The sequence below is a fragment of the Mustela erminea genome, chromosome 16 (genome assembly GCF_009829155.1).
Source record: "Mustela erminea isolate mMusErm1 chromosome 16, mMusErm1.Pri, whole genome shotgun sequence".
Taxonomy (NCBI): domain Eukaryota; kingdom Metazoa; phylum Chordata; class Mammalia; order Carnivora; family Mustelidae; genus Mustela; species Mustela erminea.
The window spans coordinates 72719755-72791843 of NC_045629.1; the positions used below are offsets into that span (position 1 = coordinate 72719755).

The 72089-nt window shown below is 40.5% G+C and overlaps 1 long non-coding RNA gene across 1 annotated transcript; it reads left to right on the top strand.

Annotated features, from left to right (window-relative positions):
* Positions 1–19722: 19722 nt before the first annotated feature.
* On the top strand, positions 19723–33442 carry LOC116575333. Its single transcript, XR_004279717.1, has 3 exons — positions 19723–20126; positions 20708–20798; positions 32391–33442. It is a non-coding gene; the product is annotated as an uncharacterized LOC116575333 (long non-coding RNA).
* Positions 33443–72089: the final 38647 nt, after the last annotated feature.

Consider the following 72089-nt stretch of genomic DNA (forward strand, 5'->3'; position numbering starts at 1 on the left):
TAACAGTTTCATATAGAACTTCCAGGGCACCTGGGTGGCTCAATGGGTTAAATCCTCTGGCTTTGGCTCAGGTCATTGTCCCAGGGTCCTGGGATCGAGCCCCGCATTGGGCTCTCTGCTCAGTGGGGAGCCTGCTTCCTCCACTCTCTCTGCCTACTTGTGATCTCTCTCTGTCAAATAAATAAATAAAATATTTAAAAAAAAAGAACTTCCAAGAAAATTGTAATGTATATATGTGTATAAATTTAGGTATAATATTATTTTTAGACAAATATAATCGTTTACTTTAGTTGTTCTCCAATTTTTTCACTCAATTCATTTACCTTAGTTATTTCCCGCATTTGTACAAATTTACTTCATTCTTTTTAACAGACTCATGATATATCATCACATAATCGTGTCTTTACTGAATAACATATATATTTTTTTTAAGATGTTATTTATTCGAGAGAGAGAGAGAACGGAAGCAGGGGTGGGGACAGAAGGAGAGGGAGAAGCAGGCTCCCCACGGAGCAGGGAACCCGATGTGGCACCTGATCCCAGGACCTCAAGATCATCACCTGAGCTGGAGACAGATGCTTAACCAACTAAGCCACCTATACAACCCCATGTATATTTTATTTTTTACATGAATTAATAATAATTTTTAATATTTATTTTTGAAGTCAGTGTGCTTTTTTTTTTTTTTTTTTGACAGACAGAGATCTCAAGTGGTCAAAGAGGCAGGCAGAGAAAGAGGAAGGAAAGTAAGCTCCCTGCTGATCAGAAAGCTGATGTGGGGTTTGATCCCAGGACTCTGGGATCATGACCTGAGCTGAAGGCAGAGGCTTTAACCCACTGAGCCACCCAGGTGCCCCAAGTGTGCTGGTTTGGAAACAAGTTTAGAAACAAAATCTGGATCTGCTTCCAGGATAGTGAATTTAGACTTTCTGAGCCTTGATTTTCTGATCTATAATCAGGACAAGTCCAGCTACCTCAAGGAATAGTAAGGATTACTATTCATAGTAATGATAATACCATTGCTCTCATTTAAGGGCAGGCCTTCTGCATTGATGACTTTGAGAAAGTATGGGTAGCAATGACTTCTGCAGGTTGTTGTGGTTGTCACTGTTGCTCTTTCTGGTGGCCAGCAAGAGAAGGCTATGTAAGTAAACCTGTAAGTAAACCATGGGTCTTCAAAGGCCTCTCTAAGGAATTACGGACAGGAATACTTTGAAACCACATACCACACTGGATTTCTCATTGTGTGCAATTATTTTACTCCCCTGCTTGCCTGTGAGCTACCAAGGGTTAAATGATACACATCCCTGGCCCCCAACATGAAGTGAGATACTTAGTAGAGCTGTGGTCTTGGTGTTGATGCTTGAAGAAGAAGAAATCTTTGTAGGAAGAGAGAATATGTGCTGAAAACTTACTCTGTGTGTGTAGGACTTTACCTTAATTATCTGAGTTTTAGCACATTACCTAACTTTTGGAGGTCTCTGTTACTGCACGCATACAATAGGGACAATAATAGAACTATCTCAGAGTTTGGTTAAGGATTTTTTTTTTTTAAGATTTTACTTATTTATTTGACAGAGAGAGAGAGATCATAAGTAGGCAGATAGGCAGGCAGAGAGAGGGGGAAGCAGGTTCCCTGCTGAGCAGAGAGCCCGATGTGGGGCTGGATCCCAGGACCCTGAGACCATGATCTGAGTTGAAGGCAGCGGCTTAACACACTGAGCCACCCAGGTGCCCCTTGGTTAAGGTTTTAGTGAAATAATTCATGCTAAGAGTTTAGAATGGGGCTGAGCACACGGCGAGCACCCAAAAGGCACGCTGAAGCTCAGCAAGGTTTAGAGCTTCCCGTGATGTGGACATGACAGTCTGAACTCAGAGTCATTTTCTTCATTACTGAGGTGGATTCCTTCCCTTGCATATAATGAATGTGAGTCAAATGAATCACTGACAAGCCCTGCCTTTGTAAATAAAAGAAATAAGATTTAGGAGAGACAAATTACCCAACTGTATCTGATATTGGAAATTTTCAGTATCCTCCCACGTTCAAGGTGTTGGGGTGCTCTCCACTACTATAAACAGTGCAGTCCTTGAGTTCTGACTTAGGATATTGTAGGCTGGAGAGCATAGGAATCAGGTGTGCAAGTTTCTGGGCTCCATCTGTGTTACTGTGGATCAGTTAATTCCCCTCCCTGGGCCTCACCTTCTTCATCCATATGATCAGGAGCTCACTTTATAATCTCTAAACTCCTTAACCAGTTTTACTGTGCTTTGTTTCCTGAGTCACATGTATGTGACCTCCTATCCAGTGAGACCTGTACATTCACCAGTCCTACCATCTCTCCTGCTCATTTGCCAGTTTTTTCCCATAGCCAGTGAGATAATTTTTGTGTTCAGGTTAACCTGAAAAAGATATTGGTTATATGCAATTCCTTCTCCCCATGGGCCTGGGTTTGGAAAAGTGCCTTTCAACTGTTTCCTGAGTCCTGATCCCTTGACTCTGGACCTGAAGAAGGGGCCAAGCCCTCCTGCAATGAATAGTCTCTCCAAGCAGCCTGTCCCAGTGACATCAACCCCAGTTTTTTGGGACGATGATGCAGCCATCTTTAAATGGTTTACACCTGTTGTTACTATATGCATGGCTAAGGCTTGGATGCTTTGACATCAAAACAAGAATGGTTGCTGGGAGACAGAACAAAGTGGTAGCATTCATGGACACTTGTGTCAGTATTGCAGAATGCTCAGCAACATGTCAGTCAGACAGCCTAGAGACACATGAAGGAGACAACTAAATGAAACATGAAATCAAAATTCATGTAAAAGAAAGTCTCAAACTCCTACTCTCAAAGGGGACTGAAATAATGATCAGCCACTTCAACTACTATTGGCAATGCTCGAATCCCCTTTAGCATATTCTAGTCAAGGATGTCAGCTCCTGTTGAGATATTCTCTGGGGTGGGAACCTCACTTCCTCATGAGAGTCTTGTAAAGCCTGGACAATTCTATTAGCTAGAACGTGTGTTCCTATAATGACCTGATGTCCTTTGACATCCGTACAATTCCAGATACATCCCCTTTGACACAGAGCTGAATTCCACCCATTTTTTTTTTTTTTTTGCACACGGTGGCTCTCAATTCTTCCCTACTGCCTTCTTCACCCTGAGACATTTCCCCCAATTAAAACATGTCCTTCCATCATTTCTCAGGGGACACGATTTCAAATCCTGCCCCAGTTAGGACAGAGACCATAGCCAATTAGAAAAACAAAATCCTATATACTTGTTCATTAATTCAGCCAGTCATCAAACATAAACATCTTACATGTGTGTGATAAGAAAGGCATTCTGCAGAATATAGATATGAATCATATTTCATCCCTTTCTTCAAGTTGTCTCAATGTTGTCAACTTTTACTCACTGTGTGACTTTGCGTGACTTATTTAACCTTTCTTAATCTCAGTTTTCTCATCTCTAAAATGCGGATCAGTTGAGCGACCTGTGAGGGTGGTTGTCAGGATCAAATACAATATTCTATGGGACACTCTCAGGAAACTGTGAGGTGCCGTAAAAACAGTGAGCATCCTGATTAGAGGTGAGAAGAAGATCACAAACTAACTGTCCTGTTAGATGGAAAAAGACCAATATCATGAGAGAGTTGTCAACAATGTGGTGAGATTGGTGTACTGAATGGTAACTGCATATTGAAGTCCAAGGAAGGGAGACCCTACAAAGTCAAGTCCAAATTAGGAATCTCTTATATCCACTTCCAATTCGACAAAATTAACCCAGAACAGGAGCAGTAATGATGACTACAGGGGAAAAAGGAGGAACATTTTTGGTACCAGAATCCAAGTACAGGAATGACTGTACTCAAAACACGTTCCATGAGGCAAATGGAAGCAAAATACTTTGGAAGGTGGCTTAAAAATAAATGCCTGTGTGTCTGCCTATCTCTGTGTACATGCACCTGTGCACATGCCTTTTCAGTGGCATTCAGACTACATGAATCCCCCTGCCCCACTGTAATATGTATAATATAACAGTCAGTGGCCTGGCAAGAACTCCACAGACTAGTTTGGAAAGCAATCAGTGGCCTCCTGTTTGGAATGCCCCTGGTTCTAGGGTAAAATCATAGCCATGGCCTCTGACTGATTTGTATCCATGGCAAGAGCCAGAGCTATCTCTAGGGAGTCAGAAGGTTATAGGCAGATGATTAGATAATGTCTTTTTAAAATGAGACACCTTCCGAGTACAAGGGATGATCTTAATAATTGTGCCAGGACAACGGATGTATACTGGGTCTGTCCCAGGCAAACAGGATGTGTGTTTTAGGGAATGAGCTTTAGGGTTAGTCTAGACCAGGTTTATCCTTCATCTCTGTCCTTAATTAACTGTGTCGCCATCAACAAGTCACAGAAACTTTCTAAGACTCTTTCCTTATTTGTAAAATGGAGTAGTAATACCCATTTTAATTAACTAATTTTCTAAAAAGATTTTATTTCTTTATTTTATTTATTTGTGAGAGAGAATGCCTGAGTCAGGGGAGGGCATGCAGGCAGACTCCCCGCTGAGCAAGGATCCCGACCTGGGGCTCAATCCCAAGACCATGAGATCATGACCCGAGCCGGAATAAGATGCTTAACAGACTGAGCCACCCAGGTGTCCCCATAATATCCATTTTAAAATTGTGTTCTAAGTAGTAAAGAGCATACCATGCAGAGCAGTATCTGGCTCTTTCATGATGACTTGCAAGCTTTCAAAACCTATTGCTCTTTCTTTCTCATCTCTCTCTCTTCTCTTCTCTTCTTCCTGCCAGCCTGTCCTCCTCAGTCTTCATGTGAGGAAGCTGAGGCCAAGGGCAAGCAACCCCATGCTGAATCCATCCATGGTAGTGATTCTGACTTGCAGGCTTCAGAGGTAGGCTGATAGCAGGAAAGAAGGGAGATGCCATGGAAAGGAGGTCAGCTTCAGGTCAGGACACTTCATGTATTGGAATGTGAACACTTGGGTAGGTAAGAACATTAATCATGAAAAAGAAGAAAGATAGTATCAATATGAAAGGCTGGGATTATTTCAGCCATCTACCCATCATTCAAAAATGTTGAGTACCTATTGGGTCTCTGACCCTATGCTAGACATGAGAAGCATGGTGATGGGTTAAGATGGGAGATGTGGATTCTTCCCGCATGAAATTAATAATCTAGAGTTTCAAGAAACCTAAGTGACCCTAAAGTGTTCCATGAATCTAAACAAAGAGGAAAAACGATGATACTTACTCTGGCATGATTAACGCATTTTTCTTCTTGCTGACATCTTTGCATTTATTGATAAAATCACAGATATCTATAAGGCAGCATTTCATTCTGTTTTGGGTGAGAGGGATTCTATGACTAAAGTTGTTATTGTTAAATACTATCAGCTAATGCCACATCCTCTAATCCGGGGGGTGACAAAATAGATTGTTTTTACAAATAAAGTTTCATTGAAACTCAGTTACACCAATTCACATATTTCCCCTCCCTTATAACAATTTTATGTATTTACTGCTAGATATTTATACTTACATTTTTAAAAGTGTTAATTTCCTTGTACATGTATGAAAAATTTTGATTACACATTCATCTTCAACCACTCCTTTAATTTATCTGTTTATATCTACTCACACACACATATATACACATATACGTAGAAGATATAGATGTATTCCTGACAACATTGTTTATGGCAACAATAACCAATTTGTGTATTTATGGCTGCTTCTACTCACACACACATATATACACATATACGTAGAAGATATAGATGTATTCCTGACAACATTGTTTATGGCAACAATAACCAATTTGTGTATTTATGGCTGCTTTCATACAAAAGAACTGAGTAATTGGGACAGAGACCCTCTGACCCACACATCTAAAATATTCACTATTAGACATTCCAAAGGAGAGTTTCCTGACCCCTGCTCAAATAACCTTTGGGAGAGGTCCCAAAACACATTTGTATAGTAAAATGCTTTGTGAAGTTTTATACTTAAGAAATCTTTTAATGTTGTTTAACTCAGCATTTCTGGGCTACACAGTTCCTGATATGGTCCTTACTGATTCCCACCTCCTGGCGTTTACAACCTTGTACAATCCTTTGCGTTGCATATAACCTGGACTTAGATCTGCTTTTAACAAATAAAATATGGCAAGAGTATGAGATGTGGCTTTTGAGATTGGGTTATAAAAAGACCTTTTGTTGTTGTTGTTGTTGTTGTTCTTTTGTTTGTTTGTTTGTTTGTCTGAAGCACTCTCTGATTTTCTTTCCGGCTCCAGGACAACTGGCTACCACATCATTGAGGAAGCTTCTGGTGAAACTACAAGGTAATCTACAAACAACACATGTGTACCCTTGGAGGTAGACTTTTTAGGGTTGCCAGCAGTCAGGTATGAGGTGGGAAATGGATTCTTCAGCTCTTATGGAGCCCTGAGGGGATTACAGCCATCACGGACAACCTCACTAGCACCTCACGTGAGACCTTGAGCCAGATGTGTCTTGCTAACCAGAGACTGGACTCCTGAGCCCCAAAACCTGTGAAGTAATGAGTGTGTAGTCTTAAGTTGTCAATCATCAGAGTCATTTGTTGTATAATAACAGATAATTGTACAACTTCCTGAAATGTTTGGTCATTGAAAACATCCTATACTTTTCCAATTCCTCCCCATGGGCTTCTCTCAGGATGCCAACTGTCTGAAGAATATAGTTCAGGAAATAATAGTGTAGAATAATAAATAGTTGACTCTTCCAATTATTCTAAACTAAATAGGAATGAAGGTAAATTTTGCATCCATCCTGGATTTGGATTAAAATTTGGTTTACTGTCTTTTATTTGATATTGTATGAATAGATAATCTTTAGACAAAAGATTTATTTAGATCAAGGTTCCCACACCACTATAAAAAAGAAATAAAATTATGGAAATCATCAGAAATAACAACTGCTTCAGAAAAAGTCGACCACATTGAGATATCACCTTACACCAGTTAGAATGGCCAAAATTAACAAAACAGGAAACAACATGTGTTGGAGAGGATGTGGAGAAAGGGGAACCCTCTTACCCTGTTGGTGGGAATGCAAGTTGGTGCAGCCCCTTTGGAGAACAGTGTGGAGATTCCTCAAGAAATTAAAAATAGAACTTCCCTATGACCCTGCAATTGCACTCCTGGGTATTTACCCCAAAGATACAGATTTAGTGAAAAGAAGGGCCATCTGTACCCCAATGTTTATAGCAGCAATGGCCATGGTCGCCAAACTATGGAAAGAACCAAGATGCCCTTCAACGGACGAATGGATAAGGAAGATGTGGTCCGTATACACTATGGAGTATTATGCCTCCATCAGAAAGGATGAATACCCAACTTTTGTAGCAACATGGATGGGACTGGAAGAGATTATGCTGAGTGAAATAAGTCAAGCAGAGAGAGTCAATTATCATATGGTTTCACTTATTTGTGGAGCATAACAAATATCATGGAGGACAAGAGGTGTTAGAGAGGAGAAGGGAGTTGGTGTAAATTGGAAGGGGAGGTGAATCATGAGAGACTATGGACTCTGAAAAACAATCTGAGGGGGTTGAAGTGGCGGGGGGGTGGGAGGTTGGGGTACCAGGTGGTGGGTATTATAGAGGGCACGGATTGCATGGAGCACTAGGTGTGGTGAAAAAATAATGAATACTGTTTTTCTGAAAATAAATTAATTAATAAAAAAAAAAAGAAAAGAAAAAGTCTACCATCTCCTGGTCTCTGAACTCTGTGCTTTCCAGGCTACAGGAAAAAATAGAAATGCTATATGATAGAGACATATGTTATTAAGTACTAGCATCTTCCCTGCACCTTTACCCAGACATCAAACCATGCATCATTATTGTTTATTAGCTCTGGGAAATATCTCTGTTGTCCTGGAACCTGCTTTGGCTTCTGATTTAGCCCACAGCTGACTCGGTTTCATGACGTTGGTTTTGCTGACTCATTAATCACATGGGATAGTGATCTAATTTTCCCTCCTATACGACCATAAAGCCTTTTTAATTGAGCTGGTCAACAACAGAAGAGACAAGCGCTCAGAATAAATTATTCTGGTGAGTTTAAATATTCAGCTCTACCTTTCATTGCCAGTAAAGTCAAAGACAATGACCATCTATTCAATGATATCTTTATAATAAATTTGTCTGTAGTATTCTGTGTATCCTGAATATTCTGTGCTTAGAGTTGGGGATGCAGAAGAGCCTGAATTCCTGGTAATGAGGGAGGTTAGTTCATTCCTAAGTGGGTCCCACATCAACTCAAAAGAATGTGTAGTTTGGAATTAGACAAGAGTGGGTTTGCATTCCAGTTTCACCACTTGCTAATTGTCTGGACTTGGACAAGAGGCTCAGTAGCCCAGAGCTCTGTTTCTATAGCTATAAAGGGTATAAAATAATGGTCTTGAGAATTATGAAATATATAAAATGTCTTGTGCAGTGGCTGGCTTATAATAAACACTTAAAAATGAACATTCCTGGGGCACCTGGGTGGCTCAGTGGGTTAAAGCCCCTGCCTTCAGCTCAGGTCATGATCTCAGGGTCCTGGGATCGAACCCCACATCGGGCTCTCGCTCAGTGGGGAGCCTGCTTCCTCCTCTCTGCCTGCCTTTCTGCCTGCTTGTGATCTCTGTCTGTCAAATAAATAAATAAAATCTTAAAAAAAAAAAGATCATTCCTTTTCTTGATTATTCCCCTGCATTCTAGATTTACCCATCACAAAAAAGCAGTTATGAGGCCCTTTTTCTACTACCATGCCCAGGATGAACTGACCTACTACTCTGCTTGTATGCTAGTACACACTTATCTTTTCATCCTTTGGGCCCTTATTGTGTAGTGTTTCCCCCCTCTAATTGACATATGCTTTCTTGGACACAAAGGGTAGAAAACTGCAGCATTTTCCATAAATGACTAAATGTTGGACAGTTAATAAAAATCTTAATTTGGAGAATTGTTACTAGTTAAGAGGTTACCAGAAAGCACTATAGGTCTGCAGCAAAAGGGAGAGCAAAGTATGGTCTTTACACCAAATCTGATGCATTGTCATTTTTTGTAAGTGAAGTTTTATTGGATCCCAGCCATACTTTTGTTTATGGATTGTCCAGAGCTGCTTGCCCAATACAATGGCAGCATTGAGTACTTATGACAGACATCGTATGGGCCACAAAGATTAACCTATTTACTATCTGGACTCTTACAGGAAATATTTGATGACCCCTGATTTCAAGAGTTGATTCTGGAGGCAAGTTTAGGCACTAGACTCTTGAAGGTCTGAACTAAGAAATACTTCTGTGGAAATAGATTCAGAAAATAATAAACATCAGAATGTGAAGAACAGAGGCTCTAGAACTAAGATACAGAATACCAGTGACTATAGCTAAGGCAGGGGAGAGTGGGTACACATTAATTTGGGGATTTGGAGTCAAAAGACTTAAATTCCTTTCACAGTTTCATCACTGTTTAGTGATGCGTCCCTTTGACCATGTGACCTTGAGCAAATGATCTTATTCTTGAAGAACTAGTTTCTTTGTCTGTAAAATAAGGAATGCAGTAATTCCTCCTTCAGAGAATTTTTTAAGAGTTGATGAGATGAAATACTCTAGAAACTTTAAAGTTTTATAAAATGTTAATTTATATAATTATGACTAATAATAAGCACTTAAAATATATTTGCTGAATGTGTTGAATTAATAAAGAATTAGATCTTTAAGCTTGTTGGCAAATTTCTAAGATTGTACATCACATATGTTGTTTTAACATGAACTATGAGTTCAATTTATCCTTGCTTAAAGTTTAATTATATATGTTTTTTAACTCAAATTGTATTTTTGGATTTTAAATTTCAGACAATATAGACACTCTCTAATTCCTGTAGATGATGTTCTGTCTATGAAATGTTGAGTGTCATGAAGTACATTCATGCTCACTCCATACCAATCAATGGCAGTGGGATTAAACCTCTTACTCTCTTGCAGAAGGTATTCCATCACTGGGCCTGGAAAAACCAGTATGTCTTAGAACCATTAGGGACATGTCAACTTAAAAACAGTTTCACTCTACCTTAGGCCTTAGGGCCCTGATGACATCCTGGAAGCTCAGATGAAGCTCTCCATGTTCCTATCCCCATGACTCTTTGGGCCTTGAAGTAGGCACACAATGCTCACCACATTGATTTGCAGGTGTCCACCTATAGCATCTTAGGAAAGGTCCGGAAAGAATCCAGTTGCTTCTACCACGAGGATGGGAGGAGAGAAACAATTCAGTAGTTCAGATGATGATAGAGAAGGAGCTCTGCCTTGAGGGGGGAAGTGGGGGTGAATTTAAATGAAAAATTATCATTCTGGAAAGATGCTGGCTGGATTCCCAGATTTCTCTTTGTGTGAATGGCATTCGGTTCAATTAGGTTTCCAGCCTGTGATGTGCTCCAGCTGTGATTTGTGCTTGCCATGTCAGTGATTTACCCTCTGCTACTTCTAATCCACACATTTTTAAGGCTGGTGACAACACATACGGGCACCTAATTTGCAGTTATTGGCGTCATTCTGACATCAAAATGTCATAAAGTAGAAAGTGCTCATGGGGACAACTCCTTGTGAGTGGGGTATGGAAGAGAAAGGATGCCCAGGGAAAGGTGTCTTAGGAAGACCTCTGCTCAGGTTCCAAGGCAGGTATAATCTCTCCTCTTTGCCTCACGTACATGTATTTCAAATACTCTGTATCTGGAAATATTCTAACCATTTTATAGATGAGGAAACCGAGTCTCAGATAAATGACCCATATACAGTCACTCAGGTGATAAGTATTCAAACCAAGTGGAGAATCAAGGTTTGTTCATATTATTTTCACTTTACAGGGTTGTTCTGATGAGCCCTGGATTGATCTTTTTTGTGCCAGAAGTGTTTACTGATGCGTTCTCTTCCCATTTCCTCCCTCCCTTCCTTCCTTTCTTCCTTTATAGATTGTTCGGGTTCCACCAGACAATTGGCCCATGCCAACAAAGTTTTTCTCTCTTGGTAGTGTTGGAGTTTGGAGCTGTTATGAAAATAAGCATGGTTAACTACTCACCACTAAATCCAGAACCAAATCTATCAGAGCATTATTCAACTAACGTATACATCTGGGTTAGTTTATAAGGAAGAGAGTTTGGTTGACTTTTTCTGTAAAGGGCTAGATGGTAATGGGCTTTATGTATTTGTGTATTTGTTCTCTGTCACAACTACTCAACTCTGCAACAAGATTGCAAAACAGCTGTGGATGGTCTGTAAACAAATGAGTAGGGCTATATTCCAATAAAATCTTATTTGCAAATACATATGGCAGGCCAGATTTAGCCTATGGGCCACAATTTGCTGACCTGGGTAGCAGAATGACTTCAGCTCTTAGTAGCTGAGCTGGGGTTTCTCTGTAGTCTAGGGCAGATAGGCAGGACAAAGCTGGGAGAATGTTTGAAGGTACATCTGATTGACATTGGTACCTCCAAAGAGTACCAGTTTCCCTGGTCTTTGTGTTATGAGGTGGAAGGGACGCTCATGGGAGACCACAACAGCCAAAGCCCAGAGCAACTGCCTTCATGAGGCTCAATATACAGAGGTCGACAGATGGGCCTCAGGGATCAGAGCCAGACTTGGAATTGAACCTGAGGATTTGAAGAAACATTGAAGATAATATAAAATAAACAAGAGGCTGTCCATGGTGGAGGTGACAGAGGAGTTCAGGGATCAGTGTAGATATAGAAGTCAAGCCACTTGAAGCATCTTCTCTGACACCAAAGTCAAACTTCCTTTGAAAGACAGCATATACTTCTTTGCCCTGTGTTCTAGGTGGCCAGGACATATTTGTCTATCTATCCAATCACCCACCCACTCACTGATTCATTGATATATAGATTCAGACTGGTCTTATTAATTACTTACCATGTGTCCAAGACTTCCATTACAGGTCTCTTCCCTTGAGACGCTTAGCGTCTAATGGCATGGGTCGGACAGATAGCTAGCAATGAAGTCATACCGTGTGGTTGTCATGATAGAACTTTATATAAGATGCATAAAAGAGGCTCAGAGACATCATCGGGTGTCTGCCTAAGGTCCAAATACAGGGATGATCCACATTCAATAAACAGGGAGGAGGAGAATGACCCTGACTCAGTTTATGTTGCTTTCTGTTGGAGTTTACCCTTGAACCAGTAAATAGGCTAAGGGAATGCTGCTTTGGTTTCCACAGGGGTGTGGAGAATTCAATGATTCATATCTTCTGTAAAGAGTAGGTGTGCCACCTGGTTGGAAAAACAAAGAAATGGAGGGCTTTTTTGCCTTTTTACCATCAAACTATAGGATGTGGCCATGTCATTGAGACCTCCCTGAGTTCCATTTCTGTGGCACCACAGGGCCATCATCAAACATGGTCACACTCTCCCACACGACATGAGTCCCATTCATGAACTCAAAAAAAAAACGGAGTTTGTTATGACAAATAATTAAAGCACATTCATTTTGGTGCTTTTGCAAGACACAGCTCAGTCATTATCAATGTTGACACCTCCCAGCTAAGGTTTGTACAGGGCTTTAGCATTTTCAAAATATTTTTATGTATATCATCTCTTTTTTCTGACCTTCACAGTAATGTTGTGAAACTGGATGGAGAAATTGAGGTTCAGGGTTCTTAAATGGCTTAGCCAAGTTCACACAGCTTACTCATGGCCGGAGCTGCGTCTTGTGCCTTGTTCTGCAATTCCAGCTTCTGTGAACCCAGTGTACCAATTTCAGCTCTTTTTTCTTCCTCTCTTCCAGTGATTCAGTGAGCATAAGGAAGTCTTATTTTTCTGAGATAACACACAAGGGTGGGGAAGATAGAGCACTGTGAACTTAAAGTTGGAGGGAAATCAATTGCTAGGGATTTGCTCTATCAGCCTCAGCCCTCCAAGTGGGCAGGGTGCATTAGTGGTCATAAATGTGAGCTAATCCTCTCTCAGACCCTGGGAGGCTATAAAAAGATGGCCTGAAGTGGTGGGGAGATTTTGAAACCTCTAAGGGGAGAGAATGGATCCGGTGATTTCACTATTTCGGGCTGGTGATGGCATTAAAATTATGAAGAAAGAATGTCAACTAGGAGTTTCTTAAGCAAACTCAATTAGTATGGTGCTCTGTCCTAGGGATCAGGAAAAGAAGGGAGTAAGCAAAAAAACAGAAGATTTTCAGACTTCCTTACAGTCTAACACTATTTTCCCACAGTTATCTCATTGAGCCCTCCCAAACACTTTTAGAAGTATTATTACTACTAAGTAGTGTTATCACCACACTTGTAGAGTAGGTAGAGCACCAGGCTTAGTAACGAGCAAAATGTGTTCACATTCACTCATAAATAATTGTGTAGAGATTTGCCTCATTCTTGGTTCTATGCAAGGCCCATTCTCTTATTTCTTTATCCACTAAAAAACTTTTGTAGGGGGTGCCTGGGTGGCTCAGTCAGTTAAGTTTCTGCCCTCAGCTCAGGTCATGATCCGGGGCTCAGCAGGGAGCTTGTTTCTCCTTCTCCCTCTGCCCTTTCCCCCTGCCTGTGCACACTCTCTCTGTGTCTTTCTCTCTCAAATAAATAAAGTCTTAGAAAACAAACAAACAAACAAACAAAAAAACAAAAATTTTTCTATCCTTTCTGGGTCCCAGTCATTCTCATTGTTATAGGACAGGAAACCACACGAGACTGCCAGTGCCTGCACACAGTTTGTCTCACTGAGTGGCCTGGGCCTATCTCTGACGAGATATGAGGAGATGCTCAGTACATGTTGTCACGGGAGTGTAAGTGAGAAGCTGATCCATGAATTAATGGATGGAAGCCATGGGCATGTCATTGTCCTAGACCACACTTATCTAGTGGGAGATGGGCATAGCTTTTGTTCTCCCCCAGGAACCATTTTTTAAATCTTTAATTGTCAGAGTTGGAAGAGGTCTGAGGCCACCTAGTTGTAATACTGCAGACAAGAAAAATGAAGTGATATCGGGGAGCCATCTTTACCTAGGGTCACCCAAGTTTGTTCAGCTTGGTTAGCCTCTGGTCATCACTTTATAAATATGTTTAAAACTGTAAATGGCCATGAGGTTGACTTGTTCAGAGGGATATAATATACGTGGTGCCTGAAACTTGCATTAGAGCTAATAATGCATGGAATGATGGAATGATGGAATGAATGAGTGAATTCATTCCTATTCCAGCAAAGATTCTAAGCCCTTGCCTTCCTGAGAGAGTCATTGTATCATAGTTACCAAGAAAAGCAAGATGTGTCTGGGTGTCCATCTAGAAAGGAACAGCCGTAGAGCCTAGCCTGCTCATTTCTAACATTTAAGGATTCACTAATTTCTAGGTCCAATAAGCCCTGGCTGACAGGTACAAGTTTCCCCTACACATATTTTTTTTAAAGATATTTATTTATTTATTTATTTGAGAGAGAGAGAGAGAGAGAGATCACAAGTAGGCAGAGAGGCAGGCAGAGAGAGAGAGGGGGAAGCAGACTCCCCGCTGGGTGGAGAACCCGATGTGGGGCTGGATCCCAAGACCCTGAGATCATGACCAGCGCTGAAGGTGGAGGTTAACCCACTGAGTCACTCAGGTATCCCTCCCCTACATAGATTTTAAAACCTTCTCAGAGCAACCTTGTTTGGCAAAATGTTAAAATCCTTCCATCTCTTTGTTTGTTTGTTTTTGTTTATTACTTACTGTTTTTTTCTGCTTTTTGGTCCCTGCACAATTCTTGAAGACCCAGACTCCCCCTTCAGAAAATGATTTGCCTCCTCACACATAAATGCAATTACAATGGTTGGTTACATTTCTCAGGGGCTTATCTGGAACAAAGGTACCTCTATGTATGCTAAGTAAACAAAGAAACCCCCTTTTTGTCTGATTATTCTTCTGGGCATTTTAATGTTACAGGGATTCAATTTAGTTCCCATGATCCTGAAACTACAACATGAGCGGTCACCAGGAATATGGGTCCAGGACAAGGCAGAAACTCCCTTGCCTAAAGGCTTTTGAAGAACCCATCTGCACCCATGAAAGCAATTGGTGTATCCTTTCAAACTGAAGATGTATCTGCTCTAGAAATCAAATAGTCAAACTTTTACAAATAATGGGTCATCTGTGTCCACATAAGTTAGTTGAACAAGGAACAGGCACAGAGGCAGGTGGAGTGACTTCTGCTCTGTCACCATCATTTCCCATTTGTGTGACCTTGGGTAGGTAGGTCCCTTATGACCTCTCTAAGACTCCATTTACTTATTTGTAAAGTGGGGATGACAATATTCATCCTCAGAGGTTGCTTGTGAAAAGAACTAGCACAGTATGAGGCACTTAGCTATTCCTTTTTTTTTTTAATTTTATTTTTTCAGTGTTCCAAGATTCATTATTTATGCACCACACCCAGTGATCCATGCAATACGTGCCCTCCTTAACACCCACCACCAGGCTCACCCATCTCCCCACACCCCTCCATTCCAAAACCCTCAGTTGGTTAATCAGAGTCCACACACTCTCTCACGGTTCATCTCCCCCTCTGATTTACCCCATTCACTTTTCTTTTCCTTCTCCTAATGTCCTTGTATAATTCCTTATGCTCCACAAGTAAGTGAAACCATATGATAATTGACTTTCTCTGCATCACATCGTCCCCAGCAACCTCTTTCAAGACATGTCTCCAAAGACAAAGGAAACAAAAGCAAAAATGAACTTTCGGGACTTCATCAAAGTTAAAAGCTTCTGCACGGCAAAGGAAGCAGTCAACAAAACAAAATGGCAACACGCAGAAGGGGAGAAGATATTCGCTATTCCTTGTTTTGATTTTAAGTTGGATAGGAAATTTTGGAAGACTAGATGTCAGCAGTATGAATAGTAGGCAAATATGACATTGGGCAAGTGGTTGCATCTCTGGACCTCATTTCCTGCACCTGTATCCTCAGGAGTTACATGAGATGATTTCTGAGAGTCCTTCAAAGAGTAGTAATCATATGCAAATTATATTATATGGAAAGCGCTATATCTATCTATCTATATATATATATATGTAAGTGTATGCATGTGTATACATTGATTATATATATACATATTAGCTCATTTCATACTCAGCATGCTCTGAGATTTAGGTAATGTTGTCTACATTGTATAGAGGAAGGAAGTAAGGTTAGCAGAGAGCAAACAGACATCCAAGTTTACAGCACTGAAAAGTAGAAATCTGGAGATGTAAATCAGAGCCAGAATACTAGCAGAACCCCATGTGGACCTACCATATGATACTCAGAGATGGTACCCTAGTGGAGTCTATGGCAACATTGGGGCCAGTCCGTAGGTCCCTCCATTCCCAAGCCAACCTCTCAATGATTCTAACACTGCCTTCTGTTTTTAAAAAAAAAAAAAGTCCCAAAAGGAGTCATTTACTCCCCAAGACAGCAAACCAATCTACCAAAGAAACCTGACCTTTTAACAGTCAGATGGAAATTTTCTCATCTGCAAGAGTGAGGGCCTCCGCATGATTAAAAACCCTGCTATTCCCTTCCGCCCAAAAGAAGATGAAACAATCCCTTCTTGTCTTTTGCTAACAACTTCCTGCCCCACCTTTCTTCCTATAAAAACCTTCCATTTTGTACAACTCTTCAGAGCAACTCTCTTTGCTAGATGGGACACTCCCCGAGTCCAGAATTGCTTAAGAAAGTCAAATTAGATCTTCAAATTTATTTGGTTGAGTTTTGCTTTTTAAGACTACTTAGGTCAAGTCTTCTGACAGCTCTATAAAATTACACAAAAATCAAATAGTCTACAAACTTTTCCTTGTTATTAATTCAAACCAGTAACTAAGGAGTTGGTTTGAGCTACTCTGGGGTGTATGATATCACTTACCTCTTTACTCCCAGTGCCTACCTGACAGAGACACAAGATGGACACTCAGTACCTGCTGCTTGAATTGAGCTGCATTTTGTCCACGTGTTTCCCACTCCTCTCTTTGTGGCCTCTTTACTGACTGTCAGCTCACCTTTTGGAATGTACCAGAATATTAAAGTAGAGTAGATAAAGTGTCATTTATTTTAATACTCTATTGTTATAAGAGGGAGTCTGAACTCCTTAGGTGGCAGAAGAAGTCCTGTCTTAGTGCAGAGTTCTTCCTACCCCAGCACCTTAGCTCAGGAAGACTGCCCTTCCCTCACTCCCACCACCCTGAATCCCACTGTGACATCTGTTCCTAGCAACTAACAGACAGCAGGTGGCAAACAGCTTGTTGTCTCTCAGTGTTAGAGTTGATGGAGCTATTTCTGCATCATATCATGTGGGCTAGTAAGCTTCAGGGCCAGGGACTCCTGACTATTAGTTACAAGTGTCTCTGACTTTATTTTGAAAGCCTACTGTGATGTAATTTATATAAGAAATATATATTTAATCTTCACCTGGGGTCCTGGCACTGGAGCTCCTAAAACCCTTGGAATTTCCTAACTGAGGAGAATGATTAAGGTGTCTTTTATTATGTGAATGAGGTGATTTTTTGTAACTTATTAAGTAATGTAAGGCTGGGTGCTAGAGGACTGGAGATTCCATTCTAGCCCCACTTAAGGTGTAGGAAGAGGGCTGGCAGTTGAGTGCATCACCAATGGCCAATGATTTAATCATTTGTGCCTACATAATGGAGCCTCCATAAAACCCAAAAAGGACAGGGCTCAGACAGTTTCCAGATTGGTGAACACATGGAGCTGGGAGAGAGTGCAGTATCCAGAGAGGCATAGACACTCAGCCCTTTCCCCACACATCACCCTGTGCATCTCTTCCATCTGGCTCTTCTTGACTTAGCCTGTTACAATAAATTGGTGATCTAGTAAGTTAATGTTTCTAAGTTCTGTAAGCTGCTCTAGCAAATTCATAGAATCAAGGGAGGGGGTCACTGGACCTCTGATTTCTAGCCAGTGGTTCACAGGTGACACCTGAACTTGCCACTGGCCTCTGAATTGGGTGCTGGGTAGAACTGAACCCTTCACCTGTGGAATCACTCTATCCCTGAGTAGATAGTGTTGGAGTTGAGCTTAATTGTATGACACTCAGCTGGGGTCAGAGGAGAGCTTGGTTGTGTGGGGAACCCGCTCCTCAGGCAACATTGGAATTAGGTCCAGAACTCTTCCCGTCCCAGCCAAAGGGGCAATCACAAAAATCAGCCAACTGAGAGGTGCTACCCACAGCATAGGAGGGCCCCAGAGGACAGGGAGGGGAAGAACCAAATAAGAGGGAAAAAAACATGGAGGCTAATATTTTGTTCATTTATCTCCAGTGGAAACCCACAGTGGGCCACATCACAGCAAGACAAATTTGGCCCTGAGATGCGTGTCACCAAAACAAAACAACAACAACAACAAAAGTCTCATCAAGATTGGACTAAGGCCAATGAAGCCTGCATTTTTGGGGGTCCCCTGGGAGAGATGTGGGGACAAAATCTAATAGCAGCTTTCTGAGGAGTTAGCCAAAGGCACTGGAAATGAAACCACAGGGAGAAAGGAAAGGAAGGCAGCACGGGTGGAGGACTTACCATGCTTCCAGCCTACACAGCGCAGAAGCTAAACCCAGGAGCCTACAAACCAGATCCTCAACTGTCCACTTGTATAATCCAGCAACTGATTTAATTTTCCAGTGCATCACAAAGTTTTTATGAGGCTTAAATGTGATGAATCAAGTAAAGTTCTTAGAACGCTACCAGCACAGAGTAGCGCCTGTGGAGTTTTATCTCTTATTATGATCAGACATTTTGCAATGTGTATGTGGTGTGGGGGCTTTGTAGCTGTCACTGTGACAGGGACACTACTGGAATTTGGAGTTCAGCTTCCAAAGATGTTTACTGTCCTGCAGTATATGCGGCAGACCTTCCCAGAAGGGGATTTTCCCCACCCCAAATGTCAACAACACCCTTGTTGGGAAACACAGAGCTAGGTCTTATAATGTGGGTTGCATCATTTTTAATCATTACCAAATACTGTAAGGTCAGTTATTATTACCCCTAATTCACAGATGAGGTAAGTGAGATTTTCAAGAACTTGCCCAAGGTCAAGAAGCTATTAATTAGCATTGCTCATTTCAAATTCACAGATTTCTGTCTCTAAAATTAATGTCTTTTTGCTGCACTCTGCTTTCTTGATTACAGCCATCCAGATCTTAGTGCTCGAGTCCTTCTGAAAAATGGAAGATTGGGAGTGAGTCAGCTTTCCTATCATAATTTGAAAAGGAATATCCTAATTGGGTGGGAAAAAATAGCTAATTTAAGGGGTGATTGTTGAAGTTCTGCAGCTTCAGCCATATGAGAAGCTGCTCATTAGCGAGGAGAGAACTTGTCTCGCTAATAACGAGTTTCTCCTGTACCAGGAACCTCTTCTCTCAGAGCTGGTGTGCACACACAGTGGAGATGCCCTTGGGCATCCACACTGGACACCAGAGAGCATTAGGAGCTTCCCACATAGGTATTTTGGAAACTGAGCCAATGTTTGGAGATATCTGATAATTAAATCAAGGGTCTAATGCATCAGCTTGGTGAGGCTGGTGCAATTGAAGAAGTCATATCTCAGGAATTGGTATTTCTCTCAGATTTTTTTTTTTAATCTGAAACATAGCCTCCAAAGTATAGTCACTAATGTCTCAGTGCCAGAAAGATCTCTCTGACAGGGTGCAATGCATTACCTAGCATCTGATTTGGTCTGTGTTTACATTCACTTATTCACTTAACAAATACTTCCTGACTGTGTTCAAGGGCGGGACATTGTGCCAAGAACTGTGGGCACAAAGATGAGTCTAACATGAAATTGTCTTTGGGGAGTTTATGATTTCACGAGGGACACATAAAAAATGATGGCATTCCACTTTTAAGAGGATCAGTGACAGAGGACTTCCCGGACACAGAGGGTGGCGTAAATGCAGGAGAAGCTGAACCCCCAGAAGAGAGGAGGAGCAGCAGAATTCCCTCTGTCAAGCGAACATGGAGGAGGGACTTTGCAGGAAAAGAGGGGAGCAGGTGCAACAGGAAGAAACAGAAGGAAGGGCTCAGCTCCAAGTCATGTGCTGAGGTGCAAGTAAGGGTGTTGGTGGGGGGGGAGTGAGGTTTAAGGCTGGGGAGTGGGCAGATGCTTGGAGGGACTTTGCTGAAGCATTTGCCTTTTGTTTGGCAGTCAGGGGGGAATCCATGGCGGTGTAGGAACAAGATAAATAAGATAAGATTGAAATCAACTATAACATTTGATATAGGAAAAAAAAAAGTAAAGGTGCCAAAATCTGCCTTTCTTCACATGATGTCCCTATTCAATATATAATCTGTCTGTATGATTGTTCTTTCTAGGTGTGTCTCACTTGGCCTTCTTGGCATCCCCTCTGTGGTTCCCTAATCAAAACTCCCATTTTTTTTTTTTAATCTGTAACATTACAATGCCCTCACAATTACCCTCTCCTTCCAATAATCCATCCTGTACTTACAAAGCTTTCTAAGTCAGAAACCCCAGGAAATCTGAGCTAAATACAAGATATGAGCTCCATGTGCATTTCTTGATGAAATGAAAGTAAATGGCAATTAAAACTCACACAGGAACTTATCATTTGCAAATCATATTCATACCATTTATATTTTCTAACTGCCCCATGTTGTGTTTTGTTCACCAAGGACTAAACGTTGTGAGAAAGACAATGAACAGGTACAGTGAACAGACTGGAACAAAGGAAGAGTTAAAGATTCCAGAGAGCAGTACCAGGAGGTAAGAAGTTAACTGTGGGTATGGAAGGGGGTGCCTGAATTAGGGTTTACTATAGTTTTGAAATATTGTGAGATGTGAAATTGTGTCCCCTCAAACTTCATATGTTGAAGTTCAAACTCCTGGTACTTCAGAATGTGATCTCATTTGGAAATTGAGTAGTTGTAGATGTACTTAATTAAGCTGAGATCACACTGGAGTGGGGTTGGGTCCCTAATCCAGTATGACTGGTGTCCTTATACAAAGGGGAAACTTGGACATAGGGGCATGTAGAAAGGGACAATGATGGGAGGAGACACAGGGAGAAGATGGCCCTCTACAAGCCAAAGAAGGAACTCTGGAACAGATCTCTTCCTCACATCCCTCAGAAGGAGCCAACCCTGCCATCTGAACTTCTGGCCTCCAGAATTATGAGACAATAAACGTCTGTTGTTTAAGCCACACAGTTCACGGTACCTTGTTATGACAGCCCTAGCAAACCAATGGGAGTATCAAGGAATTACGTTAGACTTTGGCTAGTTGCTCCATGTGGCTGCCTCTAGTGGTTAGTAGTGGTACTTCACTCTTCCTCCCTGGGATGCCTTTTTACATTTCTCCAGCACTACCCCCATTTCATTGGCCTGTACCTTCCTCCTGGAGGTCAGCCCTCAGGGTACTGGCACAGTTTTCCAGTCCTGGACAGACAGTCCTTGGGAGTTAATAACTTCCCTCCCACCCCCGAGTGGCCCTTGGCCAACGACTGAAGGGTGTGGGAATAGGAACAACCAGCTTTCTGGGCTCTGAATTGGAATCTATACTCTAGAGATCCTCTGCAGGATAAGGATGGGACTTCATCCGAGATCTTCTTGCCCCGCTTCCCTCATTTCTTTACCAGATTCTCCAGGAAGTACTGACTTCATAAATTACTTGCATTTGAATCCTCGTCTTGGGATCAACTTCTGGGGCCCACAGCCTACGACAATATTGACTGCCTCTCTAGCACCTAAAATGACTAGAGTTGGCAGTAGTAAGGCTGTGATTTCTCCACGAGTAAGGGAGTGAGGCTGGTAAATGCCAGCCATCATGATAGTTGAAAGGCAGCAAGGCCAGATGGTGTGTCCCTTAGATGACAGAGCTTTTGTACAAGAATGAAGAAGATAACACAGGGAAAGGCCAAAGACACCTAGGAGAATGTCAACACAACCTCTATATCCTTGGTACATGGGAAGTCATCTTTTATTAAGAATAGCATGATAGGGGAGCCCAGATGGTTGAGTCTATAGAGGGTGTGACTCTTGATCTCAGGGTTTTGAGTTCAAGCCCCACGTTGGATGTAGAGATTACTTAAAAGTAAAATAAAAGAAAAGAATAAAAGAAAAAAAAAATAACATAAGCATAACCGTAAGCATGAGGCAACATAAGTCATGGCAGGTGGGTTTAATAGCTCACACACCATGATCCTTAGCACGTTTTTTTCACATCTTCTCATTGTGTTCCAAAAGAGTTAAAGCAACACATGTAACTTGTAGCAAAGAAGTGACTTTTTCACCTGCAAATTTTGGCTACATGTTAGTTAAATGTCTTGGAATGTAAAGTGATTTTTTTTTCCTTCTTGAAAATGTCTAAATGCTGTGTTGATAAATGTCACAGAGAATAACGAATATGATGGAATGTGCCAAGGATAATGGGAGTTACCTGCCAGTTCACCTGAACCATGACTTGTCTACATTTAGCAAGAATAATGAATGTCATTTAATACAGCACCTTTGCAGAGAAGGGACTCAAAATTTTTCAAAGCAAATATTAAAATGCTGAATTATGCAATAAAGACATAGATTTAAGTAGATAATAATAGATCATGCATTTACAAAAGCACACAGTGCAGCTGTGGGTACTTGTATTTAAATATGCATTACATTGTTATTGGGTAAAAGGATGAACATAGGAAGAGAGGTCAATACGGAATGAGGAAAACAAAGATTATATAGAGAAATTAAATAGCAATTTCAATGAATAGAGCCAACACAGGGTTGCAAAGGGCAAGAGAGACACAGTCATATAGGACGCAGTGTAACCCACCATGGATGAGGTAGGTGACTTTAAATAAGTGAGGTAAACTCTTTGTGTTTTAATCTCTCTACATATGTAACATGAGTTACTATTGCCTGCTTTATGGGGTTTTCAAGGAGAAATAATAAGAGAATATATATTTCAGCAGGCACTTAATAAAAGATAGGTTTTAAAATATTATCCTTATTATCAATGAGATATAATAACCACAGCCACCTTCTACTCATTCATAAGTGACATGTCACTCTAAAATAGCTGACAATCTATCTCCTTCTATTCCAGAGAATATAGTCATAACTCATGTAGAGAGCTTGAGGGAAAAAACCCTGAATTTCTAACCTACCACCTTATTTTACACATAAGGCAATTGAGGTCCAATGAGGTGAAATGTTTCATTCACCATCACACATAATTGTAGCTTCTATTTTGTTCCTGGGACTCTGCCCCACACTTTGTGTGCATTACTGTATTTGATTCTTATGGTAAATTTATGGGGAGATATTCTTATTTGTTCCTGAAGAAAGTGAGGCACACAGAGAGGAAATCATTTGCCTAAACTCACACAGCTGTCAGGTGGGTGTCACAGCTGGGTCTTCAACCTAGATCCTGATGACTCCTTAGCAGGTGCCTTCCGAGTCCTTATCTCCCCTCCTACCCTTGCACCGAGGTAGTTCTGCTGAATTTCCATAGGGGACAGAAAGCAGCTCAGGTCTTGCTTTTGTTAGTATGCTTGCAAGTAAGTTGCTGGTTACTTCTGTCATTTCTCCTTCCCTAGAGATTTTCTCTATTTCCTAGGGGGTTCGAAGGTTGGGAAGCTGCTGTAAAAAGCACTGTCTTGTGTTTCGCTAGACATAGGAACTTTGGCCACGAGTCTTTTCTGACCACCTTCACTCTCCTTCAACTCTGGGTCATGGGCTTGAATCCAGGTTTCCATCTGTGTATTTAGGCAAGTCTTAAAGACATTCTGAGACTCAGTTTCCACATATGAACAATGAGGTTGTAATAATATGGCTAATAATACCATGTCTATGCCCCTTTCTGAGGATCAAGTAATATATGTGAAAATGATTCAAAAACTCAGAAGTGCTATGTATTGTTCATTTTTATTTTTTTAATGTCAAACAGAAGATGAGACTTATAATGAGTTTTCAGGTAATCCATATTTTATGAGTGAGTTGTGTGTGCTAGTCCACCAACCAAAGGACACAAATTCACAAAAAAAAAAAAAAAAAAGATTGACTCTGTTGAATTCTTAGAAGTTATTGTGGCTATGCTAGTCTTTTAAATACAGGACAAAGGTAGAATATCAGTTGCTTTGAAATGGTGACTCTTAAAATGATGGCTAAGGACACAGAACCCTCACATCAGGTCACCAATATGACTTTCTAAGCCAGCAAAATCTTTGGCAACAAGCAACCTCTTCCAATAAATCAGCATGTCAAAGGAAACAATGGCCCTTCCAATGGAACAGAAAGGAAACTACTGAACTCCCCAAGGTGGACTTGGAACAGAAGTCTCCAAGACAACGTCGATATATCTCATTCCTTTCTCATTCACTGAGAGCAAGTATGAGAGGTGATGGAATTCCTTCCACCAGTCAAGAGGCTCACCAATCCAGAACGACCCTCAAACACCCAGATAAGAGAGTGAGTTAATTGCCCATTGTGAATATCAGTCTCCTTTGGACAAGCAACCAGCAGTTACTCTGTGATGTGAGTAGTATGAAGAATTTTCCTTTGGACTAGAACCCCAGGAGCAACTTAAAAACCTAACAGATAATTTTAGATTCCTGAAAACAATCAAGGTAGGATGGTTTGCTACTGAAAATCCAATGGAAACCAGATCAGCTGTGGGACATTTTCAATTTCATAGATTTCAGAGATCAAAGGAATTTACACATCAGCCTGTCCAACCTTCTTGTTTCACCCAAGAGAAAATGTGGGTGAAGAAGAGGAAAGGTGACTTGTCTAAGGGCACACAACTAGTTATATGGCAGAACTGGGTAATAGCTGCACTCTTTACTCTTTTTTCATTGTTTTTTCCATAACACAGCATGTCCTCTCTAATTATTAATTATGACCTGACATTCCATTGTCCATCATATATTTATTTGAGTGTTTGCTATATGTTTAGCTATGTTTTCAAGACCAGTTATAGGGAAAAAAAATGAATGAAGTAAACAATAAGAGCCATTTATTAATGCATACTATTTCATTTGATCCTCATGACAACATGTGAGTCTATAGTAATCATCCTTATTACAGATGAGGAAGCCAGAACTTGCTTGTGGTCACACAGCTAATTATTAGCAAAGCTGTGATAGAAATTGAAGCTGACCTTATATTCTTGGTTTAACACCCTACACCGTGTTGCTTTTCCCAGTCCAGATCTTTCTCTCTTCAAGTCTTGTACCCCCTCACATACTTATTACCTAATCTTGTTATCAGGGAAGGACCATTATCTGAAAGCTTACAAATCCCTGATCTCACGGAGATGACATTCTAGAAAACAAAAAACAGAAACAAGTATGTGTGCAATATTTCTCAGTTTGGGATAAGAACAAAGAGAAAATAAAGCCACAAAAAGGAGAGGTAGACTGGCTGGAGGGGAAGCTGTTTTAGGTGAGATGATCAGAGAAGGTCTCTCTGAGGGGGCATTCCTTGAGCAGAAGCTGAGTATGGCAAAGTCCAGGGATGGAGATTGGAAGTGGTCACCAAGGGAGATTTTTGGAAGGCGTCAGAGTAGTGTGGTGGTTAAGAGCACACGTTCTAATGCCAACGTTCCTGGGATTAAATATCTACCAGATCATTTGTTGGCTGAGTTGGGCACGTTTACTTAAATCCTCTGGGCCTCAGTCCCTCTTCTCAAAAATGGAGCTAATAATAGTTCTCACTTTTAGGGTTATGTGAGGATTAATTGAAAACACTGTCTTGTACACAATAAAAAATAAATATCAGCTATTTTCTTTTCTCTCTCTTTAGCGCTAAATAATAGGTTCATCATCCTTTAATTTCATATCATTGGCCTAGATTCTTTTTCCACACTTTAAAAAAAAAAGAAAAGGACTCTTTTTTTTTTTTTACATTTTTATCTTTTCAATAAAATATTATGAGGAAGGCCAATAAAATAGATAAAAGGGAATCTGTTCTGGTTGACTCAACAGAGTGGCAGCCAGACAGCCTGCTTGGCTCCACCCTTGCCCCCACGGTGGTCCTGAGGATGCCCTGGGATTCACCAAACATGGTTAATAATATCCCCACTTGACACAATGACTGGCATGAAATAGGGGCTGAACATGCAATTGTTAAAAGAATGTTGAAAACTGCAACATACAACTCTTGGTCTCTCATTTTTTTGAGAAAAGAGATTACTAGGCCATACCACACATAGCCGTCCTTCTGAGGTAGATGGGGAGGGTTGTTTATTTAGTGCAGGCTTAGTCATGAGTTCAGAACATTCTGTGGGTTTTACTGGAACTCGATATCATGGCTCATCCCTACTCAGATCACTTTGGCTAAGCCTGCCAGTGACCTCCCTTGGGGCAATGACTGGGATTCTCAGGCTCCACGAAATGAAAGGGCTCTTGCTTCCTTTTCAGCCTCAGAGATGGGCTCTTCATCCCAAAGAGCCCCACACGGCAGGCCTGGAAGGGGCTTTGACAGGTGTGATCAGTGCCTCCTGAGGGAGACCTTCCCATGTTAGTAGAATCGAGAAAGCATGCTACTTTGGATGTATAGAAGTATCTCCATCACCTAGAGGTCAAGTTATGTTTTTATTCCTTCTGTACATATTACTTGCATGCTATGTGAATTTGGGTGTGGTTAGACCAAATACAGGTCTGTTGTTGAGGGTTTGTTGGCCTCTTGCCTGTTTACTTCAGTTCACCTCACCACAGCATTCACTAAACCCTGTTTCCTTCAGAGTTCCTGAAACTCATTGTTTTCAAGGAAAGACACTCATATTTATAGAAGACGCTACTATGTGCCAGGTAGAAGACAAAAACTTTTAACTACAGAAGCTTGTTTAATACTCTCAACAGGCTCATGAGAAAGAGATAACCTTCCTTCTTTAGAAAAAAAAAAAAAAAAAAACACGAGACCCAAAGACATTAAATAAGTCATTCAAGGTCACATAGTGAATGAATAAGAGAGAGTCATTTCAAACCAAAGTCAAAAGTAGACTCAAAAGTCTCTTTTCTTTGGGTCCTTTCTCTTTTCTTTTTGATAAGTCGGGCCAGGGGGTTTATCAATTTTATTAATTCTTTCAAAGAACCAGCTCCTAGTTTCGTTGATTTGTTCTATTGTTTTTTTGGTTTCTATTTCATTGATTTCTGCTCTGATCTTTATGATTTCTCTTCTCCTGCTGGGCTTAGGGTTTCTTTCTTGTTCTTTCTCCAGCTCCTTTAGGTGTAGGGTTAGGTTGTGTACCTGAGACCTTTCTTGTTTCTTGAGAAAGGCTTGTACCGCTATATATTTTCCTCTCAGGACTGCCTTTGTTGTGTCCCACAGATTTTGAACCGTTGTATTTTCATTATCATTTGTTTCCATGATTTTTTTCAATTCTTCTTTAATTTCCCGGTTGACCCATTCATTCTTTAGAAGGATGCTGTTTAGTCTCCATGTATTTGGGTTCTTTCCAAACTTCCTTTTGTGGTTGAGTTCTAGCTTTAGAGCATTGTGGTCTGAAAATATGCAGGGAATGATCCCAATCTTTTGATACCGGTTGAGTCCTGATTTAGGACCGAGGATGTGATCTATTCTGGAGAATGTTCCATGTGCACTAGAGAAGAATGTGTATTCTGTTGCTTTGGGATGAAATATTCTGAATATATCTGTGATGTCCATCTGGTCCAGTGTGTCGTTTAAGGCCTTTATTTCCTTGCTGATCTTTTGCTTGGATGATCTGTCCATTTCAGTGAGGGGAGTGTTAAAGTCCCCTACTATTATTGTATTATTGTTGATGTGTTTCTTTGATTTTGTTATTAATTGGTTTATATAGTTGGCTGCTCCCACGTTGGGGGCATAGATATTTAAAATTGTTAAATCTTCTTGTTGGACAGACCCTTTGAGTATGATATAGTGTCCTTCCTCATCTCTTATTATAGTCTTTGGCTTAAAATCTAATTGATCTGATATAAGGATTGCCACTCCTGCTTTCTTCTGATGTCCATTAGCATGGTAAATTCTTTTCCACCCCCTCACTTTAAATCTGGAGGTGTCTTCGGGCTTCAAATGAGTTTCTTGGAGGCAACATATAGATGGGTTTTGTTTTTTTATCCATTCTGATACCCTGTGTCTTTTGACAGGGGCATTTAGCCCATTAACATTCAGGGTAACTATTGAGAGATATGAATTTAGTGCCATTGTATTGCCTGTAAGTTGACTGTTACTGTATATGGTCTCTGTTCCTTTCTGATCTACCACTTGTAGGCTCTCTCTTTGCTTAGAGGACCCCTTTCAATATTTCCTATAGAGCGATTTGCAAATTCTTTCCCATTTACAATTGCACCCAAAACCATAAGATACCTAGGAATAAACCTAACCAAAGAGACACAGAATCTATACTCAGAAAACTATAAAGTACTCATGAAAGAAATTGAGGAAGACACAAAGAAATGGAAAAATGTTCCATGCTCCTGGATTGGAAGAATAAATATTGTGAAAATGTCTATGCTACCTAAAGCAATCTACACATTTAATGCAATTCCTATCAAAGTACCATCCATCTTTTTCAAAGAAATGGGACAAATAACGCTAAAATTTATATGGAACCAGAAAAGACCTCGAATAGCCAAAGGGATATTGAAAAAGAAAGCCAACGTTGGTGGCATCACAATTCCGGACTTCAAGCTCTATTACAAAGCTGTCGTCATCAAGACAGCATGGTACTGGCACAAAAACAGACACATAGATCAATGGAACAGAATAGAGAGCCCAGAAATAGACCCTCAACTCTATGGTCAACTAATCTTCGACAAAGCAGGAAAGAATGTCCAATGGCAAAAAGACAGCCTCTTCAATAAATGGTGCTGGGAAAATTGGACAGCCACATGCAGAAAAATGAAATTGGACCATTTCCTTATACCACACACAAAAATAGACTCAAAATGGATGAAGGACCTCAATGTGCGAAAGGAATCCATCAAAATCCTTGAGGAGAACACAGGCAGCAACTTCTTTGACCTCAACCGCAGCAACATCTTCCTAGGAACAACGCAAAAGGCAAGGGAAGCAAGGGCAAAAATGAACTATTGGGATTTCATCAAGATCAAAAGCTTTTGCACAGCAAAGGAAACAGTTAACAAAATCAAAAGACAACTGACAGAATGGGAGAAGATATTTGCAAACGACATATCAGATAAAGGACTAGTGTCCAGAATCTATAAAGAACTTAGCAAACTCAACACCCAAAGAACAAATAATCCAATCAAGAAATGGGCAGAGGACATGAACAGACATTTCTGCAAAGAAGACATCCAGATGGCCAACAGACACATGAAAAAGTGCTCCATATCACTCGGCATCAGGGAAATACAAATCAAAACCACAATGAGATATCACCTCACACCAGTCAGAATGGCTAAAATAAACAAGTCAGGAAATGACAGATGCTGGCGAGGATGCGGAGAAAGGGGAACCCTCCTACACTGTTGGTGGGAATGCAAGCTGGTGCAGCCACTCTGGAAAACAGCATGGAGGTTCCTCAAAATGTTGAAAATGGAACTGCCCTATGACCCAGCAATTGCACTATTGGGTATTTACCCTAAGGATACAAACGTAGTGATCCAAAGGGGCACATGCACCCGAATGTTTATAGCAGCAATGTCCACAATAGCCAAACTATGGAAAGAACCTAGATGTCCATCAACAGATGAATGGATCAAGAAGATGTGGTATATATACACAATGGAATACTATGCAGCCATCAAAAGAAATGAAATCTTGCCATTTGCGACAACATGGATGGAACTAGAGCGTATCATGCTTAGCGAAATAAGTCAAGCAGAGAAAGACAACTATCATATGATCTCCTTGATATGAGGACGTGGTGATGCAACATGGGGGCTTAAGTGGGTAGGAGAAGAATAAATGAAACAAGATGGGATTGGGAGGGAGACAAACCATAAGTGACTTTTAATCTCACAAAACAAACTGAGGGTTGCTGGGGGGAGGGGGTTTGGGAGAAGGGGGTGGGATTATGGACATTGGGGAGGGTATGTGCTTTGGTGAGTGCTGTGAAGTGTGTAAACCTGGTGATTCAGACCTGTACCCCTGGGGATAGAGTATTATGCCTCCATCAGAAAGGATGAATACCCAACTTTTGTAGCAACATGGACGGGACTGGAAGAGATTAAGCTGAGTGAAATAAGTCAAGCAGAGAGAGTCAATTATCATATGGTTTCACTTATTTGTGGAGCATAACAAATAGCATGGAGGACATGGGGACTTAGAGTGGAGAAGGGAGTTGGGGGAAATTGGAAGGGGAGGTGAACCATGAGAGACTATGGACTCTGAAAAACAATCTGAGGGTTTTGAAGGGACGGGGGGTGGGAGGTTGGGGTACCAGGTGGTGGGTATTATAGAGGGCACGGATTGCATGGAGCACGGGGTGTGGTGCAAAAATAATGAATACTGTTATGCTGGAAATAAAAAAAAAAAAAAAAAAAAAAAAAAAAAAAAAAAAAAAAAGACATGGAGAGAAGTCCTCTGAGGAGTTTCTGGGAATTTTTCTTCATTCTTTTTCCTCTGTGTGTGAAATTTTCCTCATTCTGAAAAAAGGGCTCAGAGAGTGACAATTATTCTCCTTTTCTAATTGTGCACGTTATCATGTGAGGATTTGATGCCAGGAACTGTAACAGCCACCTTGTGCTCATTAAGAGAAAAATCTGAAAGCAAAAGCTGACAGGCTCAAGATGGCAGAATCCCAAGACTGTGGGACCAATTCTGAAAGTGTCCTCCTACCAGAAAAGTTTTAGGTGAGATAATGATATTTTCCTTTATTTATGCCATTCCTAGTTGGTTCCTTCATTACCTATGTCAAAAACATACCAACCAGTATTTTGGGTAGGACTAAAGCAGTGAAGATGTAAGAATTGCAAGCCATGTTGTAGGTGAACAAGAATGTTATCATAATAACCACTACGATCGTCGCCATGGAAACATGGATCTCCTGACCTCAGCCCAATACCTGAGACATCATTGCCTCCCAGATTTCAACAACAAAAATATAAAATCTTTCAGAGTATGACAGAGTATGCTCCAAGGGTGAGATCATGACTAGAGAAAGAGAGCCCGAGCCTTGCCTCTCTTGGAAACTGAGGCTGTGGAAGAGATTTAGTGATTGATGGCCCTGGAATGTGTCTTTTAGATAATGAGACCTTTGAAGGGTACAGTGAAACCTTTGGATAACAGGTGTCCTATACAAATAATGGTATTACTAGCTGGATAATATTTAACAAACACTCCCTCCTTATCACAAGTAATCCAGGGCAATAGGATAGAATATTATAGTCCAGAACTTGCAGCAGGTGGGGAGAATGTGGAATCCTTATGTTACTCCAAGTAACTGATAAATAGGGAGAGATGTAGAGCCTCTCGCCTCTTGCTTCCCATCTTCATTCAGGTTGTTCTGAAAAATGAATGTTGCCTTAAGAAAGATAATGACTATATAAAGACTGTCTTCATTCTCCCAGAATCAAAGGAATCAAATCGGACATGCCCAATGAGGAAAGAGATGAAAGGAGAGGGTATTTTCCTGCTATTGAGTGACAATAAGAATGATACGGATAACGATACTAGTATCTCATGGAGGATGAGAAAAGGAGAATGGGAACTTTTGGGGGGTTCATTTCCTCTTTATCTGTGTCTTCAGTATATAATCTCTTTAAATACAATGCTCCGTGGGAGCAGCCTCCATGATCCACACTTCAGAGATGAGGAACTGACTTTGAGATCACAAAGTCCAGACGAGGGGTGCCTGGGTGGTTCCGTCTTTAAGCTGCCTTCTGATCTGGTCGTGACCCCTGGATCATGGGATCGAGCCCCAGGGCTCCCTGCTCCGCGGGAAGCCTGCTTCTCCCTTTCCCATTCCCCCTGCTTGTGTTCCCTCTCTCGCCGTGTCTCTCTCTGCCAAATAAATAAATAAAATCTTAAAAAAAAAATACAGATGAAGGAATTAAAATCAGGTCCCCAAGTTCCAATACCATGTAGCCTGTGCCTAATAAACCACATTGCCCTTTATTTCTTTCTCTCTGTGGCAAGACTCTGAGTGGCCAGAACCCAGGACTCAGAAATGACAAACTTCCTTTCTTCTGAGGAGATACTATCTGAGGGGCGGGAAGGTACATCCAGGAGGAGCTAGGTTTGTAGGGTCAGAGAAGACCTGACTCCAGGTTCTGACTAAGTACTGTAAAAGCTTTATAATCTGGGGAAAGTGGGTCTCTCAGCATCTGCTTCTTTAGTTTTAAAAGCAAAGAGACTTTCCTAGATTATGTCTCAGATTCGTGTTATAGTGTCATAATTGCTTCTTCTGTTTTGTTCGTACCAGTTGACCCTGTTGAAAAGAAGAAGAAGAAGAAGAGTAGAAGAAGAAGGAAGAGGAAGAGGAGGAGGAGGAAGGAAAAGAGAGAAACTAACAGGGAGAAACACTCCTGGTCACCTGGGCTACTTATGTCTGTCCGATGTATGAGTTTTCCTAATCTGCATAAACACATAGATACTCACTTTCCATACATATTATATGCCACAAGCTCTCATTGTACAAACTGAACGTGTTAGCCATGAGGACTTCTCCATGCCACAAAGCCAACATCAATAGAAGAAGGCCTATAAACACTCTCACAAATCAAACTCATTCCAGAAGCAAGTCATTGGATGACTGAATATACGTCTGCTCTGCAGGCTCTGTTGTTCCTATGGAAGATGGATCTGCTAGGATCCCTCCTCATGCCTCAAACTGGAAACCTAGCTGATCTGCTGACATTTTTTCTTAAAATGAGTTGGATTTCCTCCTGCATCTTCCCTTCCCTTCTTCCAGAAACATTCAGCCCCAACACTCAGGGCTAATGCAGAGCTCCTTCCTCCTTAAGTGGTCCTTCTGCTGAGATCTGGACAGTATCCACCCATGTTACAAACCAGACCTGCTTTGCAGGCACACATTTCTCATTTATTCTGCAGAACAATCATGTCAGACAAAAACTGACAGTCCCATTTCGCGGAGAGGGAAACAGATCCGGAGAGATCTGGTCCCACGTCAGAATGGATGGTGCTGCTGAGAAATTAACCTAATGTCCCTGCCTGCACATCTTTATGCTCTAATACATCTCTATGAATCGATGCAATGCTGTGTTCTCTTGGATGACAATCTGATTTCTACAAAACTTTGGGTGGACTTACCTCTTTTCAGGATCCATTCAATGTATTCTGCCTCGGTTTCCCCTTCTATTAAAAAGACAAAAAGTAATAAGGCTAAATTACCTATGTTAGGTCTGTTGAAGTAGTTTGAATTCTTCTGGACTGAGATGAATGCAAATTGCCTTGTTATTTCACTAATTAATAATGTCTGCTTGGAAATGCGACTATTACTGCACAATAAATGATAAGCCTTGTAATTATGGATGACAGTAATTGCTTCTTTTTTTGGCCCTTAACTGCATCCTAGTTTATCTTCCCGACTTATAGCTACCTCTGTAGGGGTTAGGAAAACATTTTTTAAGAATCGAAACAATAGGTTCCTTTCCCAGGGGTTTGGAAATTGATGAATCATCTTACTCTGCTTGCAACATTCAAACTAACTGTGTGCTTGACACACGGGCGGAAAAGTGGGCTCTTTGAAATTTGAGCCGGGTACAGATCATGTCACCTGGCTGGCGTGTGACCTGTTCCACTCGCCACCTGACCCCCTGTGCCCAACGTCACCTGGAGCCTGAAATCTGGAAGCAGAAAGTCCTTGACTGGAGTCAGTGGAGAGAAAATCATCACCTGCTTGGGCACAAACATGCCTGGGGACTGCGTCACTGTTTGTTAAGTGGGATCAGCTAATAGTTGCACAGCGGGCCTTCAAAGTCCTGCGGCGGGGCTGATGAAGTTTCTGTAAATGCACTACCTGTGCAGAGGCCTTGGACTTTGAAGCTCAAGCACTGGGAGCATTTTGAGCTTGCAACAGGCTTTCTGCTGAATTCTATTTGGTTAAACTGCAGGGAAAAGAATCGACTTCATTTCCACCACCTTTGGCTGGGTCCCTTTACTCCAGCCACACTTCTGCCTCGGGGCCTTTGTACATGCTGTTCCTTTTGCCTGGACACCTTTCCCCCTGGATAACAGCCTGGCTTGCTCTGACATTTCACTTAACGAATCACCTCCTTAGAGACCTTCCACACTGCTCTCTTTCTCCTCATCTCGCTTTCTATTTCTCAAGATCCCATGATCCCAGTTTACTTATGTATTTGATCAGTGGTCTATGGTTCGTCTACTTTATCAGGACATAAGTTCTTTGAAAGGAGACGCCACATTGCTTTTGTCTAACGCTCTGTTCCAGAGCCTATAGTAGGACCTGATCTATCTTAGATCCTCAAGAAATAGCTCTTGAATAAATGAATCCATGAATGAAGGAAGGAACATTTTCCCCTCCTATTCCAGTGGAAAACTGAAACATAGAGGAAAATAAACTATTCAAGTACATTTAGTGGTGGAGTTAGTATTAACACTTTGATTTCCTGACTCACACACCAGGATTTTTTTTTTCCCTTTCATTTGACACCGTTCTCCAAATATTTGGCAACAAAGACATCCCTTGACTAATGATTTGTTCAGCAAACCTTAGCCACTTCATGTCTATGGCACCAACCAGAACTTCACAAGGGTAAATGCTTATTAACTAAGTTCTTACTGAGTTCATTTGTCCTCCATACCGCCTTCAAAGGCAAGGGTGATTGTAAGTTACTTAACCTATCTATTATATTTCTGAAACATTTTCAATATAAATGGTTATAAATATTTACTGTATAAGTGTAGATATACAGAAAGTATAAGTAAGTATTGTAATCCCATACAAAAGTAGCCTTCTTGATATATGTAATATATGTTTAATAATTGCAATCATGCTGTATGCAAAGTTTTCTAGTCTGTGTTTTTACATGGTTTTAGACATGTTCCCATGTCACTAAAACTAACAATTTAGGGACTGCCCATATTCCAATATCTGGGTGTGCCTTAGTTTTACTTAACCATTTTCTTATTATTGATAATTAAGGTTATTTCCATTTTTTACTTATTGGCTTTCTAGGTTTGGGTTCTCTTATATTTCTGGGTTCATTTATTGCATTAACATTTCTATACTTGTCAAAACTATTCAGAGAATGAGTTCTGTAAGTTCTTACCAAAAATATTACATACAATCTAAAGAAAAAAATCCCAGGCTCCAAAATCCAAGCTTCTCTTAGAATCAATCAAGGGTGAATGTTTCTTTCATCTGAGCTTCCACTCTTTGAGGCTTGGCATAGAAGGTGGGAACATGAGGACAACAGGGCTGGACATAGTGACCAATGTGAGAACAAAGGCTTGGGTCGTGTGTTTACCTTTTTGTTCTGTGTGTGTGAGTCTGGCTTGTGTAGCATAGGGGATGAAAATCCAGACTCATGTTTGTGGTGCCTGTAGACCTCTGCTCTTTGATGATGGTGACACGAGTTGTCCTGGGCTCTAGTCAGCATGACTCAGCCCCAGAATGAAACATGGCAGCTCTGCCAGGTCAGGAGTTGGTCCTCCCTGTCACGACAGTGGAGAAGGGAAGAGCTCCAAAGGGTCTGTCCGTCTGAGAAAGAACTCTGTGTTCAAAGTGCGACATTCCAGTCATAATGCTGGTTAGTGTTAGCCTTGCTGTACACCAACCGTGTTTGTGAAACTCCAACTGATGCTACCTCTGCTGGTTAGCCTTGCCCCAGTAATAACTGCTGCTTTTGATTGGGCACCTCCTACGTGCCAGTGTGTTATGCCAGGCTTAGGATGTGACTACCAGATGATGATAGGTTGTCTTCTTTTACCCTAAGACCAAGTCCTGAGGGCAAGTATTATTGCTGCATTTTCCAGATAAAGACATGGAAGTTCAGAGACGTTAAGGAAGCTGCTCAAAGTCACAGACTTGGGATTTCAAACTGATGACTTGAAGTCAAAACCCATATATGACTGCATACCTTTCGTTCTGCAGTGTAGATGTCTTTCCTTCTGCTCAGCTTCCATATTTCTTGGGACAGGTGTTATGAGATGCACTGGCTTAATTCGACAACAATCCCATTAACTGCTCATTTAATGAGTCCTAACTTTGTGCCAGGCTCTCTACTAGTTTCCACTGAGAATGAACTACACTGCCAGTAGTGTAGTTCATTCAAAGGAAGAAGAAACACAGAGAAGAAGATAGTGGGTGATTAAGCCTCCATCCTTAGGACCTAGAACACTACATTCACGATAGGAACTAGCTCATCATGGAGACTCCATAAATCTTTGTAGAAGGAAGAAAGGAGCAAAGGAAGGAACAAAGGATTAAAGGACTTAGATCCTAGCCTGAAGGTGTGGAATCTGCTCTCAGCTTTACTTCTATTTGCTGTGCAGCATTTGACATCTATACATACTTAGACTCTGATGTGCCTGCTTATATGTAAATGTGGGGATGATGACCCTTGCCTGATTAATAGGATTCGTGTGGATCCTATAGACTAGAGGATCAGCTATGACTATGAGAGCTACTAAAATATGTAACGTCTTAAACCAACACTTGAGCATCTTGCTCCTATTTTCATCTCACGCTCTCAAATCTTCCCTCATGCCCTGGCAGTGCCTACATGCCCAAGCCTCCTGCTGTCCTTGAATTCTCCCTTGCCTTTTCCAGATCTCTCTGTGCGTCCTATTATCTGGATCTGGACTCCACTTACTTTTTCCATTTTGCTTGGTCATCTGCCATACCTTAAAGCTCGAGACCAGGCATTAGCTTTGCGTGTGTGCCCTTCCGGGTGACACAGCCTTGCTTCTGGCTCTGTGCTAAGTCAATTCTGACACACCTCCCTTTTCACTGTCATGCTTTCTATATGTACCTGTCCTCCCCACTGGGCCAGGAGCTCTGTATGCACAGGGATGGTGTCACCCTCATTTTCCTAAGCTTATTGCCTAGTGTGGTACCTGGTACATAGTAGGTGCTCCATATATGCCTGCCAAGTTTAACTGAATCAAGAGCCCCAGAGATGAAAAGCAGCTGATAATAACTGTATAAAACGTGGGGAAGAATCTGCATAGTTTCCAGCAATTGTCAACAAATGGTAATTTTTTTAATAATGGTCTTCATGTTGACTTTTAAAAGATATGTTTTGGGGTAAATGGTCTTCATGTTGACTTTTAAAAGATATGTTTTGGGGTATTAGAATACCAGAAGCAGGGGCGCCTGGGTGGCTCAGTGGGTTAAGCTGCTGCCTTCGGCTCAGGTCATGATCTCAGGGTCCTGGGATCGAGTCCCGCATTGGGCTCTCTGCTCAGCAGGGAGCCTGCTTCCTCCTCTCTCTCTCTGCCTGCCTCTCTGCCTACTTGTGATCTCTCTCTGTCAAATAAATAAATAAAATCTTTAAAAAAAAAAAATACCAGAAGCAAAACAATAAAAAAAATGCAAATGCAAATTTTTATTTTTGTCTTTTCCCCACCCTCTACTCTCTCCTCCATACCCCTCTACTCTCCCCCCACTTTGAACTTTGTAAGAAGCCAGATTCTAATTATGTATTTAATTAACCTCTATCCCCTATGGTTTCTTTTGATGACTTTCTTTTGAAAGGCTTATAACTTTGAATAGTCCTGACATGGTGACTGATGTTGGCTTAAGTAGACTGAGTTTCTGATTCTCTAGGATTCCCATTAAAGTTATGTTTCTTCATTAGGATTCCTGCTATCACCTCAGTCCCTCTACCTCTAGGTCCTGCCACCAACAAAGAAACAGAAAGGAAGAGGAAGTGGAAAGGAGGACAAAGAGAAAGAGGAAGGCTTGTGATACTTCTGAATTCTTTTTACAATTCACAACAAACCCATTTTTGTGCTTCATATCACATGTTTTTCAAGTGTCTTGTGACTTACTGCTGGATTGCTTTAACCACTTAGAGCACCAGTGGATGAGCAGAGCTATGTGCCCAGACTCCTGCCAATACTAGATATTCTCATTTTACTTAAAAAAAATTGTATAAATCCCATTTCATCGTTTTATCATTACATTTATTTGAATACTCATGATGTTAAGGATTTTTCCATATCTTTCCTAGCCAATTGTATTTCCAACTTCGAGTTGTCAGTTCACAGAATGAAATAGGTCTTAATATGAAGACCATCATGTTCAGAGATCTACAGTAAAGGACTTTTTTAAAGATTTTATTTATTTATTTGACAGACAGAGATCATAAGTACGCAAAGAGGCAGGCAGAGAGAGGAGAAGTAGGCTCCCTGCTGAGCAGAGAGCCCAATGTGGGGCTTGGTCCCAGGACCCTGAGGCCACCCAGGTGCCCCTAAAGGATTTCTTAAAACACACCAGAGGTTCACTGTACCTGGATAAAATTATTATTCTCAGATATAAAAGAAGATGAGTCCCTATAATAAATATCTGGGCTCTCAGAATAGAAACATGGTCATTGTACTCATACTAGGTGCCAAACCAATATGTTAGTGACATAAAGTTACTCAAGACTTGGTCCCTCAACTCCTGTGCCATGGGGTCCAGAGAATGGTCACCTGAATAAGATACACAGTGATGGGAATGATAAGGCTCCAAAGAAGGCAGTGCTTTAAGTAATGTAGGGAGAGAGGAAGAAGTGGGGAACTAATGAGGCAGAAACTTCAGGACTTGGGAGTGGAGGTTGAAGCAATGTGTTGATTTTCAGGTTTGTGAACACTTCTTCCTCCAGAAGTCCCTTTATCTCTCCCTTCCCTACATGTGTGGCAGGCAGGAGTTAGTTGTTTGGAACAGGGTTTGTTCCTGTTATAATAACCCTTAGTGAAGTCGGGATTTCTTCTGGCATGAAAGCACATCAAGGTTACCAATGCAGATGATCGTCATCAACAAAAATATTTTTAAAAGAGTCTATGGACTATGTCACCATTCTACTCTGAAGAACATGAGGTTCAGGGAACAACTGAAATTGCCAATTTGGGCCTTGGGCTTAAGAAACATCCACTTGGGAGTGAAATGGATTAAACAAAAGTGGCGATCTGGATGAATCTGGACTCTTAGGGAGAAGAGGAGTATAAAACAAGCATGATGGGGCATCCATCAAAAGGGAACTCAGGGGTGTCTGGTTGGTACAGTAGGTTAGACATCCTACTCTTGGTTTGGCTCAGATCTTGATCTCAAGGTCATGGGATAGAGCCCTGCTTTGGGCTCTAGGCTCCATGTGGAGTCTGCTTGAGATTCTCTCTTCTCCTCCTCTCCCTCTCCCCTGTTTTCCCTCTCTCTCTCTTTTTCTCTCCCTCCCTCCCTCTCTCTCTCAAGTAAATAAATCTTTTTAAAAATGGTGGGGGTGGGGGACTCAGCATTGAATAAGGAAAATAAAAACATTTGCACCATCCTCTGGTGCAAATGTTTCCTATTCAATTATCAGCAAGATAAGTTTCAATTATTTTCCTAGTCACTGTTCAGCCAGATAAGTTTCTTTCAGTATGTCCTTCCTTCTGGCTGTCTCATTGACTGGGTTATACACATAATTAAACAGAAAAATGAATTGATTACAACTGTGAGAGTTGCTGCAATGTAGAAAGGCCAAGTGCCTTGGGCTCCCTCATCTAGTTAGGGAGATCAAGGAAGGTTTCCCAGAAGTGAACAGTAAGTGGAAATCTGAAAGATGGAGCATTAGAAATAATCTAGAACAGAAATTCTCTCTCCTGGCCCTATTGACATTTGGGGCCAGCTGATTCCATTCAGTGGAAAGTTGTTCTGTGCGTTATAAGATGTACAATGACATCCCTGTTCCTTACCCACTAGATATCAATAGCATGCCTACCCAGTGTGACAAGCAAGGTAATCAAATGTCCTTTGGGGAGAAAGACTGATCTAGAGGGAAATGCAGGGGGTGTGACATTCTCAAGACAGGCACACCTTATGCCACTCGAAGGTAGTAAACGTGATGACGAGCCAGGCAAGATTGCTGCATCTGGATCATGGAACCCCAGTGGGCTGGCAGCTAGCGCTAGGTGACATAAACAAGGTAGGGGCAGACAGACTGCAAAACCTCAAGCATGTGTAAATGTTAGAGGGATGAGATGAATAACATATACAGCATTCTTGTATGACAGAAGATCCATGTAATGGACCCACACTGTTGGCAAACCATCAACATCATTTCCATCTTGGATCACACAGTCACTATAGAATTTGTAGGTTTTATTGGCTCTTTAATATTACTGCCAATGACATTTCAATTTCAGGTTTCACTCAAGAGTTTTAAAAGAAAAAAAAAAAAACTCCATTTGCAATCTGTTAACCTTTACAGCTACAATCAATTTTTTTTTTTTTTTTTGTATTTTGCCTTTTCTTCTGCATTTCTCACACATATTAAATCTGACATGATGGCCTGACATTACTCCCTCTGAGAGCCAATGTATAACCTCAAAGCCTCTCCAGACTCATATCTTATCTCTTTGACCACCTTCCTTTCCCCATAGATTTGCTGTTTGTATCCCCAAAGAGACAGAAGGACATTTTATACACTCTCCTATCATTCATTTGCTTGCATCATCTTTTCATGAACTTACTGTGTATTGGCCAACATGGCATCTTGGAGAGGTGACCGTCCAAAGAAAAGATGACACTTGTTCATGACTGAATCAAATTTACCTTGAGAGATGGTTACTCTAATTAGATTAATTAGATCTAATTAGATTACTCTTGCAAAGTCCATTTTTTTTTTTTTTTTGGTTTGTCTTCTTTTCATGTGCCCATTCACTCCACCTCTCCCTTGTCATTTCAGATCAATTTATAAAAATGGGATGCCATCCACTCTGAGGGACATCTGGGTGACTCAGTCAGTTAAGCTTCTGCCTTTAACTCAGGTCATGATCCCAGGGTACTGGGATCGAGCCCTGCATCAGACTCCCTGCTGGGTGGGGTACCTGCTTTTCCTTCTCTCTCTGTGGCAACCCCTGCTTGTGCTTGGTCTATTAAAAAAAAAATCTTCTTTAAAAATAGAAATAAGTAAATAAATATCTACTCTGAGCCTCATTAGGGGAGGAAGTCCCTCTCATTCATCTCTGTCTAAAACTCAGAGATTGCTTCCTATGAATTAAATTTGTCATTGCTAAATCTCCCTTCTCCTGTGTCACAAGGACCATACCTGCTGTGCTACAGTTGGGGTTAAAGTAAGTTCTCCCTGGACTATCAGGGATCTGATTTTGGAGTCAAATTAGGACATAAACAATCAGTTCCTCATTCTGAAGCAAATTATTTGTAAGGAGTGAATGATACTTATAGACGCAGATAACGAACTAAAAATCCTCTGAGGAGGATTAAGGCTCAGTCCTTAAGCTTAAGTCCTTTGGCTCAGGTCATGATCCCAGGGTCCTAGGATCGAACCCCACATTGATCCCCACATTGGGCTCCTTGCTCTGCGGGAAGCCTGCTTCTCTGTCTCCCACTTCCCCGGGCTTGTGTTCTGTTTCCTGCTGTGTCTCTCTCTGTCAAAAAAAATAAATAAAATCTTTTTTAAAATCCTCTTATTTTTATCATTTTTTAAGTAAACTCTACACTGAAGATGGGGTTTGAACTCACGACCTCAAGATCAAGGGTCAAATGCTCTATATACTGAGCCAGTCAGGTGCCCTGTAGCTTCCTGTGATCTTTAGCTAAGAAAAAACAGAAGATCCAGGGAGAAGTTTAACAATTAAATAGGTAGAGGCAAGAACTACCAGGAAACTCTGACTTTTATTACTCTAGAATTTAAGATAGCTGGATAAGAAACCCATTATCTTTTCAACATTTTCCTTTACCCAAAGGACATTTGTACCTATTGCAATCATGACAAGTGTTACAAAGCAGAGGTGTGTGGTGCCTATGAGAACATAAAATAAGTAGGTTTGAGAACTGAAAGATCATTGGAATGGATTAGGTGAAGATGGAAAGAATATAGTCCAGTCAACAGAAATAGCATGTGCAAGAGCCCTGCAGTTGGACAGAATCTGGCATATTCCAGTAGAGGAAAGGACACTGTGACTGAAAGGTTGAAAATAAGAGGAAGATAATGCAGGGCATTCCAGGTGTGGGGTATGGCATTGGCAAAGGCACCATGTGAAATAGGGTTGTGTGGTGGAAGCCATAATTAGGCAGGCAAGATGAATGCTACCAAATTAACTGTTTAAACTCTACATTCATGGAAGAATCCAGAAACCCACATTCATATTCTAATTACCTATATTCTAGAAAATTCAGGCAACTGAGTTCTCTGCTTTCCTAAGCTTCAGCAAATAGTAGGCAAGGAAGAGAACATGATACTGGAGACAAGTACTCTCAAAGGAAGTGGGAAAAAACGGTAAAATCATAAAATCAGACATAAAAATCAGAAATAATAGACTGCAGCTAATAGTACACAGACAGACTCACAAATTTCAACAGAACCACTGTCTTACCTGACAGCATCATAACGAGGTGCTCCAAAGTGATCAACTGAATGTTTAAGTTTAGATGGGATCATAAGGGTGGGGCCATCATAATGGATTAGTGACGTTTTAAGAAGAGGAAGAAACCAGAGGGCCCTCTCTCTCACTCATATGCGGACACAGCAGGAAGGCAAACATCTGCAAAGCAAGAAGAAGGCCCTTCTTTACCAGATACCTGACCTTGCTGGCACCTGATCTTAGACTTCCTAGCCTCCAGAACTGTGAGAAATAAATGTCTGCTATTTGACCAATCCAGTTAATGATGTTGGTTGCAGTAGCTGGAGCTCAATAAGACACCTAACCCCACTTCCAATGCAAGTATGGTTTCTGAAATAGTCCCAGAGCATGGTAGACCATTCATATCTTAATGCATGCTAGTGATGGTTAACATCACTTTAGCAGGTTTGGGAGCTGAGGAAGGAGAGCCTCAGATATCTCTCAGGTTTTTGATTTGGGAGCAGGTAGAAGGTGCTCTATAAATGGAAATGTGCTGGCTTAAGTTGGAAGAACTTTCCTTACAAGATAACCAGGCAGAGATACTCAGTGTGCCCTGGAGCATGTGAAGCTCAGGAAGAGACCTTGGGGAGGAATTTGTATTTGGGAAATAAGTGGCTGATGGCAAGTAATGGGAATAATGAGAGGGGAGAAGCCCGACTAAGAGGCTATAATTATCCAATGACGGGGGAGGCCAATGTGCTAAAGAATGCCCACACCAGGCCATTAAGAAAACCCACCAGGGCAATAAGGTGGTCTTCTAGCATTTAACCTTTCCTTCCAGTACCCTGAAGCTTTGTTATGTGCTTAATGCTGGTGTCCTAAAATAAATAGATATTTTATGTTCAGAGGAGAGAGGAACTTTCACCTTATTTTAGATTCTAAAGTTCTATGAATGTAACTTACTTCTATATTAATGTTCCAGGAGCCATAGTCTGCTGTTGACTCATTCTGAATCTTTAGTCAAACTAAAACTCCTGAGTTATATTCTCATTAACTGTTATAAAGCCAAGTTTCTGTAACTTATGCTAGTGCAGTTGGTTTTGACCTTATATATAAGTCTTGTCTGAATTAATTGTTTCATCCTTTGTTCTTTGGTGACTTAGGTCATCAGGGAAAAAAATGATGTTATATTTTATTTCTTCAACGTAAGAAGTCAGGTAAATGATTAACATATCATCTACAATATTTTTAATGAAAAACTGTAGTTTAAAGAGTCAGGTTTCAAACAGATTACAAAATATCATTCTTTCCTTAGTTCATTCTATAAATACATGCTACCATGTTGGCTATTAACCAGGTACTAGGGGCTGAGTATTCAGGAATATAAACAGTCCAGTCTCTTCTCTCATGGGGTTTATTCTCATGCGGGAAAGATAAATATTAAGCAGATGAATCAAATTATAAAAGTAAGTGCCATGAAGGAAAAGTACAGATTTCTTTCTTTTTTTTTTTTTTAAGAATTTATTTATTTATGTGACAGAGACAAATCACAAGTAGGCAGAGAGGCAGGCAGAGAGAGGAGGGAAGCAGGCTCCCCACGGAGCAGAGAGCCTGACGTGGGGCTTGATCGCAGGACCCTGAGATCATGACCTGAGCTGAAGGCAGAGGCTTTAACCCACTGAGCCACCCAGGCGCCCCGGAAAAGTACAGGTTTCTAAGAGAAAGAATGAGAGGGGATCTTCATTAGATGGGTGAGTCAAGGCAGTCTTCTGAAGAAGCAGTGTTAAACTAGACCTGAACTATGAGTAGGTCTCAGCTAAATGAAGATGGAGTCAAGGGGCAAGGCTTCAAGAGAGCCTGGGGCAAATACAAGATCCAGAGGCAGGAGAGGGCTGCTGTGTCTGATGTCCCAAATGAAGGTTAAAGCAGCAAGGGGGTCACCCTTGGTGGGACCAGTAAGTAAGAGGGCAGCAAGTCATCTAGCTTGGTACATCATGTGAGGGATTGTGTTTTGTTTATTGTTTGTTTTTGTCAAATGCAATGGGAAGTCCTTGAAGGGTTTTTAGCTAGAAAGTACATTTTTTGTTTGAGAAAGATGACCCTGGGTGATCCGTTGAAAGGTCATTGCCAAGGTTCAGGTGAGTGATGCTGGCAGTTGCACTTGGATGGTGGCAGCAGAGGTGGGGAGATTCTTGATAAGCTTTGACAGGATATGTTGGGGAAGGTCTAACTAATGATGGCCAGGTTTGGGACCTGTTCAGGGAGGTGAAGGGAGGTAACATTTACGAAGATAAGGAAAACAACAGTAGTGACAGATTCATAGAGGCAGGTCAAGATTTTCCAAACTCACATGTCTGTCATGAAAACATGTTAGTTGTATTACTAGTCATACTATGTAAAGAAATCACATTTCTGGCTAGAGATGCACATTTTGGAGGCCTTGACCTGAGATGAAATTTAAAAGTAATAAGTAATGTTGTATAGAAGACACTACAGATCATGACTTGGCTTGAGATCAATGCTTTTGGAAACACCAACATTTAGAAATGGTGTAAAAGAACTTAGCCAGCCAAAGCAATAGAGAAGGAAGGAAGGAAGGGAAAGAGAGAAGGAATATCTAGACTTGTGTTTTCTTGGAACACAAGAGAAATGGGTGTCCAGAAGGAGGGTGCAATTAAATGCTAAGAGGTCAAGAAAGCTTTATGGCATTAAGTGCTTCTATGGGAAGTCTTCATGGGTAGACGTGACTTTATTTATGTCTGGGTCCCTAGACCTTGCCTCATGTTTTCACATAGCAGACTCACAATAGGTTTTTGCCAAATCAGTGAATAGGTAAGATAGGGAAATCATAATGCCTTTCAGGATTTGTGGAATGGTTTTAAATGCATAGTTAAAACTCATAATTACACTGTGAGAGCCCTGTTTTCCAAATGAAGGATTTGCTTCCTGGAGAAATTAAGGTTCTTGGCAAAAGACAGATATCTAGTGGCATAGTATGTGGCCAAAACAACTCTATTTTTCTGTACCAATATCCCAATTCACTAAAAGTGAGGAATAAATGCAGTAACATAATTAGAAATTAACATGGGTTAGTATGTATTATATTAACATATCTTAAAAGATATATCTTGGAATGTATTTGTATATGGCTGTGAGTATGTTTATGTGTGTCTGTCCACTCCAAAACTTGAAAATACAATCAAAGACATAAACCATGGGGTTGGCAATCAGTTTGCAGAGATGGCAGCCACACAGAATAGTATAAGGGGGAATGGAATCCTAAATAGTGTAGTCTGGGTATCCAGGCAGTTGATGGAGGAGAAGAGGTTGAGGATATGAATGGACAGTCTCAGAAGGTTGATAGTGAGTTGGATTGGAGACCAGTGTCCACCATGATGAAAGAACTGCCCATTGTTCCCACATACATTGTGCAGAGGACAGACTCAACATAGCCTTAGACTAGAAGGGACTGAGTTGCACCTCCAGGATTCTAGGCCCACTCACACATGGGAAACAAGAGCAGGTGCAGTTCCTTCACAGACTGAGTACAATGACCCAGGGTGAAGGAATTAGTCATTCTTCACCTTCTTTTTTTCATGTTGTTCATTTGCTGTTAACAACAGTTAACGGAAGGAAGGATTGTCCCTCCCACCATGACTTCCAGTTCCCATCACATCTACAAACCCACATTAACCAGCCCTAAATGGGGAATGTGAGGCTTGCAGGACAACTAAGTTTCAGGAAGTTCTGCTTCAGTTCAATGGATTTTACCATGACTTTTGCAATCTCCTTTCTTCTGATTCCTTCTCAGCTGATTGGGGAGTAAATGAGCTCATAGAATTTCTTCTCTTTTGGACATATATTAAAAAAGAGAAGATCCTCATGATCTTCTGTATGTATGAGAACAAGAGTCTATTACTTCCCAGAATTTTGATTTCTGTAAAGTTCTAACAGAGAATTACAGAATGGAACATAAAAAGTCCCTTCATGGCTCTTGGAACCTATGTTCTTGGAAGATGCACTCTGTAGCTCACTATGTTAGGTGTTTCCAAGTTCATGATTGGAAATAAAGGATCCTGGTGATACTTTTGGGTAAGCAGAGATTCTTGAAATCAGCTCAGCAGGGACTATGAACTATGCACTATGGGCTCTTAATGGATTCGCAGTGTGGGTCATGTTTTCCCAAAGACATCTTTAATGACTTGAACAGTTGGATTGTGCGGTAAAAAAAAAGGGGGGGGCACTGTCATTCTTCAAGATATTATTAAAAAAAAAACTCAGAAAATACCACACAAGGATCAGCCATAATGCAGACATTTCCCAACAGGTATGAAGTCCTGTGAGGGTCTCTTTATTAGAAAGGATTCCACTGGTAAAATGTTTGGGATTCATCTTGGCTACTATGAAATCTTATTCTTGGTGTTAAGAAAATCTTACACTTTAGAAACCAGTTAAGTGTGCTTCATTCCATGCTTTCCAAATTTCTTTGCCCATAGGACTTTTGGGGTGTTCTTGGTTTCTTTCTTCAATAGGAGTCTGGTTTATTGGACACAGATTGGGCAAGAACAACTAATGCCTGCCCTGGGAAGACTTGGGTTCAAATCCCAATTCTATTCTCTTTTTTTTTTTTTCTTTTATGGTTGCTGCCCTAGCCCCTGAGAGTGGAGTGAGTTTGGGCAAGTCACTTTAACCTCCAGAGCTCCCAGAAACAGTAATGCATGCCTCAGCAATTATTTCAAAGATTAAGTTAGGTAATATACGTGAAATCCAATCATTAGTATTTGGTACACAGTAGGGGACGATGAAAAATCACTTAGCTAAATCTGAATCAGACTGAATTGCTGTACTGAAGGCAATCAAAATAAAAGCAAGCCAACAAAAGGCATGTCTCATAATGACGAAGACTCCTGTGGCAGGCTTTGGAAGCACCGATGGCAGGCACATCACGATTGCATACCACTGTTTACTGTCTAAGTCTTTATAGCAGGTGCATTCAGTAGAGATGCTTAAGTAAGTCGGTACGTGTCCTTGAACACTTTCAGCCTTATTGTCAGGCTAGATTAGTAAAGCAGACTGAAAGCCAGACCTTTGCATTGAACTTCCTTGAGGAAAAGCATCCGGAATCAGAGAGCTAGAAAAGCTGTTCAAATACTTTCCCGGGAGATGCAAATCATTTCTGAATGCTGAACAGAAACATCATGACACTCCATTACAACACTGATGTCAGGCAACAACAACAACAAAAAACCATTTTGCTAAGGAAGCTCTTGTGGCCTGACAGGTTCAAGTTTAAAAGGAAGTTTAACTTCCGGCTCTCTTTCACTTTTAAAATAAGTGAAGGCATCATTTCTTAACCAGCGAGGAATTGATTTTCCATCTTCTTCTAAACAGAATCTCCTTACACTAGGGAAGTCCAAATCAACCCTGTATTTGAAAATTAGCATATGTTTACCAGACTTCCGACCAGAATGGAAATCCCTAACTGATCTTTTAACTGCATAGCATAATTTTGTCTTTGAAAAAGAAAAAAAAAAAAAAAAAAAAAAAGAACCAGCTTTCTGGGAAAGGTTATCTTGTCCCAGCCTGAAACTGGAACACATTAGTCACCTTCATACCATATTAAAAACTAGCAAAACAGCGGGTAAAAAAATCTCCTGGTCCATTTATTTGACTAGAAATAGTTAGCTTCCTGAGAACAGCCTGAATCAAGAGGAGGGACTGGACTCAATGAGTGAGAAACTTAGTAACAACTTTACACCTTCAGGCATTTCCAATAAGAAGGGGGTGATATTTTCTCCAGACAGGTCTGGAGTATGGAGGATATGACTCAGATTCATGAACTATCTCAGACACTTTATTTAGAGGCCATGAATGTGAAATGCAACGTTCAGCATTGTGCCAGTCAACAACCTATATTAGATACATGATATGCACCTGAGCAGACAGCTGAACCAAGTCTGAAACAGAGCCTCCTCTACTGATGCAGTTTGAAGCCACTTTGTGATGAAAATGTGTCCAATCTATGCAGATATCTAAGCACTTTACAATAGGGGCTCATGAACTGGTTTTAGGGACAAACAGTCTTGACCTAAAACCACTGAGAAGTATCACTGCTCAAGTATTCAATTCAGACAAATGATAAACTATGACATCAGAGTCTGAGGAAGGGAAAAGAGGGCAATGAGAGTATTTATTTAGCACTTACTGTGTTGCCTAGAAGCACTGCGTTGGTTAATTTGCATGCTTGCTCTCATTAATCTCCATTACCACCGGGTGAGGTGACAATCGACATTGTCATTTTAAAGAGAGAAAGAAAAGAAGCCATAGGCTCAAGATCAGTAGGGGAAAAATTCAAATTCAGTCCTTCTGATTGTAAAACCAGGATTTTTCTCTTCTCTCAGTTATATTTCACCTGTGTTTTATAAACCAGAGGTCTGGGTGTTATTCAGTAGGATAGCATTCTTGTCAATTTCCTTGTATTACTTCAACAGGTCTTCATTCTTCTAAGTTAAAAAAAAAAAAAAAGCATAATAGCTAACACTATTGAATGACAAAAACTGCTTTGAATTTGGCAGAGATGATTTATTTTAATCTCTGTAAAAGACCTATGCCAAGTCTTAGCTTTCATCCTACAGATGGGAAAACAGAAGCTCACGACACACTTTGTCCAGCATTTACGTAGGTCAGAAGGGGCTAGACCAGGATTTGGGTCCAGGTAGTCTGATTCTAGATTGGCTTCCTCAGCCATTCTGCTGAAATTAAATATACCTGTGTACTCTATACATTTGCTTTTTAAAATTACTCTCGACTTGTTTATTCTCTTCAGAAATAGAACCATAAGATTGATGGGATCAGTGTGGGACCTCAGGCTTTGTCCACACACATGCTGTGGCTATCTACTTCCCAAATGATCAGGTTTATCCTGAGAATGCAGTTGCTTTGCAGTGAGTGGCTTATTTTAGTTGTTGGACTGACATTAAGATGATGAACCTGCAAGTCGAAGCTAGTGGCCGGTGTTTTTATGTATGTGTATTGGCAGATCAACTATCAAAAAATTTCCAATATCACTTGATAGAATTGCTTGCCATAAAAGACCAGTTGGACACCTGGGTGGCTCCTTAGGTTGAACATCTGCCTTCGGCTTGGGTCATGATCCCCAGATCCTGGGATGGAGTTTCTACTGGGGAGTCAGCTTCTCCTTCTGCCCCTCAACCTGCCACACTCACTCAAAAATATAGACATAATTTTTTTAAAAAATGCAGTGGACTGCTGTGGGTAGCTTGGATACACATTCTAATATACTAGGCTTTAACCACATTTGGGATGCTGTCTATATAGTAGGGATGGGGGTGTGCCTTCTTTAGAACTTTATAACAAAGTTTTAGTGACATAAATTACATGAAATACAGAGGCTTCACATTCAACTTTAAGTAAGCTGATCTCTCTTATACTGGGATATAATTATCATCATTCTTAAATATTATCAGGAACAGTTAAAGTGTTACTATAGTCTTCTTAAAATATTTCAACTCAAATCATTAGGAGACATCACGTTGACTTTATTTGTCCCTCGAGTTTGTGTAAGAACAACAAAGACCTGCTGTTTCTTCTTGAAGAGGTGTTGCCATTCTTTCTTCCCTGAGCGCCAAAGAGAAAAATATAGTTGTACATTTTTGTCTTCACACTTACAGCAAAACCTAGGTCTTAGTCATACAAAGAGTGATTTTGAATACTTTAACAGAACACAGAGAAAATATTCTCTCCAACATGAGTTTAGCTAATAGAAGCTCTGTTAGGTGTTTCTTACAGTTTAAAACAGTTTGTCTTTTAATCTGTGGGTTTGCCTCCAGAAGGAGCCTGTACCTTTTCTTTTTTTTTTTTTTTTTGTTTGCCTTTTTATTTATTTATTTATTTATTTATTTATTTATTTAATTTCCAGCATAACAGTATTCATTATTTTTGCACCACACCCCGTGCTCCATGCAATCCGTGCCCTCTATAATACCCACCACCTGGTACCCCAACCACCCACCCCCCGTCCCTTCAAAACCCTCAGATTGTTTTTCAGAGTCCATAGTCTCTCATGGTTCACCTCCGCTTCCAGTTTCCCCCAACTCCCTTCTCCACTCTAGGACCTAGAGCCTGTACCTTTTCTAACTCATTTTCTTTTGTCAAAGATTCTCAGTAATTTTCTCAGAAGGGCCACAAGGTTTTCATCCAAACTTTCCCACACAGACAACTGAGAACCCACAGCCTTGGTCTGAGGAGAGTCCTCAGGGGGCCAGGCTAAGCTTGCCTGGTTGTTCCCTGGCTTTGAGGGGAAGATCTGAGAAGCCAGAATGTAGGTTTGGAGTGGAAGCATGCCCGGGAAGCATGGTAAGTTCCTAAATGTCTGTCCAAAGATACAGTCCTGATGAAAGAAGAAAATGCCCAATAAGGACACTACAGCAAGGACCAGGTGAGGCTCGGGACTTAGAGACTGGACAGATGACTGAACCAGGGTTAGTGGCTGATCAGAGGCCTTTCCAGTTAGGCCGACATATTTTAACAAGACTTGCAGGTTGGCCACAAGCTTGTGTAGACAAATTCAACTGTAAACACTTCTAAATGTAATTGAACAGCAATAAGACAAGATTCTATGCTGACCTCAGAAGCTACTTCTTCACAAGTTGAATCTTCACCCAGCAATTCTCTCTTTTGCCAGAATGCTTCCTTCACATTTTTGTGCTGAGATGTATCGCCCTGATGATCTTGCCCTGCCCTTGAGAGTTCAACTGCGTGTCTCTCTGGGCCTTCCCACGACACCAATACAAAGAGCTCAGAAATGAAAAAGGTCATTCGTCAATGTGTACGTGGCATTATAAACATAAGACAGCGTGTGGGGAAATTTCATTTCTTAGTTATAACAGTTTGTTTTGGTGAAATTATCATAACTTTTAAATCTCTTTTATTGTGTTCCAAAATCTGAGCAATTGTTTTAATTAACATAATTGTTTTTGTTTTTCAATTACACGTATGTTTTACGTAAGCAACCCAGTCATTTTCTCTGCATTAAGTAACATGGTCATTTTCTCTGCACTTGGACAGGTCTGGGCCCCAAATAGACAAGAATGAGTGTGCAGCTGACTCTAACCAGTTCCCAGCATGCAGCAGTACTCAGTGTGTGGGAACAACTTACCCGGTCAACCTAAGAACACAAAGATTCCTTGGAAAAATGAAATCCATAAATTATAGCAAAATTTCTTTGCAGTTCCCATTTTAGCTCCTTTCCCAAGACTTTATGCTTTTAACTTTTGTCCAGGAGCTTTAACAATTCATTTAAAAAAGAAGAAGAAGAAGCTTGTGTAGACATATTCAACTGTATGAAGAAGCAGAAGAAGAAGAGGAGGAGGAGGAGGAGGAGAAGAGGAGGAGGAGAAGGAGAAGAAGAAGATGATGACGCTTAAGTTTCTCTACGGAAATAAGATGGGGAAATAGTTGTATTCAGCAGTAGAAGTTCTGAGATCAAAATTCATTTTCTCCAGTTACTGACTGGGTCAATGTGGAAAGGTCCCAATATCTCTCTGAATCTTTGCTACCTAACCAATCACATAAAAGCATCAATCCTTTCTTTTTCTTCACTATCCCATAAGATTGCTCCTTAGAGCAATCAAAATACTATAAAATAGTTCAGTACATTGGAAAACAAAAGGTAAATACAAGTAATATGTATTATATTTTCTCCTCTTGCTATTTCATCAAAGAAGGTAAAATCCACAATGTCCTCAAATGGCTAAAAGTTAGTTGGTAAGTCAGGATCAGGCCTGCCAGAATACAGCTCTGCAGTCTGTACACTGCACAACTAAGGCCAACAAGGTGGGGTTGAGAGGGACTGCTCTAACCTAAGGTTTACTGACACAGCCATGTACCCTGGCATGGGGCTGCCTTACTTATTTATTTTTGCTAATTAACCCAAAGGAATATTGGGGTTAACAGAAGCCTGGATGGTGCAAGAGAAATCAGGGCTCTGTAAACTAAATATATTTGTAACTAAATATATTTATAATATCATTCAATTATGCACATGTCAAAGTAAGAAGTTAGAATCAGGAAATACGGATTCTAGCCCTGGCTTTGCTGGAAATCAACATTTAAGCTGCTTCCGTACCTACTTTGGACTTCTGCACACTCATTTGTAGCATGAAAAAGCTACTTCCATCTAATCTGGATAGTTAAATGCAAAGTATGATTCGTCAGCACTCTGAAAATGTAGACCTGTTCTTCACTCAGTGGATGGTCTGCCAGCATCCCATCCAGTTACTGAGGCTACTTAAAAATTCCTGACAAGCTGTAATTGGTTCCTAAGAACAATAGGCTTAATATTTAAAATGGAGAAAGCTCACATAGTCAGCCCCCAGCAGGTGCAGAAGAGGGCTGGGCTTCTTTACCCAGGGCAAAAGATGCACATCTACCTTCTATCTTCTCCCTTACTCATCTCACTAAAAAATTGCTCACTGGTTATTGTGTAAAAGATAATTGATTTAATTATTTTCACCTAAACAAACAAAGCCAAACATCACACAATGGGATTAGCCGCTGGCATCTCAAAGTCCTGAAGGTCTGGGGCACCCACTTTAAATGCATGTTAAACAGCAGGTTCACAGGACTGTGAAGAGGGTGGGTGCAGGGGACTTACTGATCAAGTTTAGCTTCTGTGTTGTTTAGATGGGGGCTCCTTGGAGAGCTGGGGCTGGCCCCAAGTCACTCGGACCTGAGTGACAGCATCATCTGAATCAGAAACCAGGACATCTGACTTAGGTGTACCGCTTTTCCAATGATGTCACAGTTAGGCTTTGCCAATGCATCTCCTGCCATCCTTCCTCTTCCTCAGAAAACTCATGGACCTCCCACGGCTAAATCTAGAGTCTTTACACAACTGAGAAACAGACACTGGGACACACAGCTTTGTGAATAGACAATGACTTTCCTCATTTACACCAAAGTTGTTTCTACCTCAGGGCCTCTGTGCTGACTGTTTCCTCATCTTTGGAGTACCCTTCTCTCCACAGATTTCTAGAAGGCTCCTTCTCTTCCTTGAAACTGTTCCTCAAATGCCACCTCTTCTGAGAAGCTGTTATCTGCCATTCCATCCAAAATGCTTGACCCTGCCATTATTCTCTATGTACTGACTATGCTTCCAAAGCCCTTATCAATCCTCAATATTATACTCGTATTATTTATTTTTGTGCCTGCTAATTATTTCCTTTTTATGCTCTTGAATGTGAGTTTCAAGAAAAATAAGAACTTTTTTCTTGTATCTACCACTTCATCTGAATGGTTCCTAGAAGACTGTCTGGCACACAGTAGGTTCTCAGTGCACATTGCTGGATGGACGAATGAATGAATGAGTTCCTAAGTGAGATAATCTTCGTAGTTTCCAGATAGTTTTCCTCCTACTCTCTTTTGGTAATTGAGCTGGTTAATTTGGGTGTTTCTAGGAAATTAGATTAGCATAATTCAACCTCAGTTTGACACTCTTTAAATGTCAACTCCCTCTTTCTCTCTTAACGATAAGTCATTCTTACTCTTTTTACTTCAATTTTGCAAGGTGGTATAGTCAGTGTAGACTACCACAAGTTTCTTCTTGAATTGTAACGATAGATTCAGAGCTCAACAGGCTGTTTATGCATCATATCTGTTTCAAATTGGTTAATTTTGAAAAGAAATCTCAAAGAAATTTCACCTCATTTTTATTAAGTATTTCTGCTTGTTCATACTGTGTTTATATTGCTCTACTGATGAGGGTGCTCTGAACCCAGAACCACGCCTTTTTATGTCCGTGGAGGTCTCCACAAATGGTGTCATACTAATTACATTCTCTACTTTAAGCCCCAAATATTGATGGATAGTGGGCTAAGGGTCCCAGTGGAAAAGTACTGGCAGGACTTCTTGCCTATTATGACATTTTTATTTAGCTCAGTCTTTATTTTCCAATCTACTTTCTTTAGAGTCACTTCACTTAAGGGCTTATTATTCATAGTGAGAACATTTTTCCCCCCTGTGGCAGAGAGAAGACTCTAGAGATTGCATCTGATAGAAGGGCAAATTCAGAAGCAATCCAAGCCAGACTCTGGCCTCTGTGCAGAGCCAAATCCATCAAACAGAGATGATGAGACAGAAAAGCATACCCTTTAATTAGTTCCTACCCACAGAGAACAGCTTTCAAGGCAGAAGGGAATACTTGGGTCCTCTTTGCAAGTGCCTTCTTGTCTGTCAGGGATTTCCTGTAGTCTTCGGGAGATATTTGCTTGCAGATTAGGCCTTTCCTTATTTTAATTTAATGTAAGTTTTATGGTACGTGCTTTTTTTTTTTTTTTTTTTTTTAAGACCTAGTTTACTTAGCCATTCACATGGCTGAATTGCAAGTTCCTCAAAGGGCAAAAAGTATACTTAATCTATATTCAGAGTTTATACAGGACCTATAGTAGCTTCTGGCACATAGTAGGGGCTTTGTAAGTATTTGTGAATGAATGATTCAGTCAATGAATGCATGAATGAGCAAATAAAGTAAACCAGTGAATTCATTCTTCTTACCTGGTTATTTATAGCAAGGACTTCATAAAAGAATACTTTTCTGTGTAGTCACTTGGGTCTATCCCAACCCCTCGTCTCAATCTGGAGTTATTCTAGAACTCCTCATAGAATCAGTTGAGGCCTCTGTGGTGACGCAACCACTTCCGCTCAGGCCTTCTCCCATCTTGTCCTACCAGCTGGGTTTCCCATAGAGATACCACTCCCCCCTCAACCAGGAAAACTTCTGCATTTAAATCTCTGCTGCAGAGTCTGGTTCCAGTAAACCCAGCCTAAGGCATCATTCCGAGGCTCCGTTTCTGTATTTAAAAAAGAAGATTCTACTTACCCTGAAGAGTTGTTGAGAAGATCACAGGGAAAATACAGAACAGAAATGCCATATTTGGCCTCCAGTGGACATCAGCTTCTTTTCCTTCCTTTTCTTTACAACCTGGACCACACTTTAATCCTTTGCTACCACAAATAAATGGTAGGCGCACAGTTTGTAGCATGAATAAAACATGTAAAGGTGACCATGTGTCCTTTCCCTAGCCTGCAGCATGATGACACGGGTGAAAGCCAAGATGCCCAAATGCCAGGCCATCCTGTGTGCACTCTGGAAAGGAAACCTCCAAGTTCAAGTCTCATGGAGTTTGCTCGTAGTAAGTTTAAGTTTCTCTTTTTTATGAAAAGGAAAGAAAAGTCCAACAATCACATCAGGACATTGTGTCTCTTAGAGAGGGCTACGAGAATTTTCTCGGGGCTAGGAACTGCTTCCATCAAAAGAGAAACTGGGTCAGTTACCTGCCTCAGTCATCATCATAAAGCTCTCCTAAGAATCGTTGGGTGTTTCTTTTTACCTGCATTCTCAACTGTGACATTATGTCTGCCTCTAAAGAAAAGCCACTTGGCAGGGGTGCCAAGAGAGCCTTTCTAATTCCTTAGTACAGATTCTCCTTTGAGGGAATGCTGAAATGTTCACAGAGCTTCCCCGTTGCATGGTAGGCAGCAAATTTCCGAAACGACGCTGGGCCAGGTTTGCCTTATGTACTGCATTGAATATTTAACTAATGGATTGTAGGCACCGTGAATCTCTATGCCATCATTTCCTTCTCTGTAATGTGGAGTTAGATACTCTCTGGTGATGAAACTGTAGAGTATTTTGTTTAAATATGGTGTAGACACAGATTCACTTACATGTACATTCCATTTTCAATGGATACTTGATGCCAAGAGAAAAAAGATAAGAACAGTTGGATCCACTAGTTAGCAAGCACCATTCATGTGCCAGAGTCATACATCTGGTATTAGGTGACTATTGTAATAACGTTACATAAAAGAAAACCAACCCAAACAAGAGTCTTATAAGCAACAAACATTTGTTTTCAAGTCCATCATGGGATGTGACTACCATTTGGCTGATCTAGGCTTGGCTTTGCAGGGTGGTTCTGTTTTAGGCTGTGGATTTGCTGGGCTGCTTTCCGTGAGTTTGCTCTGGAGCCTGGGATAAAGGGGACATGCTCCCTGAAGCAGCCCACCCCCAACAGGAAAATATGAGCCCATCCACCAATTTCTGTAGCGCTATCTGCTGTTCTCTATCATAACTAATTTGTAATACACAGCAGTTGTCTGTTTACCTACACTTCTCAGGGGCAATAGGTGTTATTCTTCCCGGGATCTGTTATATCTTAGAAATTGTCTGGCACACAAAAGGTGCTCAATAAGTGTTTTTGAGTTACCAGATGCATAAGTAAAGATCATCTTCATAAATCTATACCAATACATTTGAAAAGGATTGTGCTGAGATGATGAATGGTTAAGCTACAATTTGTAACTAGGACAAGCTTGACCTGTTTGGGCAGTTGCTGAATCCTTTGAAGCTGACACATTAGAGCGCAAATGACAAATGGCCCTTCATATCAGCATGAGTGTCGTCCACTGGGCAGAATGGACCACCGACTTGACCCGGTATGTTTTCTTTTTGTATTCATTCATGGGAATCTGATGAAATAATTGAGAGAGTTCAACAAGCATCCACACACACATGTCTTGGAGTCTTTGAAACGTCGTATTTGGAATTATTAGAGGGAAATTTTTTTATTATCTATGAAGTATTAAGAAAGGATTCCAGTAACTTACTGAATGACCCCCTGGAGAGCAGTTCACACACAACTCCATAAAGGCAAACAGAAGGCGTTCATGGAGAGTCTTCACATCAAAGTACCAAGAGCTAGCTTGCAGAATCCCAGCTTCCATGGGAGATGTTCAGAATGGCAATAGGAGTTGTGGGATCAAGTTGCATGTCCTTCTTAGATTTTTAGAAGTGAAGGATGCTGGGCATGCCATTTAATTCTTCTGAGTGTCAATTTTGTCATTTGTAAAAGGAGGCTAGGAACGTCTACATATTTAGTTCATCGTGCAGATGGAAGTGAGACAGCGTACATGCAGCACCTGATGGATTTTCCTTGTTTTGATGCAAAGCCATTTTCTTTTTAAAGTTGGAAATTGAACATAATAACGAAAAAATTTTTAAAAATTGGGATCATCTTTTTTCGTGGAATCTGGAAAAACCTGTTATTCTCTCCATTTAACTTTTCTTTTGCCACTATCTTGGTATGCTGTAGAAGTGTACAATTCTTTACGTATTTGTTTATTTATCCAAAGTCTATTTTGTAGCTGTATGACATAAATCAGTTGCATTAGACTGTTTATTAAGTGATCTGACTTCTGATCTGGCGATGGCTGGTTTCTGTGGCTCGGTTTCCTCACATGACTTAACCCTTCAGGGTTAATTGAAGGTGTAAAGAGTCTACAAACCCCACACCTTTTCATCTCTACACTTACCACTCCCCCCCTTTTCCTGTTTATGCATGCATCCATCTGTAATTCCATCAAAGATGCCTTCATGCCACTCACAAATGGTCTTTTTACAGTACATGGATCATTTGTATTACCTTGACATTATAGGCAAATGACTAAAATTAGCCAGGACACTGCTGAAATGGATACAGTGGGGAACAATACTACTGCAGTAGATGATAGCTACACATTATTAGAGAAAAAAGTAGATCATTTGGCTAAATAAAATTGAACTGGTGGAAAAGGCACATGCAACATGCTTTGTGTCATCTCCAACTCCTAAAATTCACATTAAAAAAGCAAATGAGTTAGAGGGTTATTATTTACCTCTAATCAATCAGTGTAAGAATGTGTTAAATAACAAGCTCTTCTGCCACATTCAGATGTGATTTAGTTTATGAGAATCTAATCTACATAGAGAATTTTTTCAAGAACACACACATCCCATAAATTAAACCAAGGTGGTCTTAATTACTAGTTTCATTAAAGATGAGCTTTTATTTTTTCATAAAATACAGTCTTAGATCTCAGTTCATTCTACTCTGAATTCAACTTCTAAAAAGAGCTTGAGCTCTTCTTTCATTCCCACTGTTGTGGAGCTTGAGGAATTCCCTACTGGTGATTACAATAGCCTCCTAGGTGACTTCCTGCTTTCCTAGCCATCTCTCTTCTATATAATTTACCATCTATTCTGGTGATCTTCGAAGATAGAAATTTTTTTATTGTGTTATGTTAGTCACCATAAAATACATCGTTAGTTTTTGATGCAGTGTTCCAAGATTCATTGGTTATATACAGCACCCAGTGCTCCATGCAATACATGCCCTCCTTAATACCCACCACCAGGCTGACCCATCCCCCCACACTCCTCCCCTCTAAAACCCTCAGTTTGTTTCTCAGAGTCCACAGTCTCATGGGTCATCTCCCCTTCCGGTTTCCACTGATTCACTTTTTTTTTCCTTCTTCTAATGTCTTCCATGTTATTCCTTATGTTCCACAAGTAAGTGAAACCATATGATAATTGACTCTCTCTGCTTGACTTACTGCACCCAGCATAATCTCTTCCAGTTCCATCCATGTTGATGCAAAAGTTGGGTATTCATCCTTTCTGATGGAAGCATAATACTCTATTGTATATGTGGACCATATCTTCTTTATCCATTCGTCTGTTGAAGGGCATCTTGGCTCTTTCCACAGTTTGGCTCTTGTGGACATTGCTGCTATGAACATTGGGGTAAATATGGCCCTTCTTTTCACTACATTTGTATCTTTGGGGTAAATACCCAGTAGTGTAATTGAAGAGTCGTAGGGTAGTTCTATTTTTAATTTTTTGAGGAATCTCCACACTATTTTTCAAAGTGGCTATACCAACTTGCATTCCCACCAACAGTGTAAAAGGGTTCCCCTTTCTCCATATCCTCTCCAACATTTTGTTGTTTCCTGCCTTGTTAATCTTTGCCATTCTAACTGGTGTAAGATGGCATCTCAATGTAGTTTTGATTTGGATTTCCCTGATGGCTAATGATGATGAACCTTTTTTTTCATGTGTCTGTTAGCCATTTCTGTGTCTTCACTGGAGAACTGTCTGTTCATGTTTTCTGCTCATTTTGAAGATAGAAGTTTGATCCTAAGAGCAACTGGATGGCTCAGTTGGTTAAGTGTCTGCCTTTGGCTCAGCTCGTGATCCTGGGGTCCTGGAATCAAATCCCGCATAGGGCTCCCTGGTTTGCAGAGAGTCTGCTTTTCTCTCCTGTTCTGCCTCTCCCTATCCGCTACTCCTCCTTTGCCTCTTCCCTCTCTCCCATTCCCTCTTCTCTACTTGTGTTCTCTCTCTCTCAAATAAATAAATAATTTTTTTAAAAAAGGGGAGGGGGAGAAATTTGATTCTTAAATTCACTCAAAGATGTTTCATTTCCCTTAGGCTGAAGGACAAATGCCTTAGCAGAACACATGCCACTGATCTGGTCCCATTTATCCTTACTTCTCACAGCCCTACCACCTGCACCAAAATGAATTCATTAATTAAACTTGTTATTATTGTCTGAGTTTCCTTATGCTTCTGTGCCTTTCCAAAAGCTCTTTGGCCTTTAATAAACAGCCTTTCTCCATTAACCTTGCTGAAGCCTATTTGATCATCAAATGCCTCCTCCTCCAGGAAGCCACCCTTAACTTCATCATGTGTCTACCATTCTTTTATAGGGCTCCCTTCCTTTGCTTCAAAGTCACCCTCATTAACCTTGTTCGATGCTTAACATGCTGTACTATAATTTTCTGGAAAAATGTTTCCATCTCTCCCTATCCAACATGACTGGTTGAATGCTAAGATCCATGGGCCTAACATAGTGCCTGGCATGTGTTAGGCATTTATCAAACATTTGTTGAATGAACAAACTGAATGAACTTTTTAAAGCAGCAGCAATTTGGTTGTCACACACAAAATTTCAGACAAGAAAGAGAATTACCATACAGGATGATTTGTCTGAGAGCTTTGTTTCCCTGTCATAGTATGTCAGGGATCAAAGGGGAGCATTTTCTCCTCTTCAAACTGAAAATAGCTTTGTTTTTACTGCTTTTTCGTCCCTCATATTGGAGGGAGCTTTCATGGTAGACTTTAATATGACTTGATTGTCTCTGTATTCATATCCCTTGATACCCTGCTTTTCACCACAAGTCAGCAAGATCAAAATCTGCTCCTAATTATCTTCACTACCTGCTGAAATATTTGCTGCTGGGAATGTGTCAGTTGCTCAACAATTTTGCTCGGGGACACAGCACACAGTCCCATGAGGCAGGGTGGTGATGTCCCGACTTCAAAGGGCCTCTGCCAAGCAGTGATGTATATTGTTGTTCAATTACAGCGTAATTAGGGTGGCATGCTATATTCTGACTTCTGCTTGTATCATAGAGAATGGATCCCAACAGTGCACGCTGTCACCCTGATGGCGGCTCCAGAGTTATACAGAGGGTGGCTCTTTGACTCCTCCAGTGTCCAGCCACGTGAAGATGGCACAGGACAGTCGCTGGGGCCAGATTTATTTTAGCAACATGTAATGAGCTGTGGCTTTGTGCAAGCTGAGAGGTAGTCTTAGGTACAGTATTTCGCAGATTCCTGGTGGCAAGTGTGAATTCTTAAATCTCAGAGGGTTTAGCTAAAGCTCAGTAAGGTTATGGCATGCCCCAAATCACGAGATTTGTCATTCACAGAGTCTGTATCAATGAGCAACTTTCCTAACCTCTGAGATGCAATGTTTTCTCCTGAAAGCAAATTAATGCCTTCACTGCTGGTTTGCCATAAAAGATGCACACAAGCAGATGTGTGTGCATATGTATATAAATGCATGCATGTCTGTATGTATCTATTTTTCTTTGTATATATGTATCTATATATCTCAAGTGGAGTAATGGACAGAATAGGTTCTCAGTAATTATGTTTTAATTGTTGCTATTTTGCTTTCCCTTCTAATACCTCCAGAGCTGGTGAATCACCCAGCCTTCCAGTTTCCTTATGCTTAATGACACACAGACCTTTGTGAACTCTCTTTTCATTTGGTCAAGGAGCAAGTGGAAATATCACCAATATTTGGTAGGTCCTTAAAGTGACTGAAGAAGAGCACGTGGAGACTCAGTTTCTCTCATGTATCTCTTATTCTCACAGTGGAGGCCCCAAGAATTGTAGATTTGGGTAGGAGTTTGGAGGAGGTCATCTGGGGCTGCCTTGAACAGCTGATTTTTCTTGTCTCCCTCTGGGGAACTTGAGCTGATTCAGTACAGTCAAGAACACAGAATCAGGAGTTAGAAAAGTATGAGTTTAATTTCAAGCTCTGTCACTTCTTTGTTGTGTCAGCTTAAGCAAGTTCCAAAACTTACCTAAACTTCAGTTTTATCATCTATAAAATGGGAATGATAAGAGCGCTTGCCTTGCCAGGCTGTTGGAAGGATCGAATGAGATAATGCAGATGGAGCTCTTGGCATTATGTCGGTCACATTCTCAGATCCAATAAATATCATTATTATTATTAGCACGACTATTACTATAACTTCCTTTCCTTGTCTCCTCCTATTTTCTCTCTTCTCCGGCATGTACAGTCTCAACCCAACCTGAAACCCACCCCAGATGTTCAAACATTCTTGAAGGTGCTACCATGAATGGGAACAATTAAGTGGAAGTACAGGCTGTATGCAAATGAGCTCTGGAATTCACTCCACCCCCACCTTTGCATCTCCAGCTTACGCACATTGCAAAGACTCAAGCCACCTCAGGCAAGTGTTCTGGTAATAATAAGCACAATGAAAACTTGAACACAGTCTCTGAGCCTTTTTGGAAGCAAGGTCTCCTTGTTATGGCAATAAACTGAACTTTGGGGGTGTACAGGTTGTTATCAGGGAGCAGTATCAAACCTTCAGAATCATCAGCAAAAAACTAGGTTGAGCTGGATGGGAGAGTGCTCTGCCTATGATTCTATCACTTCCTATCTCAAAGCAAATCAACAACAATACCAGAGTGGTTCCTGTACCAGTGCTTGAGTGTAGCAGTATGTCAACAGACCTGCACTATAGAGTTCTGCTCGTGATGTTTCAACTACTGAGGCAGGGCTCAGTAGAGTATAAACTTACTTACATCTTGATATGCAAATTTAAACACAGGGAGTGGGCAGAAGACCAGCAATGGAAGGTAAAAGAGAAATAAGGAGGAAGTGAGGGAGGAGGGACAGACAGACAGAGATGGTTGTCACTCAAATACCTGGTATTGCAGAGCAGTTTTCTTAGTATTTGTTATCTGTTAAGAACTTTCATTTCCCCCTTATATCTACTCTACCCTTTCAGCAAAGGATATTTTTTTAAAAAAATTCCAAACCCTCAATGAATTCTCATAAGTGCTATTAAAATTGAGAGAAAAAGATACCCTGTTTTTAAAGAATTATAGTAGGCAATTAGACATTTGAATTGTTGGCAAGTTTTCAAATATTCCAGATTTACAGTAAAAAACCCAGTGTTCTGGAAATAAGTGATTCCAAGGGGCCAAATCTTGCTAATAACTTTGCAGTCAGTCTCTTAAATGCTAAAGATATATTTTAGTATTTGATATATTTTTCCCCTTTTATGTCTTGAGTATGTCCTGGCCTTATGAAGCTTTGATGTAGACTCTCTCAAGATAAAGTGCTGTGGCAAGAATCTTGAACTCAGATGCCAACAGAGGTTGGCCAGATAAGATGATCCAGAGAGGCACACAGGCCAGCAGAGAAGAGAGAGAGTTGTTCTATGAGAGATGCTATGGCCATTTAAGGTGGTACTTAGCTCCAGTCCATTTTTCTCATACCAAATTGGGGAGGGAGTGGTCGAGAAAGGGGTATCCTATAGACTTCACGCCATCTGGCATACAACATGTATTTTTCATTTATGTGTCTGTTTCTCTTCTTCCTTGAGGGTGAAAAACGTATGTATTGAATAAAATCTCAGAGGAAGATAATAATATTTCACATATAACATAGATGTAAACATGTACAATGTGGTGGATACAGATGTTTGAACTTCCTACCTTCCTTCCCTTTTCTTTCTTTATTTGGCAAATAAGTATTGGGAGTCTATAACTTGCCAGACACTGTGTAAGTGTGGGGAATATAGCAATGAACTAGCAGGCAAAATCCCTCTTTTCTTGGTACATACATCCTATGTAGGAAGACAGGGATAGTAAACTACACCTATTCATAATAAGTATATTTTTTAATATATGATAAGTATATACCTTTAAGTATGAACTGATGTAGATGTTGATTTATTTATAGTCTGTATCTTCCCAACTAGAATGTAATCATTCCATACATATGTAAATATGTGTGTGTGTGTATGTGTATATATGCTTACATATATAAGGGTTTATATATAACTGTAATGGTTAAAAACAAAGTAAAGAAAGAGGGATATGGGGCTCCTGGATGGCTCAGTTGATTAAGCATCCGACTCTTGATTTCAGCTCAGGCGATGAACTCAGGTTTGTGGGACCAAGCCCTGCTTTGGCTCCATGCTGAGCATGGATCCTGCTTGAGATTCTTTTCTTCTCCCCCTGCTCCCCCATCCCCCACTCATGCACTCTCTCTCTGTTTCCCTCTCTCTCCCTCTCTCCCCCCTCTCTCTCTCCCTCTCAAAAAGAAAGAAACAAGGATGGGTTGCACCAGGACAGCTGTGGGAGATATCATTCCTCTAGGTGGGAGGGAGGGAGAGTCTCAGTGAGGAGGGACCCTCTAACAATAATATGATAGCTGTATATATTTGTAAGGAAATATATACAGATAGAGGGACCTACAAATGCAAATGAGATAAAGTGTTTGGAAGAGCAGGGAGGATAACATAGCTGGAGAAGACTGGCCAAGATGACAGTATCAGGAGAAGAGGTCAGAGAGTCAGCAGGTCCAAATCATCCGGGATTTTGGACACTTTATGAAGGTGAGAAGCCATTGGATGTTACTGAGCAGAAGAGTAATAGACTCTGACTTACATCTAAAAGGATTACTCAAGATGTGTTAAGAATGGAATGCAAAGGGCAGGAGTAGAAACAGGAGAAAAGTTGAGAGATATTTCAGGCAGCGAGATGACGATGAGAGTGGGTGACAGCAGTGGAATGGTAAGAACTGGTCAGGTTCTAGATAGATTCTGGAGGTAAAAATTCCAAGACTAGTTGATGGGCTGCATATTAGGTGTGAAGACAGAGAGGAACAAGAGATAAGGCCAAGATATTTTGCCTGAATGACAGAAGGATAAAATTGCCATGAACCATATTGTGAAAGGTGGTGATAAAAGCAGGTTAAGGAGAGATGAGGTTAGGGGTTAGAGTTTGGCCATGCTAAATTCGATATGCTATTTTAACATCCAAATGGAGATGTTACATCAGTATGTGTATATGCAAATCTGGTGTTTGGGGGATTAGGTCTGAACTAGAAATATAGCAGTAGTAGAAATACAGCAGTATTCAGCAAGTAGAATTTTAAGCTCTCCATCTAGCTAGGTTAATTGAGGAAGTTTAAATAAAGAAAAGATTGAGGGACAGAGCTTGGGGGAGCTCCAACTATTATAGGTGTTGAAGAAAAGAATAAACCAGGAAAATATGATTGAGGCAGGAGGATACCCAGGAGACAGTGTCTCCCTAGAAGACAATGGAGACAGTGCTTTAAGAAAGTGTATCAAGCAACATAGGTCTAGTAAGATGAGAGCCAAGTACAGCTATTAGATTTAGTAAACAAAGGTCATTAATGATCTTTATCAAAATTGTTTTGGTGAAGACTGGTTGGGGACAGTTCCAGAAAGAAAATGACATGAACTAAAGGTATAGGTTTCTATAAAGAGCACAAGAAAAATTATACAAATATGGTACCAAGGGATGGAAAAATTTTATTTTACAGCACATTCACTGCTGATGGGAATGAATCAGTAGAGCTGGAATTCAGGAGAAAGGAAATTTACTGGAATGATGTCCTTGACTAGAAGAGGAGAGGAAGTCTAGGGCATAAGTGGAGGAAATGATCTTGGATTTGAGTGCAGACTGTTCTTCCAGAGTAATACAAAGGATGATGGAATTTATGAGCTCAGAAAGCAATAGACCAGTATAGGTGATGGTACAGGTGTGAAGTCTCTTCTGATGGCTTCTACTTCCACTTAAACAAGACAAAAAGCCATTAACTGAGAGTAAGGAAGGGGTAGGGATTGGAGGTGTAAGAAGAGAGGTGGGAGAGAGTTGCCTAGGACACTGGAAGAATGGATGGACCATGGAAATGTTCATAGATCATCAGGTGGCCCTAATCATCCACTTGAAATTGTGGTCATACATGTAAAGTGAGATGAATTAATATGGTGTGTATTTTTCACAAGATATTTCATCAGCCAGGCATAGAATTGACAGAGTGTTGAATTAAATGGAAGTTTGAGATTTTTCCATGTGAGTACAAGGAAAGAGGGGCAAAGAATAGGAGATGAGCATGAGCTTAGTGAAGAATAATGGAATCTGAACTTCTGCAAGTGCTTCCTGAGAGTCTGGGATGCATTTTGCTGAATTTGGGGGACAGAGAGATGCACAGACATGTGGCTCACTCTAAGAGAAGGATCTCATAGTCTAATACAATGTCTCCCAAATGTCATTTAAATACCCCATCTTTTTATCATATCTTTGTACTCATATGATATGATGTGATGTACATCATATCATATCTTTGTACTCCCTATAGTATTGACTGTTTTCTTTAATTATGTACATGTTCACATATTACTAAATTTATTTGAAAAGAGATTTTTGTGTCTCAACACAATGGAAAACCAGTTTCATCTGCGAGAAATAGAAGGTAATAGTAGGTAAATACAATGAAAAGGGCAGTATGACTGAATGTCCAAACCACTACTTTGTGTACCACAGTCTAGATTTGCTGTCTCTTTGATAATAAAGGAGATTATCAGGTACAGGAGTTGTTAAGGGCACACTAGCACAACATGTACAGTTTCTTCTTAAAATTCTCAGCAGGATCAAAGAGAATGAGGAGCCCTTTTTCCATTTATTCTTCCCTGTGACATAGTACATTATGGAGTCGAGTATAAAAACCAGTACCATTCTCTAATGATGTACATCCCATATTTAGAGAAATATGCAACCAGTAAGAAAACAGCTATACCAACAAGTAAATACCATAGGTATAGCCAGGGGTGAGAGACAGACCTAACTAGGGTGTAGATTGCAAAACAACTTGAATCCCATACTAAATGAGTTTGTCACTCATTAAAAAAATAAAGCTTAGGAATCAGGAGATGGATTTAGGATGAGTGCCCATAGAATTATATCATAGTTGAGTTAGAAGCTGAATCTGTAAGAGGTGAGCTCTAGAAGAAGTGAACCATATGCTGTTGGATTTCTTCATTCTCTTTGGCCACAGAGAGCCATAGAATTTTCCACTAGGCTGGATTTAGTATTGTTCTCTTCAGTGAGACTTGCTTTGGACATTTACTTTACCTGTCCTATTTATTTTGATTTACACTTCTGTGTTAGGGAGGTAACAAGACTAGTTAAGAGGAAGTGACCCAAGTTGGAACCCACAATGTCTAAACTACACTGAGATGGAGAGGAAGTGCAAGAATTAAGATATTTGATTGTCAAATCTATAGGGCTTAGGGATAGATGGACCAGGTGGGAGAACTTAAGAGGAGGAAGGACCCTAAGATGGCAGAGCAGTTCTCTGATATTTAAGAGTAGAAGGAATGTGAAGTATGATTTAAGACACATTTATATTGTCAAACTTTGAACCACTTTACATGGCAAGAGGTTTTTCTGGCTTACTTTCTGCCTCTTGCCTGCCTTCCGGCAGGTGAAGTTCTTAGTTATTTAAGTTCTGTATTTATAAGGCACATTTAAACTGTCAGTTAAATATTAAAACATAAATGAGATTGCTCCTTACTTAAATTATAGATTTGTAATTAAGACCTAACTTGAGATTTGGTATGAGAAATCCACGACTTGGTAGTAAGCTTCATGAAGGTAGCAATAATGTCTGTTGCTCAATAAATAATTTTCGAATAAATGAAAAAATTCCAAATCTCGCAACGTTACATTTTTTACTGTTTGAACTCAATCACACCACTGTATTTTTTTTTTATTCTGTTAGGAAATATTTATTGAGAACTACTTTCTGCCAGGCATTATGCTATGCACTGAGATATAGTTTATAATCAAAATGAAATATTGTGTTTCCACAGATCTTTCTAGAAGGTGAGGTAAAGCTTAATCAAATAACCACACAAATAAATGTAAGAGTGCAACTGTTATTGCATGCTACTAAGAGTTAGAAGTTGCCATGAGAACATGCAGACATTCATTCACTAATTCAGTAATCACTTTGGGACCTATTATGTACTGGTTATTCTCTGATAGGCACTAAGGATGCAATAGTGAAAAAACCAGGTAAAGCTTTCTGACATGAAGACGACATTCCTTTTTTTCTTTTTTAAAAGATTTTATTTACTTATTTGAGAGAGAGAGAGTATGTGTACTATTGGGGGAGAGAGTCAGAGGGAGAAGGAGAAGCAGACTCCCCACTGAGCAGGGAACCCCACATGACGTGGGACTCAATCCCAGGCGCCCCATGAGGATAACATTCTAATGGAAGGGACTAAATCATAAACCAGATCATTATGTTATTAACTGGTAAGCGGGGAAAGGAACAGGAGTGTAAAGGAGGTCGTGCTTTTAGATAAGGTGCTCCTTCTAGAGGAGAAGGATTCAGGGGGAAGGTGAATTTTTAATACAAATGTGAAAGAAGAAGTGATCTATTTAGCCTTTACGCCTCTTCCATCTCTAAAATGAGCATAATGTTGTGCAGAAACCGGGGTTATTGTGATGATTAAATGAGCCTACATAAGGGAAAGCTTCTGTACTTGTGCCTGGAGCTCAGTTAAATGTTAGTTCCTAACTGGATGAATCTCCCTGTTCCTCGTCTTCAGACAAGGGGCTGAAATCTGGTTCATACGTGTGTATATTTGTCTTACATTGTTCCACCTAACTTTTAAAACAAATAAATCAACCTCCCCCACTCTATCTTAATGTGATAAGTAATATTTGCTTGCAACCAATACATTTTGCTCTTAGGCATGCTTCTGTGTATTCACCGCTGTCAACTTCATGGTCTTGAAGAAGTCAAGATGTGATCTTCTCTGATGGGTGGCGGGAGGCATTGCTTGAGATGCGTAGGAAAGCAACACGAATGAAATCTGGTGGCAGTTCCAGGTCAGGATGAAAAACATCCTGAAGCACTTTCCCCTGTGTGGGTTCTAGGAGTGTCTGTATCTGGGAGCAGTGGACTGAATAGCACACTGGCTTGCCAGGTGACCTTGGTAGGATGCGTAACCCTCTTAGATCTCCGTTTTCTCATCTGTGCAACAAAGGGAGTGCTAACCTTCTCTGACCCCTCAGAAGTGTTAGGAGGGGGAATAAGTTAATGTTTGGAAAGGCTGTGTGACCCTTGGAGCCAAGACATTATCAAAGTGCAAAGTAAATTACAGGGACTGTTTGCTATCCCATTAGTAACTCAAACAGTACAAGGGGCTCCTCCTGTCAAGTCCTTGTAAGTCAAGCCTGTAATACACACTTGTTTTTTTGTTTTTATGTTTTGTTTTGTTTTGTTTGTTGTTGTTGTTTGTTTTGTTTTGTTTTGTTTTTTAACCAGGACAAAAATCGAAATGAAAGAATTGGAAACTCTTTCTCCTCAGATTCATTTTTTAAAACATTCGGCCATGGAAATTCTAATGGGCGCTGATAGCTTCCATCCTCTGGGAACACCCTGCCTGATCCCCTCATCAAATCCTGAGATCCTGGAAACGAGATAAATTTGGAACTTGGAACCTGGACCCAAAGCTTCAGGACTTTTATGACTTTAGCCAAGTCACTTAGCATCCCTGACACTCTCTTTCTGGGCATGTAAAATGAGACTCTTCCTCCTCTTCACCTCACCTTGTTGGTTATCATGTCTCCTTAATATAACTAAATAGCTAAGATACATAGACTGTCAACTCTTACTATGTTAAGCACTCTATTTAGACTATCTCTTTAAATCTTCACAAAAACCCTATGAAATATGGTTGGTTGTTTTCCATAATTTGTGTATAAAAAGCTGAGGCTGTGCAGAGTTAACTTACCCATAGTTACCAAACTCAAAGGCAGGGAGGCTAGAATTCTCCACAGCTCTATCTGGTTCCAGACCAGAAAGATGAACCTGAGTCTTCTGTGCTCTAGTCCTCTTTGTGTACACTCAACCTGGCACAAAGTAGATCAGCACTCTCAGTGTTATGCACCTGCAGAGTGAAAATGCTTTGTGATTTTTAGAATGTTATGTAAATGATGGTATTAAGATTAATACTCATATTTTCACAGACCACATGTGTCCATCAGTCTTTTGTGCAGGGCAACAAACATTGAGACCTCAGACACATCTGCTTATTTATCACTGGGAATTTGCAGTAATAAATCCTTTCTAGCTGAGATGAAAAGAGGAAGGGTTAGGACATGGCTGGACTGGGCTTATACTTGGATCTCCAAAGGTTTAATCCAGGCTTTCTCCAAACTATTAGTCTATGGTGCTAAACCAATTTTAATAATCACAATCTGCTACTTCTTTCCCAGCACAATTTCATGGTAATAAGGAATGGAGGTTTGGCACTTGTATAGTGAGAGAGGGATTGGTGGTAAAAGGTCAATGGAAATACTAGACATGTAGTTCCTGATAGACTATTTTCAGCAATGGTCAAATCTTTTAGACACTAACCATCCTCTAGCATTGAAATATTCCTCATACTCCAAGCTACACAATGTTTGACTAAGTACTTGGAATGGAAGTCTAACATGTCTACTTTTCCTAGCTGCTTAGAAGGAAAGACTAAATCTAATGACATTTATGGGAGAGAAGGAGGGGCTACTACTTGAAACTGGTATTTCAATGGATTATCTTAACTTTCATAAGACAATTGTGGATTCCTCATTAACCTTTGTTAATGTTTCCTCTAAGAACTGTGTATTTTATTGGGGTGCACAGAGGTAGGACAAAGGAGTTGAAAGTGAAATCACTATGGGGTGCTTGGGTGGCTCAGTCAGTTAAGTGTCTGACTCTCGATCTTGGCTCAGGTTTTGATCTCAGAGCAGTGAGCTTGAGCCCTCCATTGGGATGCATGCTGGATGTGGAGCCTACTTACAGAACAAGTAGTACTTCCACTGGAGGCCATGTTGTTCTTAACTTGGAGGCTTCTACAATATTCATGCTGTGACTCAGATGAGCAATGTAGGAGTCTAAACCCAGTCAAAACAAGTTTCACTTCACTGCAGAAACATCTCAAATACATAAAATTGGATGTTAGGGGATTGGAAAGAGATTAAAGAGGTTTTTTCCTGATTTTTTTCTCATTTCCAAGACACCTAAATATCAGTTGTAAATGGTTTCCCAGCCTCCAAACTTAGACTTTCCCTCCTATCTTCCAAAAAGTGATATCTTATCATGTGAGTATTAAGCTCCCATAAATTCAGCAAAATTCATCCTTCCTAAGGGAAAAAAATTAAATAGTTTACGGTAGCTTCCCTACCACTCCACTAAATGTAATAATGTCTAGAATAATCTTGCAAACTGCAGAAGAGGGTGTCAAGTGCAGAAAGAGGGACACGTTCTTTATTGGAATAAAAATAAAAACAAAACTAGGAAAACTGGGTCACTGTCTCAACATGATGAGTATCAGTCTTCAAAGTGGGCCTGAACCTTCCTCATCTATTTTCAATGTAATTTTAATGTGACATGTTTTTATGTCATATGCTTACTTTAGAACTTTATATTTCAGAAGGATGCAATCCTTTAACCCTGCCCCCAAAATTATATTCCAAAAGCCAAGTTGGACCATATGTTTTCCTTATCGATGTTTTCTCATTCATTCATTCCACAAATATGTAATAAACACCCATTATTCTGAAAGGTGCTAAAAATACAACAGAAAATAAAATAGAAAAAAGAAGTTCCTTCTCAGTGGAGAAGTTCCTTCTCAGTGGAGGAAGTCAAAGATAAATAAATACACGCATTTGTCCCTAAGATGATGCCACATAGTAGAAAACACTAAGGAGAGAAAAACTCAGAGTTAGGGAAAAAAACAAGAATATCAATTACAGTTTGAGCTACAAAGGGTGTCCTTTCTGAGAAGGTATTTGAGCTGAGATTTAATTGATGATTGGTGGGAAGGACACAGCCACGCGAACATACCACGATGAGAGCAGAGGGGTGAAAGATTGCCAAGCCCCTGAGGCAAGAAGGCGTTTGACTTGTTGGAGAAACAGATCAGCAGAGTTGGAACTTCAGAACAATTGGCTAATGGTGAACTCTTCTCAGCATTTAAAACACTGCTTGATGTGACCATGTTCCAATCACATCTCTCAACACGTTTCTTTTACCCTCCCCTCTAGTTTTGCCCAACTGCTTGGAGACTTAGCATGCATGTACCACGCTGTTCACATCTCCATTGATTAGTACACGCTGCTCTCCCTGTCTGGAATGTGCTTCTCCATCCGATCATCCCGTGGATCTTAAACATTTTTCAAGATAAACCTTCCCTTCCATATCTATGGAATCACAGACAGGGAATGGTTAATGGCCCAAATTTTCCAGAAGTCTATCACTATCAAAATGTTTTGTCACGACTTTTATAGCCTATATCCTAATTGAGTATTCTCTTGTGCTCTACTTTGACC